Here is a 72089-nt window from a genome sequence, read left to right as displayed (position 1 = left end):
TTCCACAGTTATTGATTAGTGCTTTTCATGCATTGGGCCTTTCATCTGTGCTGGGTACTGGGCAGGCAGCAGCACACAAAGGACACAGCTCCTGTTTCCTGTGGCATTTGTCTTACTTCAGTGTGCAGAGGACTTTGCCTCCTGGCTACCTCCTCTGGCTGGGCTAATTCCTGTAGAGAGGGAAAGGGGAGCAGAAAGCCTGTCCAGGCCGCCCATGCTCCCCAGGCTGCAGTGCTGCATTGCTGAACCTGTGTTCTGTGAGGTGAGGTTCGCCGTGGGCAACAGTGAGGGAGCCGCAAGAGGAGCTGTGAAAAACCTAACAGCAGGTCTGGGGTGGTTGCCACCAATAACACACAGGCTTTAATCCTGCTTTTATCTTAATAACCACTGTAACAAAAATTGCATTATGCACACTAATAATAGCCAGTGTCTAAAGAAAGGAGTGTAGCTTACTATGGTAAGGCCTCTTGCCAGGAACTGGTGGAAGGCTGAGAGCTTGCAGTCCGGAATGGCTATGATGCTTACATTGACTCTTGATCAGGGTCGGCAGACAGAGCAAGTGAACCCTTACCTCCATTCCTGCACTTGTGGCAGGCAGCACCAGTCAGCTGTCACACTCATCCATGTGGATCTCTTGATCTGTCTCAGGAAAGCCACTGCCTGCTGAAATTAGCATAGGAATCAAGCCTGTTTAATGTCTCACGTGGATCCTAGTGGCTTTTATGCTGAACTAGGCCCAAGGTTTCAGAGCCCAGTTTCTTGAGGGATAGCCCTTGAGCTACTTTAATCAGAACCATTAGAACCTGGGCAGCTTGTTTAAAATGCAGACTCCTGTGCTCTTCCCTAGAGCTAGGGAATCAGAATCTTTGGGGAATGTCAAAGACAGCACTCAGGTGTTTTCTTTGCAAATGTTCCTAACCACAGCTTTAGGGACCGGAATTCATACCAGGTGTTTTCTTTTGGGTCTGTGTGCTGGAGGGAGGGCGAGGGTCAGAATAAACACATCTTGAGCCCCTCTGTGCAGAGTTAATATTGAAAAAGACAATTGTTTTCAGGCGAAAGGTCTGTTTTGTGCAGCCTCATTGGCTGTATTTGGGTGTAAGGGGCAGGATCGTGTAGGAGTCAAAAGCATAGGCTCTGACAGCCTTCTGCCCAGGTTGGAATCCCAACCCCACCACTCACTAGCTGTGATACCTTGGGAAGTTTCCTTGGCCCTTTCTGCCTTGGCCTTACCAGCTGTGACAATAAAAAATATCTCTCGGCTGGGCGCGGTGGCTCATGCCTTTAATCCAAGCACTTTGGGAGGCCGAGGTGGGCAGATCACAAGGTCAAGAGATCGAGACCATCCTGGCTAACATGGTGAAACCCCGTCTCTAAAATTACAAAAATTAGCTGGATGTGGTGAGGCGTGCTTGTAGTCCCAACTACTTGGGAGGCTGAGGCAGGAGAATCGCTTGAACCTGGGAAGCGGAGGTTGCAGTGAGCTGAGACCACGCCACTGCACTTCAGCCTGGTGACAGAGTGAGATTCCGTCTCCAAAAAAAAAAAAAAAAAAAAAAAAGTCTCTAAATATGGTCAAATGTGTCCAGGGGGAGAATCACCTCCAATTAAGAGTCACTGAAGTGGAAGTTTATAGCAGATCCAGTGCTCAGTGGATCTCCATGTTACCTAAGAATTTTTTTTAGCAGTCATTTTGGCCAGATATAAGGAAAAATGAATCGACCATGTAAGCTATTAACTTTGGCATGTATGGGGTTCCTGAAAGTTAGAGAATAGATACTACAGCCTGTAAGGGCCTCTCCTTCTCAAAGATAACAATAACAAAAAGCTAACTCTGACTGAGCCGTTGGGTCAGGCTGGGTACTGTTCTGTGTGCTTAATATACAGTCATTAACAGTTTCATCCTCACAGTAGCTTATGAGGTGGATACTATGATTATTCCCATTGTACAGATGAGGAGACTAAGGCAGAAGAGACTAAGAACAACTCCCGAGGTTTTACAGCTAGTGAGTGGAAAGGTGGAGATTCTAATCTGGGCAGAGGGTGGTCAGAGCCTGTACTCTTAACCCCTACCTGATCCTGCTCCTTATACCCACAGCAAAGAGCACTTGATCCCAAATGTCAGTCACACCACAGTAGAGAAACTGTGCTAGCTCAATAGGAGGCAGTCTTTTTTTTTAAAACAGGGTCTTGCTCTGTTGCCCAGGCTGGAGTGCAATGGCACAATCACAGCTTACTGCAGGTTTGATCTTCTGAGCTCAAGCAATCTTCCCACCTAAGCCTCCCGAGCTGGGACTACAGGCAGGCACCACTATCCCCGACTAATTTTTATTAATTTTGTAGAGCCAGGGTCTCAGTTTGTTACCTGGGCTGATCTTGAACTCCTGGATTCAGGTGATCCACTTGCCTTGGCCTCCCAAAGTGCTAGGATTATAGTCATGAGCCACCATGCCTGGCCAAGAGGCAGTCTTTACAGTAGAAAAGACATGGGCTTAGAGCACCATGAGTCAAGGGTTTGCTTTCTGACTCTTCACATGTCAGCTATGTGGGCTGAACAAGTTACCAAACCCTTGTAGACATTGTGTTCCCACCAAAAAGCATGGAGATTGTGAAAGGAAATTAAATTTTGGGACCCCAAACTCGCCATGGCAATGTTAATTGATAGCTTATCTTTACAGGTGCAGTTACCCCAGCCTGCCAGACACAAACGTGTATTTTGTGTGTGTTATATTATATAAAATGCAGATTCCCCATATTTTTCCTTTGCCCCCTTTTTTTTTTTTTTTTTCTTTTTTTTTTTTTTTTTTAATTATTATTATTATACTTTAAGTTGTAGGGTACATGTGCATAACGTGCAGGTTTGTTACATATGTATACTTGTGCCTTGTTGGTGTGCTGCACCCATCAACTTGTCATTTACATCAGGTATAACTCCCAATGCAATCCCTCCCCCCTCCCCCCTCCCCCCTCCCCCCTCCCCATGATAGGCCCCGGTGTGTGATGTTCCCCTTCCTGAGTCCGAGTGATCTCATTGTTCAGTTCCCACCTATGAGTGAGAACATGCGGTGTTTGGTTTTCTGTTCTTGTGATAGTTTGCTAAGAATGATGGTTTCCAGCTGCATCCATGTCCCTACAAAGGACACAAACTCATCCTTTTTGATGGCTGCATAGTATTCCATGGTGTATATGTGCCACATTTTCTTAATCCAATCTGTCACTGATGGACATTTGGGTTGATTCCAAGTCTTTGCTATTGTGAATAGTGCCGCAATAAACATACGTGTGCATGTGTCTTTATAGCAGCATAATTTATAATCCTTTGGGTATATACCCAGTAATGGGATGGCTGGGTCATATGGTACATCTAGTTCTAGATCCTTGAGGAATCGCCATACTGTTTTCCATAATGGTTGAACTAGTTTACAATCCCACCAACAGTGTAAAAGTGTTCCTATTTCTCCACATCCTCTCCAGCACCTGTTGTTTCCTGACTTTTTAATGATCGCCATTCTAACTGGTGTGAGATGGTATCTCATTGTGGTTTTGATTTGCATTTCTCTGATGGCCAGTGATGATGAGCATTTTTTCATGTGTCTGTTGGCTGTATGAATGTCTTCTTTTGAGAAATGTCTGTTCATATCCTTTGCCCACTTTTTGATGGGGTTGTTTGTTTTTTTCTTGTAAATTTGTTTGAGTTCTTTGTTGGTTCTGGATATTAGCCCTTTGTCAGATGAGTAGATTGCAAAAATTTTCTCCCATTCTGTAGGTTGCCTGTTCACTCTGATGGTAGTTTCTTTTGCTGTGCAGAAGCTCTTTAGTTTAATGAGATCCCATTTGTCAATTTTGGCTTTTGCTGCCGTTGCTTTTGGTGTTTTAGACATGAAGTCTTTGCCCATGCCTATGTCCTGAATGGTACTACCTAGGTTTTCCTCTAGGATTTTTATGGTATTAGGTCTAACATTTAAGTCTCTAATCCATCTTGAATTAATTTTCGTATAAGGAGTAAGGAAAGGATCCAGTTTCAGCTTTCTACTTACGGCTAGCCAATTTTCCCAGCACCATTTATTAAATAGGGAATCCTTTCCCCATTTCTTGTTTCTCTCAGGTTTGTCAAAGATCAGATGGCTGTAGATGTGTGGTATTATTTCTGAGGACTCTGTTCTGTTCCATTGGTCTATATCTCTGTTTTGGTACCAGTACCATGCTGTTTTGGTTACTGTAGCTTTGTAGTATAGTTTGAAGTCAGGTAGCGTGATGCCTCCAGCTTTGTTCTTTTGACTTAGGATTGTCTTGGAGATGCGGGCTCTTTTTTGGTTCCATATGAACTTTAAAGCAGTTTTTTCCAATTCTGTGAAGAAACTCGTTGGTAGCTTGATGGGGATGGCATTGAATCTATAAATAACCTTGGGCAGTATGGCCATTTTCATGATATTGATTCTTCCTATCCATGAGCATGGTATGTTCTTCCATTTGTTTGTGTCCTCTTTGATTTCACTGAGCAGTGGTTTGTAGTTCTCCTTGAAGAGGTCCTTTACATCCCTTGTAAGTTGGATTCCTAGGTATTTGATTCTCTTTGAAGCAATTGTGAATGGAAGTTCATTCCTGATTTGGCTCTCTGTTTGTCTGTTACTGGTGTATAAGAATGCTTGTGATTTTTGCACATTAATTTTGTATCCTGAGACTTTGCTGAAATTGCTTATCAGCTTAAGGAGATTTTGGGCTGAGACAATGGGGTTTTCTAAATATACAATCATGTCATCTGCAAACAGGGACAATTTGACTTCTTCTTTTCCTAACTGAATACCCTTGATTTCTTTCTCTTGCCTAATTGCCCTAGCCAGAACTTCCAACACTATGTTGAATAGGAGTGGTGAGAGAGGGCATCCCTGTCTTGTGCCAGTTTTCAAAGGGAATTTTTCCAGTTTTTGCCCATTCAGTATGATATTGGCTGTGGGTTTGTCATAGATAGCTCTTATGATTTTGAGGTACGTTCCATCAATACCGAATTTATTGAGCGTTTTTAGCATGAAGGGCTGTTGAATTTTGTCAAAAGCCTTTTCTGCATCTATTGAGATAATCATGTGGTTCTTGTCTTTGGTTCTGTTTATATGCTGGATTATGTTTATTGATTTGCGAATGTTGAACCAGCCTTGCATCCCAGGGATGAAGCCCACTTGATCATGGTGGATAAGCTTTTTGATGTGTTGCTGAACCCGGTTTGCCAGTATTTTATTGAGGATTTTTGCATCGATGTTCATCAGGGATATTGGTCTAAAATTCTCTTTTTTTGTTGTGTCTCTGCCAGGCTTTGATATCAGAATGATGTTGGCCTCATAAAATGAGTTAGGGAGGATTCCCTCTTTTTCTATTGATTGGAATAGTTTCAGAAGGAATGGTACCAACTCCTCCTTGTACCTCTGGTAGAATTCAGCTGTGAATCCATCTGGTCCTGGACTTTTTTTGGTTGGTAGGCTATTAATTATTGCCTCAATTTCAGAGCCTACTATTGGTCTATTCAGGGATTCAACTTCTTCCTGGTTTAGTCTTGGAAGAGTGTAAGTGTCCAGGAAATTATCCATTTCTTCTAGATTTTCCAGTTTATTTGCGTAGAGGTGTTTATAGTATTCTCTGATGGTAGTTTGTATTTCTGTGGGGTCGGTGGTGATATCCCCTTTATCATTTTTAATTGCGTAGATTTGATTCTTCTCTCTTTTCTTCTTTATTAGTCTGGCTAGTGGTCTGTCAATTTTGTTGATCTTTTCAAAAAACCAACTCCTAGATTCATTGATTTTTTGGAGAGTTTTTTGTGTCTCTATCTCCTTCAGTTCTGCTCTGATCTTAGTTATTTCTTGCCTTCTGCTAGCTTTCGAATGTGTTTGCTCTTGCTTCTCTAACTCTTTTAATTGTGATGTTAGAGTGTCAATTTTAGATCTTTCCTGCTTTCTCTTGTGGGCATTTAGTGCTATAAATTTCCCTCTACACACTGCTTTAAATGTGTCCCAGAGATTCTGGTATGTTGTATCTTTGTTCTCATTGGTTTCAAAGAACATCTTTATTTCTGCCTTCATTTCGTTATGTACCCAGTAGTCATTCAGGAGCAGGTTGTTCAGTTTCCATGTAGTTGAGCAGTTTTGATTGAGTTTCTTAGTCCTGAGTTCTAGTTTGATTGCACTGTGGTCTGAGAGACAGTTTGTTATAATTTCTGTTCTTGTACATTTGCTGAGGAGTGCTTTACTTCCAATTACGTGGTCAATTTTGGAGTAAGTACGATGTGGTGCTGAGAAGAATGTATATTCTGTTGATTTGGGGTGGAGAGTTCTGTAGATGTCTATTAGGTCTGCTTGCTGCAGAGATGAGTTCAATTCCTGGATATCCTTGTTAACTTTCTGTCTTGTTGATCTGTCTAATGTTGACAGTGGAGTGTTGAAGTCTCCCATTATTATTGTATGGGAGTCTAAGTCTGTTTGTAAGTCTCTAAGGACTTGCTTTATGAATCTGGGTGCTCCTGTATTGGGTGCATATATATTTAGGATAGTTAGCTCTTCCTGTTGAATTGATCCCTTTACCATTATGTAATGGCCTTCTTTGTCTCTTTTGATCTTTGATGGTTTAAAGTCTGTTTTATCAGAGACTAGTATTGCAACCCCCGCTTTTTTTTGTTCTCCATTTGCTTGGTAAATCTTCCTCCATCCCTTTATTTTGAGCCTATGTATGTCTCTGCGTGTGAGATGGGTCTCCTGAATACAGCAGACTGATGGGTCTTGACTCTTTATCCAGTTTGCCAGTCTGTGTCTTTTAATTGGAGCATTTAGTCCATTTACATTTAAGGTTAAGATTGTTATGTGTGAACTTGATCCTGCCATTATGATATTAACTGGTTATTTTGCTCGTTAGTTGATGCAGTTTCTTCCTAGCCTCGATGGTCTTTACATTTTGGCATGTTTTTGCAATGGCTGGTACCGGTTGTTCCTTTCCATGTTTAGTGCTTCCTTCAGGATCTCTTGTAAGGCAGGCCTAGTGGTGACAAAATCTCTAAGCATTTGCTTATCTGTAAAGGATTTTATTTCTCCTTCACTTATGAAACTTAGTTTGGCTGGATATGAAATTCTGGGTTTAAAATTCTTTTCTTTAAGAATGTTGAATATTGGCCCCCACTCTCTTCTGGCTTGTAGAGTTTCTGCCGAGAGATCTGCTGTTAGTCTGATGGGCTTCCCTTTGTGGGTAACCCGACCTTTCTCTCTGGCTGCCCTTAAGATTTTTTCCTTCATTTCAACTTTGGTGAATCTGGCAATTATGTGTCTTGGAGTTGCTCTTCTCGAGGAGTATCTTTGTGGCGTTCTCTGTATTTCCTGGATTTGAATGTTGGCCTGCCCTACTAGGTTGGGGAAGTTCTCCTGGATGATATCCTGAAGAGTGTTTTCCAACTTGGTTCCATTTTCCCCCTCACTTTCAGGCACCCCAATCAGACGTAGATTTGGTCTTTTTACATAATCCCATACTTCTTGCAGGCTTTGTTCATTTCTTTTTCTTCTTTTTTCTTTTGGTTTCTCTTCTCGCTTCATTTCATTCATTTGATCCTCAATCGCTGATACTCTTTCTTCCAGTTGATCGAGTCGGTTACTGAAGCTTGTGCATTTGTCATGTATTTCTCGTGTCATGGTTTTCATCTCTTTCATTTCGTTTAGGACCTTCTCTGCATTAATTACTCTAGCCATCAATTCTTCCACTTTTTTTTCAAGATTTTTAGTTTCTTTGCGCTGGGTACGTAATTCCTCCTTTAGCTCTGAGAAATTTGATGGACTGAAGCCTTCTTCTCTCATCTCGTCAAAGTCATTCTCCGTCCAGCTTTGATCCGTTGCTGGCGATGAGCTGCGCTCCTTTGCCGGGGGAGATGCGCTCTTATTTTTTGAATTTCCAGCTTTTCTGCCCTGCTTTTTCCCCATCTTTGTGGTTTTATCTGCCTCTGGTCTTTGATGATGGTGATGTACTGATGGGGTTTTGGTGTAGGTGTCCTTCCTGTTTGATAGTTTTCCTTCTAACAGTCAGGACCCTCAGCTGTAGGTCTGTTGGAGATTGCTTGAGGTCCACTCCAGACCCTGTTTGCCTGGGTATCAGCAGCAGAGGCTGCAGAAGATAGAATATTTCTGAACAGCGAGTGTACTTGTCTGATTCTTGCTTTGGAAGCTTCCTCTCAGGGGTGTACTCCACCCTGTGAGGTGTGGGGTATCAGACTGCCCCTAGTGGGGGATGTCTCCCAGTTAGGCTGCTCAGGGGTCAGGGACCCACTTGAGCAGGGAGTCTGTCCCTTCTCAGATCTCAACCTCTGTGTTGGGAGATCCACTGCTCTCTTCAAAGCTGTCAGACAGAGTCGTTTGCGTCTGCAGAGTTTTCTGCTGCTTTTGTTGTTGTATAGTTGTGCCCTGTCCCCAGAGGTGGAGTCTACAGAGACAGGCAGGTTTCCTTGAGCTGCTGTGAGCTCCACCCAGTTCGAGCTTCCCAGCGGCTATGTTTACCTACTTAAGCCTGGGCAATGGCGGGCGCCCCTCCCCCAGCCTCGCTGCTGCCTTGCCGGTAGATCACAGACTGCTGTGCTAGCAATGCGGGAGGCTCCGTGGGTGTGGGACCCTCCCGGCCAGGCGTGGGATATGATCTCCTGGTGTGCCTGTTTGCTTAAAGCGCAGTATTGGGGTGGGAGTTACCCGATTTTCCAGGTGTTGTGTGTCTCAGTTCCCCTGGCTAGGAAAAGGGATTCCCTTCCCCCTTGCGCTTCCCAGGTGAGGCAATGCCTCGCCCTGCTTCAGCTCTCGCTGGTCGGGCTGCAGCAGCTGACCAGCACCGATCGTCCGGCACTCCCCAGTGAGATGAACCCAGTACCTCAGTTGAAAATGCAGAAATCACCGGTCTTCTGTGTCGCTCGCGCTGGGAGTTGGAGACTGGAGCTGTTCCTATTCGGCCATCTTGCTCCGCCCCCCCCCTTTGCCCCTTTTGTTTAAGTGAAAACTGTGTGCTTCTCAATATCCTGCCCTTTCCCCTTTAAATTTGGAGACCTCAAAATCATCTTCAGAGAAAAGCATTGACCTGTCTCCTGGGCACGTCCTTAACTTTGGCAAATAAATCTCCAAAAGTGATTGAGACTTATCTCATCGTTTTCTGTGATTGACAAGGTTAATAAGACCTACTTTGAAAGGTTACTGTAAGTTATTTGAGGTAATGTATATAAAATGCCAAATAAATTGCCCACCACCTGATTACTGCTTGAAAAATATCAATTCCTCATTCTTTTCTTCAATGGAAACTATTTTTGCTCTTCTTTTCAGCCTTCTCCATCAGCAGGAAGATTCTTTGTGTGTTTAACCTGGCATCGTTGGTCTCATTTTTTCAATTCGTTAATCAGGGGGTTCTGCTGAATTCTGTTCAATTTTCTGAAGTCCTTCTGCTGTAGAACTAGATTCAGAATCTCCAGAGCCGGCCGGGCGCGGTGGCTCACGCCTGTAATCCCAGCACTTTGGGAGGCCGAGGCGGGCGGATCACAAGGTCAGGAGATCGAGACCATGGTGAAACCCCATCTCTACTAAAAATACAAAAAATTAGCCGGGCGCGGTTGTGGGCGCCTGTAGTCCCAGCTACTCGGAGACAGTTGAGGCAGGAGAATGGCGTGAACCCGGGAGGTGGAGCTTGCAGTGAGCCGAGATCGCGCCACTGCACTCCAGCCTGGGCGACAGAGCAAGACTCCGTCTCAAAAAAAAAAAAAAAAAAAAAAAAAAGAATCTCCAGAGCCGAGGAATGGGAGAATTATTGCAAAATTCCTACACTAACACTCCTACTGTATATATACCTGTGTCTTCTGAATGATGACAACCTTATCCTGCTGACACAGTGCCATCTGGCCCACCCTTTGGACCTTTCACCTACTTGAAAACTTTTTTTACTTTTCATTTCAATAGTTTTTAGTGCACCCGTCACCTGAGCAGTATACACTGTACCCAATGTGCAGTCTTTTATCCCTCACCCCCTTCCACCCTTCCCTCTGAGTTCCCAAAGTCCATTGTATTCTTCTTATGCCTTTTTGTCCTCATAGCTTAGCTCCCGCTTATAAGTGAGAACATACAATATTTGGTTTTCCGTTCCTGAGTTATTTCACTTAGAATAATGGTCTCCAGCTCCATCCAAGTTGCTGCAGAAGACATCATTTCATTCCTTTTTATAGCTGAGTAATATCTAATGGTGTATATATACCACATTTTCTGTATCCAGTTGTTGGTTGATGGCACTTAGGTTGGTTCCGTATCTTTGCAGTCGTGAATTGTGCTGCTATAAACGTGTGTGCATGTGCTTTTTCATATAATGACTTCTTTTCCTTTGGTGCCCAGTAGTGGCATTGCCCAGTAGTGGATCGAATGGTAGATCTACTTTTAGATCTTTAAGGAATCACCATACTGTTTTCCACAGTGGTTACACTAATTTACATTCCCACCAGCAGTGTAATGGTGGCCCCTTTTCACTACATCCAGTCTGTTGTTTTTGACTTTTTAATTATGGCCATTCTTGCCGGAGTAAGGTGGTATCTCATTGTGGTTTTAATTTGCATTGCCTTGATGATTAGTGATGTTGAGCATTTTTTCATGTTTGTTGGCTGTTTGTATATTTTCTTTTGAGGAATGTCTATTCATGTCCTTTGCCAACTTTTTGATGGGATTACTTGCTTTTTTCTTGCTGATTTGTTTGAGTTCCTTCTAGATTCTGACTTCTAGTCCTTTGTCGGATGCATAGTTTGCGGATGTTTTCTCCCATTCTGTGGGTTGTCTGTTTACTCTGCTGATTATTTCTTTTGCGGTGCAGAAGCTTTTTAGTTTAATTAGCTCCCATTTGCTTTTTTTGTTTTTGTCACATTTACTTTTGGGGTGTCAGTCATGAATTCTTTGCCTAAGCCAATGTCCAGAAGAGTTTTTATGACATTATCTTCTAGGATGTTTATAGTTTCATCACCTGCCTTCTTTACATTTATTTATTCCTTCTTGTTTTACAAGTTCTTTGTCTCCCAGTTTTCATAACAAAGAATTATCAATGAAAATTAATAATGAGGTAGAAATTTTAATAAAGAATCCCAGGGACAAATTATAAACAAGTAAGCACAAGAAAAGTTACAGTTAAAAATAAAACAAAAAGACCCAGGGAGGCTTTTGGTAAGAAAAGGAGGGAACTAAATGAAGATAAAATTATATAGTAAGTTGAAGGGCAATTTTGGGTGTTAGGAATCAGCCTTCACAGTGCTTTGGAGAGTGGGTCCAAAGCACTGGAGAACAGTGCATTCTAGAACCTTGGTCACACGGCTTGATAGGACCACCAGTTCACCTCTTTGGATTCATGGCTGGTCTGCCCCTTGGGGTCCCAGTGTGAAGCCCTGAGGCCTGGCTTCCTGGCCTGAAGCAGCAGGAGAGGGCAGTCGTTAGAGACTGGGCTCTGGAATCAGATGGACCTTGATTTAATCCTGGCTTCGCCATTTACTACATTGAATGACCAAGGACAAATTATCTCCTTCTTCAAGACTGCAAACTTTGCATGGGTGAAGTTGTAAAATTGGTAGTAATAACAACACCTCTCATAGAAGAGTTATAAAGCAATGCATTTAAAACATTGAACATAACACTGGATGCATTGTAAGCTCTCAATAAACTTTACTGATGGGATGATAATGGTGATAACATGATTGCCTACTTATAAATGTCTGCTCTGGTTGTCTTGTCTATTTATATGTATGAATATACATGATTGTATGTCCATGAAAAGCTAAAATACATATGCATGTACATGTATACATATATGCATTTGTGTATATGTGTGTGTGTATATACAAATGTATGTATTATAGCTTTTCATGTACATGTAGTTGTGTCCTGCACACAGCTGGTTTGTGTGCATCTCATCTCTTCCCAGCTGTCAGCTCAGTAGTATCATATTGGTAGTTGGCCATGGTGGGAATATTTTATAGCATGGAAATTGTAAACCTATACATCAAGGGGTTTTCCCCCTCAGAGAGCCAGTTTACCAGCATACCACTGTGTATATATACCTTGCATCTCCAATTAGATTCAGAATTCCTTTAGGACTCAGGATGTTCTGTTTTCACCCTTTGATCCCCACAGGGCTTTGCGTGTGTCTTTTGTGCAGTAGGCTTCAAAGGGTGGCATGAGTCAATAGCATGGAGGGTGAGTGGATAAAAGCAAGGGAAGGGATATAGCAGAGTCGACTTAATAAAAGGGAAAGAAGAAGCTGTTTCAGAAAAACTGGTAAATAAGTAGCCAGGAACGGAGAGAAGGAGTAAGGAGAGGGAGTTCTCAGATGAGTAAAATGGTTTGGTGACAGAAAAGGACTTAGAAATGTAAAGTCCAGAAAGAAAATGAAATTCAGGGTAAGAGTAGATTTCCTATGATTTCAGACCGCTGCTGGTAGTGTATTTTTTGAGTTCCAGTCTTTTAGATGAGTGGCATTTGTTTCAGATGTTGAGATAATTAAAGAATTGTTTACAAGAGAAAAAAATTGGACTCAATCTAAAGTTCAAGAATAGAGGATTGGTAAAATATGTAGGATACGTTCATTTTATAGAATACTTTTGGGTCACAAAACATGATAGAAAATTCCAATAAGATACGGTGAGAATAATGACAAGAAGCATGGAAAGCTGGAAGAATGGTATGATAATATGCAAGAGAAAAGGCAGATTAGAAGCGGCAGCTATAATCTCACTTTTATATAAATATATGTGCAGAGAAAAATATCTGAAAGGGTATACATTAAAGCACTAATGATAGTTGTTTCTGAATAGGGTGATTTTTTTTCCTCCACTATTTGCTTATGGACATTTTCTCTTTTTTTTTTTTCTATTTCAAATACATTTTTATTTATTTTTAATTTTTTTTCCCCCTAGAGATGGATCTCTGGAGAAATGCATTGCCCAGGCTGGTCTTGAACTCCTGGGCTCAAGCCATACCCCCTCCCTCAGACTCCCAAAATGCTGAGATTATAGGCATGAACCACCGTACCTGGTCTAAAATACATTTTAATTAAAAAAATTAAAATGTGTTTTCCACATTAGTCTCTTTCTGTCTTTATCTCTGTCTTTGTCTCTATATATTGTCTTTACTGATAGCACTGAATTTTAAGATCACAGCTGCTTTAAGATTAACAAAGTGATTAAGACCTGTGGGCTAAGAAACGATTTTCTTTGACTTGCAAATGTATCCAGATGAAAAGTCTTCCAGTGTAACAAATTGCTGTAATAATCCTTGAACACTTGGCAAGTGCCTTTGATTGCGAAAAGTCAGTTGCATGAACTGGGGCTGTCCTGAAGAACTATGGAGTCTGCATCCGGGGTGCAGGGCAGGCGTGCAGTGTCTAACAGCGACTCCCCAGAGCAGCTGCAGACCCAGAGGGCTCCACCAGAATGGCAGGGCGGTTCCAAATACACCAGCCTCCCAGAAACGTGGCCCTGGCGATCTAAAGATCTTCACGTCCCAGGACGGCCCTATCAGATTCAGTGTCTAATGAATGGCAGGTGTTAGGAGGCAGGCAGGGGTTTCCTGTGGCAAATTCCTGATTCACAGCTGGGAGATGGATTTCTGCCCTCAGGGAAGCGGTTTAGTGGCAGGTGGTGGGAATTAGCTGAAATTTCCAATAAAATGCAGTCAGAGCGGTGAGCTAGTGGGCACAGGAGAGCCTCAGTCAGTGGCTCAGTTATCTTCTGGTAGAGCAATGGAAGAATTGGCAATTTTCTTCATATTTCATTTTCCTGAGATGCAGGATGGTGAAATAGCGAAGAGCCTGACTCTGGAAATAATGAGAAGGGGTTTAAGCTCTGGCTCTGTGTGCATCTCGGGTAGGTTACCTGATATATATAATATAAGTACTCTTATATTTCAGTTTATCAGCCCATGGAATGGACGTAGAGTCCCTCCTGCCTGATGGAGTTACTGTGATGATTAAATGAGGGAATATCCGCGAGGCATTTAGAGCAGTACCTGGCGCTGGGGGAGGTGCTACGGAAATGTTCCGCGTATTGTGATTCCTCGGTTTTTCAACTTCTTTCTTCTCCTTCCTCTCCCTCCCCTTACCTTCCTCTGCTTCTTTTCCTCCTCCTCTTTCTACTCTTCTTCTCTGCCCCACTCACCTTCCCCACACACAGATTCCATGATCGATGAATTAATTCCTGCATTCCTGCATTAATTTCTCTGAGAGTCTTTTCCTTTTGACATTGGTGCTGAGAGGAACAGGTTGCTTCTTCTCACACTGATTGACTAAGTGAATCTTTATTTTCCTGAGCATCTTCGATTTAATTTTATTATTATTATTTTTTGAGACGGAGTCTGGCTCTGTCGCCCAGGCTGGAGTGCAGTGGCGTAATCTCTGCTCACTGCAAGCTCCGCCTCCCGGGTTCACGCCATTGTCCTGCCTCAGTCTCCTGAGTAGCTGGGACTACAGGCGCCCGCCACCACGCCCATCTAGTTTTTTGTTATTTTTAGTAGGGACGGGGTTTCACCGTGTTAGCCATGATAGTCTCGATCTCCTGACCTCGTGATCCGCCCGCTTTGGCCTCCCAAAGTGCTGGGATTACAGGCGTGAGCTACCGCGCCTGGCCTTTCCTGAGCACCTTCTTTGTGCTAGGCATGAGGCTGAGCAGGTTACCTACATTGTTTCATTGTATTGCATTATTATCCTAACCTCAGAAAGGTTCTGTGATCCACTGAAGGTCCAGCATCGATCTAGTTCCAGGCAGCTGCAGTGAGGATGAAAGCTGGCATTACACAGTTCTCCGAGGGTCAGAGTACCTTCTTGTACCGTGTGAATCAAGGCCAAGGACTTTCTCCCAGAGTCCCCCAGCAATGGCATAACCGTGAGCATCCTGTCAAGCCAATGTTAATTAGCTGCAGCTCTGAAGAATTCACCAGCACATAAAGTCAAGAAAAAGTCCTTCTACATCAGAAGAGCATCTTTTGTTATATTTTTTAAAACTGTGGTTCAAACCATATATTATAAATGTTACCATCTTAACATTTCTTAACCATTTTAAAGTATACAGTTCAGTAGTGTTTAGTATATCTTCATTGCTGTGAAAGTGATCTCCAGAACTTTCTCATCTTGTAGAACTCAAATTCTGTACCCGGCCGAGCGCGGTGGCTCACGCCTGTAATCCCAGCACTTTGGGAGGCCGGGGCGGGTGGATCACTTGAGGTCAGGAGTTTGAGACCAGCCTGGCCAACATGGTGAAACCCCGTCTCTACTAAAAATACAAAAATTAGCCGAGTGTGGTGGTGGGTGCCTGTAATCCCAGCTACTCAGGAGTCTGAGGCAAAAGAATCACTTGAACCTGGGAGGCAGCGGTTACAGTGAGCTGAGATCGGGCCACTGCACTCCAGCCATCTAAAAAAAAAAAAAATTCTGCCGGGTGTGGTGGCTCAAGCCTGTAATCCCAGCACTTTGGGAAGCCGAGACAGGCGGATCACGAGGTCAGGAGATCGAGACCACCCTGGCTAACACGGTGAAACTCTGTCTCTACTAAAAAATACAAAAAACTAGCCGGGCGAGGTGGCGGGCGCCTGTAGTCCCAGCTACTCGGGAGGCTGAGGCAGGAGAATGGCATAAACCTGGGAGGCGGAGCTTGCAGTGAACTGAGATCCGGCCACTGCAGTCCAGCCTGGGCAAGAGAGCGAGGCTCCGTCTCCAAAAAAAAAAAAAAAAAAAAAAATTCTGTACCCATTAGAAAACAACTCCTTTTTGTCCTGTTTCCTCCAGCCATAGATAAACTACCACAGACTTTCTCTGTCTAGGAATCTGACTGCTTTAGAGGCTTTATATAGGTGGAATCATATAGTATTTGTCCTTTGATGAACTTATTTAACTTAGCATAATGTCCTCAGTGTTCATCCAGGTTGTAGCATGTAATGAGATTTTCTTCCTTTTTAAGGAAGTATTCCATTGTGTGTAATACCACATTTTGTTTATGTATTTATACATTGACAGGTGTTTTGGTTGCTTCCACCTCTTGTCTCTTGTGAATAGTGCCGCCATGAACATAGGCATACAAATATCCCTTTGAGATCCTGCTTTCAATTACTTTGGGTATATACCCGGGAGTGAGATTGCTGGATCATATGGTAGTTCTATTTTTAATTTTTTGAGGAACCGCTATACTGTCCACAGCAGCTGCACCATTTTATAATCCCACCAACAGTACACAAGAGTCCCAACTTTTCCACACCACCACAAACACTTTTTTTTATAGTAGCCATCCTATTGGGTATGAGGTAATATCTCATCATGATTTTGATTTGCATTTCTCTGATGATAAGTGATGTTGAGTATCTTTTCTTATGCTTCTTGGCCATTTGTATATCACCTTTGGAAAAATGTCTGTTCAAGTCCTTTGTTTAAATTGGGTTATTTGATTTTTTTTATGTCGAGTTGCAGGAATTCTTTATATGTTCTAATTTTTTTTTTTTTTTTTTTTTTTGAGACGGAGTCTTGCTCTGTCGCCAGGTTGGAGTGCAGTGGTGCGATCTCGGCTCACTGCAACCTCCGCTTCCTGGGTTCCAGTGATTCCCCTGCCTCAGGCTCCTGAGTAGCTGGGACTACAGGCGTGCACCATCACACCTGGCTAATTTTTTGTATTTTAGTAGAGACAAGGTTTCACCATGTTGGCCAGGGTGATATCGATTTCCTGACCTCGTGATCTGCCTGCCTCAGCCTCACAAAGTGCTGGGATTACAGGCGTGAGTGCCTGGCATATTCTAAATATTAATCTGTTATCACCTATGTGATTTGTAAATGTTTTCTCCCATTTCATTATATTGATTGTGTCTTTTGATGAACAAAATTTTTAAGTTTGAAGCAGTCTCTGTTCTCTATTTTTGCTTTTGTTGAATTTTGTTGTCTGCGCTCTTGATGTCTTAACAAAGAAATTATTGACAAATCCAAAAAATCATAAAGCTTTTCCTTTGATATTGATTTAAAAATGTTTATACCAATTTATGTATCACTGGAACAATCTTACCAATGGTAACTCCATGTAGGTAAAAGATTGTTAGCTAAGCGGGGAAGAATGTCTGCGTGGGACAGTCATGGAGCAGGGTATGTTGGGGGAATGGGCTTACACCCTGGGGATACATAAGGATTGATTTGGGACATAGAGATTAAATATAGTGGATCCACAGTTCCTGATGAATTTATTAATGCTATTGACAGTTATTTGGAGAACGAGGGGGTGCAGAGTCTTGGAAAAAGGACATATCATAAAGAATGTAGCCTCTCTTATCTCCCCTTTCCTTTCTTCTTCCTTCTTCTCTGTGTGAAGTAGTATCTTTTCCTGCCCACATTTGGATCCTAGAAGCTCAGCTCTGTTTTGGCAAAGAATCTTCACATTTTCTCAAAGTAAGTGAATCTCTCCCCATAAAAAGTCTTCTACTAGCTACAAAAACACAAAAGGAGGCATAGTGTGATTGGTGTGTTTTTATAAGACTCAGGATTAGGCCTGGAGCGGTGGCTCACGCCTGTAATCTCAGCACTTTGGGAGGCCGAGGCGGGCGGATCACGAGGTCAGCAGATCGAGACCATCCTAACATGGTGAAACCCTGTCTCTACTAAAAATACAAAAAATTAGCCAGGTGCGGTGGCAGGCGCCGGGTGTGGTGGCAGGCACCTGTAGTCCCAGCTACTCGGGAGGCTGAGGCAGGAGAATGGCGTGAACCTGGGAGGCGGAGCTTGCAGTGAGCAGAGATTGTGCCACTGCACTACTGCCTGGGCCGCAGAGCAAGACTCCGTCTCAAAAAAAAAAAAAAAAAAAAAAAGACTCAGGATTATATGAAGTATTTTTACTTTTACATTTATCATTTTAATCAACTATCTGGTTTTTTTAAAGACCAAAATACCCCATATTCAAACATGTGTTTTGCTCAAGGTCACATTCTCACACTCGACCCTGGGCATGCATGCATATATGGATATCTTTCTGGAAGTGGTCTTGCTGGGTCGAAGAGCACGTACATTTCAAATTTTGATGGACTCAGCCAAAATGCCTTTCCCAAAGGCTACACCAATTTTCACTCCTACATTCAGCATACCAGGGTCCTAATTTTAGCATACTTTGGCAACACTGTCTTTAATTTTTGCTGATTTGATGGATTAAAAATATCCAACCATTTACAGTAATATTTCTCCATTTAATAGGGTGGTTGATCATCTTTTTGTATATTTATTTTCCATTCTTATTTTCATTTGTTGAATATTTGCTTATATTCTGTGGTCATTTTTCTATCGATGTGTTAAATCGATATATCCTGATGCACCATTTAATTCCTTTGTCTCTTTTACTACGTATTTTTAGGTTATTAGTGGTTGCTCTGTGCTTATTGTTAGCATTTTAATTTATAACAATATAGTTCAGATTAATACCAACTTAATCTCACTCGTGTGTAAAAACTTTGCTCTGAGATATTTCCATTCCCTTTTCCTTCTTTATGCTGTTATTATTACAAATTACATACACTATGTGCTCAACATAGCACATTTATAATCATCTTGTTTTCCAGCTTTATTGATGCATAATTGACAGACACAAATTATATATTTAAAGTGTGCAATGTGATGTTTTACAATACATATATATTGTGAAATGATTACTACAATCAAGCTAATTAACGTATTCATCATCTAACATAGTTAGTTACCTTTTTGTGTGTGTGAGCATACTTAAGATCTCTCTTACCAAATTTTTATTTATTTATTAACTTTTATTTTCAATTCAGGGGTACATGTGCAGGTTTGTGATATAGGTAAACTCATGTCATGGTGGTCTTTTGTATATATTATTTCATTACCCAGGTATTAAGCCTAGTATCCATTAGTTATTTTTCCTGATCCTCTCCCTCCTCCCGCCCTCCACCCTCCAGTAGGCCCCAGTGTGACTGTTTCCCCCACCATGTGTCCATTTGTTCTCATCACTTAGCTCCCACTTATAAGTTGGCAAATGTCTTGAGGACATTATGCTAAGTGAAATAAGCCAGACAGATAGAGAAATACTGCGTGACCTCACTTATATGTAGAATCTAGAAGAGTTGAAGTCATAGAAGCACAGACTGGTTATCAGGGGACAGGGTGCAGGGGGAATGGGGAGATGCTGGCCAAAGGGCACAAACTTCCAGTTATGACATGAATACATTCTGGAGATCAAATGCACAGCACAGTGACTATAGTTAATAATAATGTTCTGTATAATCACTTTTAAAATAAACTTTTTGTATACATTTATAATTTATAAACTTTTTGTTACGGACTGAATGTTTGTGTCTCCCCGACCCCATTCGTATGCTGAAGCTCTAATCCCCTACATTTGGAGGTAGAGCCTGTGAGGAAGTGATAAAGGTTAAATGAGATCATAAGTGTAGAGATGTAATTTAATGGTGCTGGTGCCCTTTTGAGAAGAGGAAGAAACTCCAGTGCTCTCTCTTGCAGCCACATTAGGACAAAATAAGGAGGTGGCCATCTACAATCTAGAAAGAGTCCTTTCCAGAAACCACATCAACTGGTACCTTAATCTTGAACTTACCAGTACCCAGAATTGGGATAAATAGATTTCTGTTGTTTACACCATCCAGTCTGTGGTATTTTGTTGTGGCAGCTTGAACAGACTAATACACTTTTTATACACTTTTATAAACTTTCTGCATACTTTTATAATTTATAAAAATGTTTATAATGACCACTTTATCTATTTTTTTGTTTTGTTTTTTGTTTGTTTGTTTGGTTGTTTGTTTTGGGACAGAGTCTCGCTCTGTTGCCAGGCTGGAGTGCAGTGGTGAGATCTCGGCTCACTGAAACCGCCACCTCCTGACTTAAAGAGATTCTCCTGCCTCAGCCTCCCGAGTAGTTGGGACTACAGGCGCTTGCCACCACGCCCGGCTAATTTTTTTTGTATTATTAATAGAGACGGGGTTTCACCATGTTGGCCAGGATGATCTCAATCTCTTGACCTTGTTATCTGCCCGCCTCGGCCTTCCAAAGTGCTGGGATTACAGGCGTGAGCCACCGTGCCCGGCCTCTAGTTGTGTTTTAAATCAGATAGGAGCCAAAATGACTCACAAACAAAAACTAAATGTACATTGTCTTTTGTATTTACTTACTGACTTATGTCATTATCTTTATAAGTGCTCTTTATTTCTTCACATGTATCTGCATTACTGTCTAGTGTTCTTTCATATCTGCCTCTGGGGCCCTCTTTATTTCTCTTAGGCAGGCCTGCTAGTGACATGTGTATTGGAAGCACACTTCAATCCTTAGACAGACAGTTTGCAACTCTGCCTTAGCCCTCACCTTCTGTTTGTGCAGAGCCTCAGGGTCATCCATATGTGAGAGCTTAGAGCCTTCTCAGATCTTTACTAAACACATGTGTATCCCCAGGCATGCACACGGCCCTATGCATGCACGTGGCCTCTCAGATTCTCAGGAATATGACAGACATTTCCAAAGCCCCATTGATACCTGACTCCTGGCTTTTCCTTCTTTTTTTTCTTTTTTTTTGGTTTCTGGTTGTTGTTTGTCCTAACTGATATCACTGCCTCAGGCAGCTGCAACGTTACACAGTTGCTGCTGATTGTTTTGGATAAAAGCTTAGGGAAATGCTGTTTGTACTGAGCAAGCTCTGAGGCAGGTCAAATAAAGACAAATGCTGGTGGTGGGATTTTCTAGGAAAATGCCAGATATGAAAAATTATGACATTTCTCTGGGAAGGGGATTCTGGAGAACATTCAACCTCATTTTATCTCTTGGAGTGGCTGTCAGGCTGCTGGTTTTCAGGGCTGTTTTCAGGACTGTCTGCAGGACTGTCAATTTTCACACTGATTAACTTCTACAGTTCTGAAAATGCTGATTTTGACCATTTCTATCAGCATTTTTATTCCTTTTTTTTTTTTTTTTGAGACGGAGTCTCGCTCTGTCGCCCAGGCTGGAGTGCAGTGGCGCGATCTCGGCTCACTGCAAGCTCCGCCTCCCGGGTTCACGCTATTCTCCTGCCTCAGCCTCCCGAGTAGCTGGGACTACAGGCGCCCACAACCGCGCCCGGCTAATTTTTTGTATTTTTAGTAGAGACGGGGTTTCACCGTGGTCTCGATCTCCTGACCTTGTGATCCGCCCGCCTCGGCCTCCCAAAGTGCTGGGATTACAGGCGTGAGCCACCGCGCCCGGCCAATTTTCAAAGCTACTAAGGGGCTAGAGAGAAGGAGTTAGGAAGTTAAAATGCCACAAAGCTTGCTGTTCTTACTGAGACTCAGCCATTTTCTTGAATAAATGCCTCATGGATTTCTACAACCACTGATTAACTTCTACAGTTCTGAAAATGCTGATTTTGACCATTTCTATCAGCATTTTTATTCCTTTAATGGAGGAGAAGACTTTCAGAGGTGCTTACTCCACTATTTCCACTGATGTCATGCCTTAAATATATATATTTATATATTTTATTTTATTTTATTTTATTTTTTGAGGCGGAGTCTCCTTCTTTTGCCCAGGCTGGAGTGTAGTGGCACAATTTTGGCTCATCACAACCTCCAACTCCCAGGTTCAAGTGATTCTCCTGCCTCAGCCTCCCAAGTAGCTGGGATTACAGATGCCCACTACCACACCTGGCTAATTTTTGTATTTTTAGTAGAGACAGTGTTTCACCACGTTGGCCAGGCTGGTCTCCAACTCCCAACCTCAAGTAATCAGCCCATCTCGGTCTCTCAAAGTGCTGGTACTACAGGCATGAGCCACCATGCCTGGCCTTGTTAATTAAATATTAAGAGTGTGTGTGTGTGTGTGTGTGTGTGTGTGTATGTGAATGAGTGATACACACACCCAGGCACACACAATACACATGCACACACACACACTCATAAATTTTTCTCTAAGAAATGCCTTAGCTATATTTCTACAAATTTTCATATGTTGTCTTTATTATTATTTATAAATAACTTTTAATTTTCTTATTTTTTCTTCTTTGACTTTAGCACACTATTACTTCCCTCCTCGGCTTTTATCCCCTTCCGTGCTATAATTATCAGGGGGTTTATTTCTTCTTCTTTTCCTCCTCCTTCTTCTCCTCTCCATCTTCCTTCTTTCTCCTTTTTTTTTCCTTCTCCTTTTAGCATTATGTTACAGTATTTATTTAGACTAAATTATGTTTTATTCATTGATTTGTTAACCATTATTTTTCAAATCCCACATCCTTCTGTTTTGGAATTAATTAATTAATTTATAGAATTATTGACTCATTCTCCAGTGACAGTCTGGATTCAAACATTTTGAGTCCTTAGTGATTAAAAATGTCTTCATTTTATGGTTGTTGGTTTTGCTACATATAGAATTCTAGGTTCAAAATAATTTTCTCTGTGACTTTGGTGCTCTTTTCTAAAATCCAGTGTTATTCTCTGGCTTCTCTTCAGAATGAATAAATCTTTTGCCTTTTAAAATCCAGTATTACTGAAGAAGAGTTTTGTTTCTATCTATTTCTTATTTCTTAAAGATGAGGCACTTTTCTTTCTGGAAAAGAAAGTTCATAGAATATCTTAGGTGTACTAAAATTTCATCAAGCATGTGGCTCCATTAATTAGTAGCTGTCTGTACTTGGGCAAGTGATTTTAGTCTCTCCAAACAGTTTTCTCATCTGTACCGTGGGATAAATTATGAGTTGGGAACTCACAGGGTTGCTACAAAGATGAAAATACATACTGCATGGAAACCATTTAGCCCAGTGTCTTGCTCTGAAACAGTTCAGCTTTACTATTATTATATTATCTACTCAGTAGGCTATTTTAATCTGAATGCCCTTTCTTCCATTGACCATTCCCCTCCTCCCCCATTAGTTCTTTTATTTTTCTCCCTTTTCCCCATTTTCTCTGTTTTCTCCTCCCAATGGATGGAAGTTAGATTTTTGGATAGGTTCTTTAAATATGTTTTCTTTCTTATTTAGAACCTGTCTCTTTTCCCTACATACTAAGAGATTTTGTTTTTATTCTCTTTCTTCACATTATTGATTTTCCTCAAATATCTAGGGACCCCATTAGAAAGTTAATGGGGTCCCTAGATATTTCTGTATGCCAGGAATTTCTTATGATATCTGCCCTATGGCTGGTATGTATTCCTGTTGTCCAGAGCTTTTATGAAGTTATACTTAAAACAATAACAACAGCAAAACAAGAAACTCTTGTTTGTCACTTTAAGTGATATGGATAAGATTATAAACAGTAACATATCTTAAACCATCATCTGGATTCTCTAACTTGCTCTTTTTTTCTCCTCTCAAGATAGTCTCAAGGTAGCTTTGTTTTTGTATAGATGCTGAAATCCATGATCTTTATAGACATTTTGGAAGATTGAAAGAAATACAAGTAAGGAAATAAACAATGCCACTAATCCCACCACCATTCTAGAGATATCATTAATATGTTCTTGTTTCTCTTTTTAGTTATTTTATGCATATGAAAAAATAGAATCCTATTGTACATTGACTCTTGTAACGTGTTTATATTAATATGTGAACGTATTTGCATGTTATTAATATTCTAAATATTTTTTAGTAAATGTATAAGATTGCATGTATATACCAAAATTTATTGACTCAATTCCCTCATTGGTGAACATTTCCATTCTTTAGTGCAGCAATGAGCATCATAACAGGTACATCTTTACTCATGTCTATGGTTGTGTCTTTAGAATACACGAGGGAAGGGTTTTGCAGAGACCATTCCCTCCATAATTCCTAACAGGTGTCCAGTGAATTTACACCAGCAAAGAGGGCTGTGATTTAATGTGAAAATTCCTTTGTTTTGGGTGATGGATATGAATAAGGAACACAACCTCATTGAGTGTAATGCTTCCCAAAGCTAGCCAATCATCAATTATCTAGGGGTAATTATTTAAATCACAGATTCTTGGACCCACACTTGGAAATGCTGATTCATTAGGTCTAGTGCTGGGCCCAGGAATTTATATTTTTAAAAAGCTCCTGGGTGATTCTAATGATTAATCAAGGTTAGGAAACAGGATCTAGCAACTGCAGAGCCTGGGCACGGGGGCTGAGGGACAGATGTCAGGTCCCATGTGTTTCCCAGTAAGAAAGGTGGTGATGGTGAGAACAGAAAAGGGACATTCTGAAAGTAGGACTGACCATGTTGGAGACTGTTTTGAAGCAAAAAGCAAAGGTATGAGCTCCAATGAGTACTTAAGGTTTGGAGCACAAGAGAGAGACTTGGTTGATTGTGGTGGCATCAGCTGTTTGGAAGGAGAAGATGGCTTTGCCCAGGAATTGAGATCTGGGTTTCGTGGGCTCTGTAGTGTGTACCATGTGAGACTGGGAAGTTCCCTTTCCTTCTCTGGGTCCTCAGCGTTCATGTAATCTGAAGGCGTTGGACTATATCAGGGACTTTTCAAGCTGTGGGAGTCCAAAGCCACAATGGTGGAGGGGTGGCTGAGAAGGTGAAAATCCTTCTATGCTCACTGTTACCCTCCTCCAGGGACCCCAAATTTATTTGCTTTAAATTAGAGCCCATGTAAGATTGTGTCTGCAATTTTTTTTTTTTTTTTTTCTGCTGCGAGAAAGTTTGAAAATCTCCAGACTAGATGGCCTTTCTGTTCTAAAAAGCCATATTATTTTGTGAACCAAGACTGTGAGGAGGAAGAACAGGGGACTGAGTGGATCAGAGGGCCATCCGGAATGGACATTTCAGGCCTCATTTGAATTTGACCCGTTGGGTTGTGGCAGTAGCTCTCAATTTCCATCTCAGAATCAGTGTATTGCCTGAGTCAACTCAGAGTGACCTCCAGGGAGAATTCTAGTTGACCTCTCATCAGATGCTTATATTTGACTTACTGGGGGAAGTCCCTCACTTCACAGGACCCCGAAGTCCAGAGAGATGACGCTGGTTCATCTGTTAACACTTTGGTCATGTCTTGCTGTTTAAGTATTTCAACAATAGAGTATGTTTGACCTTCTTTCAGCCTCCTTTCAAGCTGAGAATTTAAGGTGTTCTGCGGAATGTTGTGCAAACAAGCCTTTGGCTTTGATCTCTGAGAATTCTTAGGAGTAAGAAGGGAGAAGATGAGCTGGGGGCCTGGAGGGATTAACTGTGAAAACCTGGCCAGGCTTTGTTGGACAGGGAAGCTGGAGTGGAGTGTGGGGTGTCTGGGGAACAGATGTGAGCCTGACTTGATCTTCTGCAGCTGCAGACAGAGGTTTGCCAGAGGTGACTGTGAGTTCCCGTGGCGGCCAAAAGTCCTCTTGGTGTAGTCCACCAGTGGTCTCTTCTCTGACTGGAGCTGGAGTTAGTGTAGGATTTTTGCAATTTGATTCCAGCAACCATATAACAGGTTGGATGGAGAAAGGATTTCTTTTGACAAGCCAGGGATTTGATGGGTCTTATCTCTTGAGTTATTATATTCATTTCTAAACATTCCAGAGAGGTGATGGAGGAACAAAGCCCGCCTTTCTCGGTAATCTTTTATTACTTTGTGATCCCAATGAAAATGATGGGCAGGGCAGGGTAGGGCAGAGTCAGAAAAACTGTCTCCCCTAGAGCAGTGTGTCCCCGAGTTTGTTATGGGGAATACTAGTCCCAAGAGATGCTTCAGATGGTTTCATGATCAAGTAGGTTTAGAAATTCTGCACATGGTGTTTTCCTCTTGATATTCCCAATACACATTCAAACACTAAAGGCTCTGAAATATCCTATAGTCAAGAATTCTCTGACTTTATTGAACTGAAAATGTCTCAAACTTAATTGGCCAGGGAATTCCAGTCATTTTTGGTGGAGGAGGCACCCATTGATATCAAATAGATGGAACTTCAAGAAGGGCTGGCCTCCAGGTTGGGAAATCGAGGCGTCCATGATGTGCTCACAGAGTGGTGTTCCTGAAGCTACTCCTTTCCTCTCTGGTGGCATCAACAACTTGGGAATTTTTCCTTAGCAATATACTCTCCAAATTATTCCAGATAGAGTAGCTCTGCTTGTGATTTCATTTGAAGAATAAGACCAATAGCTGAAAAGAACTTGAGTCAAATTCCCACACAGAAGGAAAAAACATTCAGAACTTAGCATGAAACTTTTACTAATTTATTTTTTATTCATTTTTTGAGATAAGGTGTCGCTTTGTCTCCCAGGCTGGAGTGTAGTCGCTTGATCACGGCTCACTGCAGCCTTGACCTCCCGGGCTCAAGAGATCCTCCCACTTCAGCCTCCTGAATAGGTAGGACTACAGGCTCACACCACCATGCCTGGATAATTTTTATGTTTTTGGTAGTCATGTTGCCCAGGCTGGTCTCAAACTCCTGGATCAAGCAGTCCACTTGCCTCAGTCTCCCCAGGTTCTGGGATTGCAGGCCAAATGAGGCTGTTTTTAATGCCAGCTTCTTATTTCCTCTCTATTATTCAGAAGGAACCAGAGGTGGCCAGAATGTAGCATCCTTTTGGCCAAAGTAAATATTTCAGGAACAGATAGCTGACCCATAAACAAATCAGGCTCAAATAGAGCTTATCTCAGGAATTGAGGCCGAACAATTTACAAACAGGTGTTGTCTTTTCCACTGGACTTGGAGTGGTGGGGATGTGAGCCTGTTGATACCCTTTCCCCATGAGAGAGAGCCTGATAAAGGAATGAGCCAAGATGTGGAGAAATATTGGGCCTCGATGAGTCATTTGAGTGCCTGGATCCAGCCAAGCCTGGCGTCTAGGCTGTTTGGTTATGCCAATTTGAGTTTTCTCTCCAAGTGTTTTTACCAATATGCTTTTCATGAGATACTTTTTCTTGGAGCTAAATGTCTGATATAACAAGAATTCACTTAAACATCCCCTTCCCACCTGGCTCCACCCCTAAAACCAGAGCAAGCACTATTAAATAAATTATGACAGTCACCATTGTCATATAATTTAAAATAGTAATTTACTCTCTTTGCTCCTAGAAGATACTTGGAAGTTTGTCTAGTACAAAGCTCCATCTGATCCTTCAGGTGCCTCTACAGAATGTCCACCAGGAGGTTTTCTGGCTTCTGCTTAAATTATCCTCAGGACCAGACAGCTCAGGAATGCTTGAGGAAACATGTGCCATTTCTAGGCAGCTTTAATCAGGCTGATTGGCATCTGCCCGCCTGTCATTTTGCCTTTTGGTCCTGAGCTAACTGCAGACCAAATCTAATCCTTCCTTCACAGGACTGACTTTCAGATTGTTGAAAATAGCTAAGCCTCCTCTATCACACACCGGAAAAATGTCCCCAGCTTTTCCAGTGGGGCCAGTGTTGGTTTTCTTCACTGCCCTACCATGAGCATACTATAATGGGTTGTGAATTTATTTCAACTGGGATTGCTTTCATCTGTGATTCCTAAAGTACTATATGTCCATCATAGATTATGCAGAAAGGTAAGAAGAAGAAAATGAAAATTCACCTGTGAGTAAGCGGCCAAGACATGAGCCCCTTTGACCTTCTGATGGCTCTTCCTCCATTAGTTTTACGCATGTGGTGCACACGTGGTTGTGCTGGTGTGGTGCCCCCTTCTTCCTTCCCTCTGCCCAAGAGGTTGGCCTACAGTGGGCCACACTTTCACAGGGGTTTCTGTGTCCCTGGGTTTCTGCTGGGTTTAGACAATGAGGTGCTCAGGGCACAGATCTGACAGAGGAGAGAGGTCAAATTGTTTATGTCCCTGATTCCTCCCTGTGGAGTTGCCTGGGGCTGACTTTTCCCACTCAGGGCAGCCTACTTAACGCTTCCCTCTGTCATGACTGTAGTGGCTTCTGTCCTGGGCCTTTTGCTACTTACTAGCTTTGAGCTACTGTCCTGGCCTTTGTAGTTCCCTGCTCCTACCCCTTTGTCAATGACCCATCCTTCCTTGTCCTAGTTGAGTGCTGTTTCCAGTAGGAACTTAAAACTAATATGATTGTATTTTGCAAATGAGAAACAGACTCTGCACACTGACATATAACCTGCTGGGTCATTTCTTGGGATATCGAAAACCTCTTTTCATGTTGTTAAATATTCCTCTACAACATGTGATGAATGGCTGAGTAGGTTTTAGATATATTTTAAAACAAATGTACCAGAGTTTATTTCAACCTTGAGGAATAGGAAGTTAGTTTTTCCTCCCAATTTACTTTCTTCCTATGACTTTGAAAGTACTTTGGTGAATATCCTTGTCAGTAAATCTTTGCATGTGTTCATGTTTATTTCCATAGGATAAATCCGCGGAAGTAAAATCTCTAGATCAGTAGAAATGAACATCTGAGAAAGTTTTACTGTATGTTGCCAGGTTACCCTCCAAAATTTTTAAAATAATTGGCACTGCTTCCAGCTACCTGTTGGAAGATTTGTTTTCTGACACTTTCTCCAACATTAAATACTATAATAAAATAATACTGTGTTTGCATTGTAATAGGTGATCTCCATTCCTTTGAAGATGAAGTCCCTAGGAGTGAACCCAGACTCCAGGATAGAAAGGAACAGACTCCATCACCTTCTTTTTCCTGAGCATAATACCTTAATTGATATAGCCTAAGAGATAGTCACTATGGTAGGCTGAACAATGTCCCCTCCAAAATGTCCATGTTCTAATCCCTGGAACCTGTGAATATGATATTTTTCACATAGTAAAAGGGACTTTACTGATATGATTAAGTTAAAACTCTTACAGGGAAATAATCCTGGATTAGCTAGGTGGGCCCAGTGTAATCACAGGGGTCTTTATAAGAAAGAAAAAGGTGCTGTGACGATGGAAGCACAGAGAGAGAGAGAGAAAGAGAGAGACAGAGAGAAAGACTGGAAGATTCTATGCTGCTGGCTTTGAAGATGGAGGAAGGCGTGTATGGTAAACACACCTGACAGTGATGATTTGAGCATACACTAACAATGACCCTGTGACATGGTTTGGTTTGGGTCCCCATCCAAATCTCATCTCGGATTATAATCCCCACAAGTCGAGGGAGGGACCTGGTGGGAGGTGATTGGATTATGGGGGCGGTTTCCCCCATGCTGTTCTCATGATAGTGAGTTCTCATATGATCTGATGGTTTAAAAGTGTGGCACTTCCCCTTTGTGGTCTCTCTCTCTCTGTCTCTGTCTGTCCTGCTATCATAATAGATGTGCCTTGCTTCCCCTTTGCTTTCCAACATGATTGTAAGTTTCCTGAGGCCTCTCCAGCCATGCGGAACTGTGAGTCAATGAAACCTCTTTCCTTTGTAAATTACCCAGTCTCAGGTAGTATCTTTATAGCAGTGTGAAAATGGACTAATACACTCCATATGGCAGATGCTTCTGAATGTGTGTTCAGAGTCCCAGGCTAAGAAATTCGGGAGTAGCCAACCTGGAGATCCATTCCTTATCTATGAGGGACATCTGAGACTCTGGCCTGGCCCATGGAATGCAGGCTGTATAGGGGATCGAGATCCTTTATTTTGGATAAAATGAAGGTTGCCTGGTGAAGATTGTTAGGGGGAGGGTGCTAAGTGAAAATGCTATATAAACTCCATGCCTTTTATAAGTGGTTGCGGTTCTTCTGCCCAGCCTGCTGCCACTGGACTCTCTTCCCTGTTTGTAAGCTCTCAGTAAAACCCCATGTCTTATTTACTGGCTCCTGGTCTCTTCTTTGGCCTTTTGAACATGGTGTCCTCCCCATTGGAGTCAAATGGGGCTTGGCACAACAAGGTGTCACAAGCCAAGGAATGCAGGTGGCCCCTAGAAGCTGGAAAAGGCAAGGGAACAGATTGTCCCTGAAAGCCTCCAGGAGGAACACAGCCCTGTTGATGCCTTGACTTTAGACTTCTGACCTCCAGACTGATGAGAATAAATATGGGGTTGTTTTTGTCTATGAAACCTGTGGCGATTTGTTAAGCAGCAATCGGAAATTAATACAGTCACTTTCTTGTTTCCCGTTGGCTTATGTTATTTTCTGCTAAATCCAAGGTATGTGGTTTGTATATTTGTTTGTTTTGGCATGTTCTGCTGCTAAACTATATCAACCCTCTCTTCAGTTTTGCCTTTGGTTCTCAGGATCTCGGCTGGAGCTTTGTCTCTGTGCTTGAAGTTAGGGGCATCAGAGCAATCCTGTAAGTGTGAGGTTGCAACAAACAGCTGCAGGGAGCCAGGTGGTGTGTCTTTAGGGAAATGGCTCCCAACCCTGTCTGCTACTGGAAGGGGCTTTTTTTTTTTTTTTTTTTTTTTTAACACGCCCTCTCAATTTTTTGCCTAAAATGTCTCTTTCAAATCCTAGCTTCTGAATTCCTTTCCCACACTTTCATCTCTCCTTTCCATAATTTACTACTCTTTCTACTTGATCATCAGAACATGTTAACATAATACAATCCTTGATACTTGAGGGATCTTCTTTTACCAAGTGCTTTCACATAAATGATCTCATTAAATCTTCCTACCACTGTGCTTGGTGAGCAGTGTTCGGTGTCGAATTAATGACCGTGCCCCTTTTCCACAAAGAAACATATTTTTACTCCCGGGGTTTCCTTATATAAAACTCTAAGGCCCTGGACATCAACAAGGATACACACACACACTCTCACTCACAAATAAGGTATGTAGCTTCTCACCTGCATACACACATTGTGTGGAACTCCTCCGGGTTCAATATGTTAGGAGAGGTATCTTAGCTTATGCTACAAAGACAGACATCACCTTTTTGTAAATTCTAGAGATCCAAGAGGTCCCTAGTTTCTTGATGATCTGCAAAATGAGCTCACCTGCCATGAACAGGACATGCACGGATCATGCAACCCTAGCCATAGCTCAGGTTGGGCTTCGGGTGAGCCTGGCCCAAGGCTGGAAGAAGCAGGAGAGGGCCTGGCAGAGCAGAGGGGACCTTTTTTTCCCTGCTCATCGCCCTGCAGACTGCTCAGCATTTTCCAAACCTCCCCACTGCTCCTGGGGGGGCTTCACATTTGAACATTGTCAGCCCAGAGCTGACACCCAAGCTGACCACAGCCCTAAAGCATGTTGAGTGACTCTTGGACCTGAATTTCCATAGTCTGTACTGAAAGCCACGCCCCATGGCTGCAGTTTACCTCAATCTCAGTTTGCCTTTGAAATCTATTCACAGGCTATCTCTGAAAAAGTCCTTTGGGTTTGGAAAATGGGACTTTGAAAACAAGTCCATTTTTATTGTAGATTCAGGGGGCACATGTCCAGGTTTGTTACCAGGGTATATCGGGTGGTGCTGAGGTTTGGGCTTCTATGGATCCCATCACAGAAAATAGGACTTTTCATTAATAAAGACTCCCGAGGGCTTAATCCAGAGCTGAGTTCCCCATGCGTGCTCAGTAAAGATCTGCTCATGGGAGGGTTACAACACCCATCACCTTCAGTTTTCTGTTTTGAAATGGCTTTATTAGAGATGTTCAGATTGCTCTTCTCTGCGCTTATATTTATTTGAGTCCAGGAATCAAATGATGATGTATCTGGTCCCAGCAGCCTAGAAAGGCAGCTCTCCCAAGCATTTCTGAAAGGCTACACTTTACATGAGTCCTAGGCAAACAGAGAGGAGGCCCACCCCACATTACATACACTTCCCGAGGGCTCAGGCCCTGCATAGGCTCTTGGCTAAGATGCTGCTTTCAGAGTTGGAGAGGGGAGCTGTTTGCTGAGTTTTCTGATACTCTTAACTGTTGAACTGGGCAGAGTTGTGGTTTGTTCAGAGAAGAGGCTTGTATTTAGGGAAAAAGTCATGGACAATGAATTTCTAACTAATAGAACATATTTCAGAAAGGCTGTATGATGAAGCGGAAAGAGTTGAAAATTTGGGTTTGGAAGACCTAGGTCTAAATCCTGTTGTCACAACATACCAGTGGTGTGGTCCTGGGCAGGTAACTGTGAGCCTGTTTCCTCACCTGTACAATGGGTATAGTAATAATAGTGATCATAACTTACAGGGTTATTGGGAACCTTGAATGAAAGAATGAATCTGGCCAGATGCGGTGGCTCACACCTGTAATCCCAGCACTTTGGGAGGCTGAGGTGGGCAGATCACCTGAGGTCAGGAGATTGAGACCAGCCTGGCCAACATGGTGAAACCCCATCTCTAATAAAAATGCAAAAATTAGCTGGGCATCATGGCAGTCGCCTGTAATCCCAGCTATTCAGGAGGCTGAGGCAGGAGAATCGCTTGAACCTGGGAGGCAGAGGTTGCAGTGAGCCGAGATTGTGCCATTGCATTCCACCCTGGGGGACAAGAGCCAGACTTTGTATCAAAACAAATAAAACAAAACCGGGTGGTATGTGCTTGTAATCCTAGCTACTCGGGAGGCTGAGGCAGGAGAATCACTTGAACCCGGGAGGTAGAGGTTGCAGTGAACCAAGACTGCAACCACTGCACTCCAGCCTGGGCAACAGAGGAAGACTCCATCCCCCCCAACAACAACAACAACAAAAATTAATGTGAGGCATCTGAGGCTGGGCACAGTGGCTGTAATTACATCCAGGAGTTCAAAACCAGCCTTGGCAACATAGTAAGTCCCTGTCTCTACGAAAATAAAAAATAAAAAATAAAAAAATTAGCCAGGCATGGTGGCACATGCCTATCGTCCCAGCTACTCAGGAGGCTGAGGTGGGAGGACTGCTTGAGCCCGGGAGGTTGAGGCTGCAGGGAATTATGACTGTACCACTGCACTCCAGCCTGGGTGATGGAGTGAGACCTTGTACAAAAAAAAAAAATATATATATATATATATATATATAGGAATGAGTTTGAAAGCACACGGTATCTGAGTTTGTGGCTTCTACTAAGGTTTGTTTTTTTGCAGGTGGGCATAACATCCTCTTTGACCATTTCTGATATGAAACATCTAGTTCAATGTTAGCACAACTCAGGTGAGTACTCACCGACTCAAGAAAATTCCTGATGAATGCAAAATTGGAATTAGGAGCTAGCTATTTGCTTTTCAAAACATTTTTCTTCAGTGCTGTTTTTGATACCCAAATCTCTTAGAGAGTACTGACCAATAGAAATATAATGTCACACAAGTATGTAGTAAAAAATTTCCTAGTAGCTACATTTAGAAAGTAATCGGAATACGTGAAATGAATTTTGATAATATAATTTCATTTAACTTACCGTATCAAAAATATTACCCTTTCAACATAAAATCAATATGGATTGATTAAGGAGATATTTACATTTCTTTTTGGTAGAAAGTCTTTGAAATCCGGTCTGTGATTTATGCTTACAGCACATCTCAATTCAGACACCGAATTTTTACCAGAACTACTTGATCTGTATTTAGAGTTCACAAAATTTACAGTTGAAAAGTAGATTTATATACTCAAGTTGTTCCAAATATATTTAAAGGTCTTTTTTTCTTTCTTTCTTTTTTGAGATAGAGTCTTGCTCTGTTGCCCAGGCTGGAGTGCAGTGGCACGATCTCCGCTCACTGCAACCTCTGCTTGCCAGGTTCAAGCGATTCTCCTGCCTCAGCCTCCTGAGTAACTGGGATTAGGGGTGTGCCACCACGCCTGGCTAGTTTTCATATTTTTAGTAGAGATGGGGTTTCACTATATTGGCCAGGCTGATCTCGAACTCCTGACCTCAGTGATCCACCTGCCTTGGCCTCCCAAAGTGCTGGGAGTCCAAGTGTGAGCCACTGCGCCCAACTGGTTTTCTAATAATTAAATTATCGGTTTTTAAATTTAAATTTACTACAATAAAATAAAAATTCTGTTTTTCAAGGGCACTGGCCACATTTCAAGGACTCAACTGCCAAAGTAGCGATTTTATTGGACAGTGCAGCCTTGGGGTGATTAAAATTTGCTCTTGACATTCCTGTCCAGATATCCTATCTAGGGTCTTATCTTTGACAGATATTGAAGTACAGTTGTAAAGGTTAGAACTGCAGCTCTCAGATCTGGGAATCTATTTAAAATACTGAGGTCCAGGTCCTCTTTAAGAGAAACTGAATTTTTCAGGTAGGCCCTGAGCATGAGTATGTTTTTCAAAACTTCCCAGATGATTCAAATGTGTACCACCAGTTAAATGCTCTGGAAGATGAATCTGGGGCTAAATCCTTGCAACAGGTTACTCCCTGTTGACTGAGCTGTCTATGGAGACCAGAACAGAAACAAGTTGGGCTTCTGTTACATTTTTTTTCTTTTTAAAAACAACTCCTCTCTCAGAGCTTTTACAAACTTTTAAAAGTTTTATTAGTATTCTTACTAAGTGTGAGAATTATGTGAATGCATTTTTAGCTGCCTTTATTACTTTATAAATTAAAAAATATTTAGCCTTTGGGTCAGCATTAAGTTGATGTGTTCTTGGGGCTCTTCCCAAGAACATGCTGTTGCCAATTTATTATAAATGTTGAGGGCACCTTTCAGTACTGTGTTAATGCTTTTACTTACACTTTTTGGTAAACTGTATGATCGTAGCGTAGATCATGCATGCCAGAATTATAGCACAGCTACTTCTTGCCAACATATATTGACATAACGGCTATCATTCGATCATGACTCACTGCAGTTGATCAGCCTAATTGGTTTCAGCAACATGTCTGATCTAACTGCAGTTACATCATTGTGGTTGAGTTTGTTTGGGTGAATTTCCTGAGCTATTGTTTTCATGTCTGAATTTGCCAATTGGTCGTTTATATACCTGTCCTAGTTTGCATAGTGTGGGCATTTACATTACTTTATTCATCTACTATTCTTCCTTCCAGAAACCTAACAATAGTTTTTCATTTTACTTATTTAATCAACAAAACTTGGAGGTGCACCACCTACCTTGCTCCAAGGCACTGAGGTAAGTCTGACTGGCAATTAGATTTCATTTAGCTTGCCAGCTCCAGCTGCTGATTTCACCATGTTGAAAAGCATTCTGACTGAATTCACACCCAGGCTCAGTGGGAAAGAAAGCTGTGATTGGAGGACAGAGTGTGGTCCCGTTGGGAAAATATTTTCTGCCCTGTGCTTGGAGCTGAGGATATAAAGACAATAAGCACTTATTCCAGCAGAGATAAAAAATTAGGAAACCATTCTATGATGTTAGTTTATAGAAAGTTCTATAGAAATACAGAAGAGAAAGCAATTTCTCTTCTGTAGGGGGTGTGGGGCAATGGGGGTAGGGGATCAGGAGAATATGCAGTTGTCACAAAGGTAATATTTCAAGTGGGTCAGGAAGGAATTGTGGGAATTTGGCAGAAAATGAAGAAGAGCATTTTTTATGTGTGTTTTCATACATTGATATTTACTCAGAATAAATGAAACTGATTAATGCCATTGGTCAAGTTTAGGTACATTAATATTTGCACCTCATATAGACCACGCAATCTGGTATCTATTTGTGAGAAATTCAAGGCACTTTGCAATTTCTGGCCTGCTTTAATTTTTTTTTTGTTTCATTTTATTATACTGCCCTTTTTTTGCTAAAGTAATAAGATTTATATATATACATAAACTGAGAGGCTGAGATCGCTGCCTGGCACATAGTAGGTAATACATATCTGTTGAATCAATGAATGAACATATTCAGATTACCTATATGTTTAGCGTAACTGGAGATCCTATCAAATGTCCTTGTCTGTATATCTGTCTGTCTGTCTGTCTGTCTGTCTGTCTATCTATCTATCTATCTATCTATCACATACACACCCTTTTCTACCATCAAAGCAACTGATTGCTGATGTGCTGATGGAACAACACCAGCAGGCAGGACGATCCTGTTACAACATATTCAGATCATGCTGTTCAGCTCAAGCCCCAGTGGTTTTCCATGTCTGCGAACCGAAACCCTCTTACCCCCTGCTGGCCTCTTCTCTGGGTGCTAAGCCCCTGCCCCCTTGGGCTGAGATCACTGGGCTCACTGACCTTCCTATGACTCAGCCAGGCTGGTCCTTGCCTCTGGGGGTTTGACACTTACTCATTTTCCCCCTGCTTGGAACTCTCTAGCTCAGGATGTGCTCATGACTGGCCCCTCACCTCCTGAAGGAGGTTCTTTGCTTCTCATGGAGGCCTTTCTCACCCGCAAGTTTATTTTTATTTTTAATATTTTTTGAGACAGAGTCTCACTCTGTCACCCAGGCTGGAGTGCAGTGGTGCAATCTTGGCTCACTGCAACCTCCGCCTCCTGGGTTCAAGCAATCCTCCCATCTCAGCCTTCTGAGTAGCTGGGATTACAGTCACACGCCACCACGCCTGCTAATTTTTGTATTTTTAGCGGAGACAGGGTTTCATCATGTTGGCCAGGCTAGTCTCAAGCTCCTGACTGTCCAGTGATCCATCCATCTTGGCCTCCCAAAGTGCTGGGATTATAGGTGTGAGCCACCACGCCCATTGCAGTTGCTCCCCCTCCACCATCATTCCCTACTTCCTCCTTGAGTTTTCACCAGTGCAGGTGTCACTGATGTCCTACAGATGTTACTTATTTTGTTGATTGTCTATTTCTGCTGCCTCCTCCGAAGCATGTCAGCACCACAAGGGCCAACGCCTTTGTCTGTGGTGTTCTCTGTTGTATCTCTACTGCTAAGAACATAGTAGGTGATGCGTATTTGAATCAAAGAATGAACATATTCATATTGTGTGTGTGTTTAGCATGAATAACTGGGATCCTAACATATGCAACTTATGCATTCATATTGTATGTATTTTCCACATCATAAACATTCTTTAACATGGTTTTTACTTACCATATCATTTTAGCTTGTGAATATGTAATAATATGTGCTGTGGTCTAAATGTTTGTGTCCCTCCCCAAAATTCATATGTTGAAATCCTAACTCCCAAGGTAATGGCACTATGACATGGAGCCTTTGAGACTGATTAGGTCATGAGGATAAAGCCTTTGTGAATGACATTAGTGCCCTTATAAATGAGACTCAAAGGAGCACATTTGCCCCTTCTACCATGTGAAGACACAGGGAGAAGGCACAGTCTATGAACCAGGAATGTGGACCTCACCACATACTGAATCTGCTGGTGCCTTGATCTTGGACTTCCCAGCCTCCAGAACCATGAGAAATAAATTTCTGTTGTTTATAAGACTGGTCAGTATACTAGACTTTGGTATTTTATTATAGCAGCCCAAACAGACTAAGACATTAGGCTACGCAACTCGCCTGTTCCTAGGTGGTTTCAGTCCTCTGCTGTTCAAAGTCTGTCATGAACTTCTTGTCTATAAGCTCTATGGAAGAGAAGTTCTCTTATTTTATGTGGAAGTGGTGTTGCCGAGTGAAAGGGCATGAACAATTGAGATCTGAATCCACACATCAAACTGTAGAGCCTCATTTTTAGCTGGAATTGCTTCTTTTTGTGATGTTACTTGGTAAGGGGCATGTCCTCAGCTTTTGGGAGGCACAGATTGCATGGGAACTGCTGAAAGGGGACCCGTTGGGTGTACTAGGCCAGTGACTGCATGTATGGGCCCCAAGGCCTTAAGGTGAGCGACAGCAAGTGGAAGGAGGGTGCAGAATGTGGTACTGGGCTGGAATGACTTAGTGGAGTGGGGTGAACACTCTGCTCATTCACAACTGGCTTTGGGATTGTGATAGCTTCTAAACATCTTGGAGTACTAACAAGAGCCCTAGACATGAACTGGAATATGCAGGTTCAAATCCCACCTTTTCACTGACCAGCTCTGTGACCCTGAGCAAGTGACTTAACCTCTGTGAGCCCTGTGTCCTCTCTGTAAAAAGGAGGTATGAATGCCTGTGAGAACAGGGTATGGGGAGGGTTCCTGCATAACACTTCGCCCTGCCCATCTGAATAAAAGGCTGCACTCACCCTTCCTAAGGAAGATCACTTCCCGATGTTGCAGTTTGAAGGTGAATTTTGAGCCTAAATTCTCTATATAGTCCAATTCTATTAGTTCCAGGTTCAGAGATCTCAGAAGAGATGCCAGCGATTCTGGGTGTAGACCTCTCCCTCCTTCCCTCCCTTTATCTTCTAAGAGGGGACATTTCTACACCTCTTTTGGGTGTCCTGAAAGGTCCATGAAGAGCAGGATGTGGCAATGGTGAGGGCAGTGGGCCCAGCCAATGTCTGTGTGGGCAGCTGAGGTCTGCAGGTGAGCACAGCCAACTGACCTCCCATGAGTGCCAGCATGGTCATGAAGCTTGGCGACTTGTTGATTAAACTGGAGAAGTGCTATTCTTAGTGGCAGGCTGTCATCCAGCCCTTATGAAAAGGGAGAGAAACCACTCAGCCAGGATCTAAAAATACTTAGAAACTGACAACCAGCTCTGGGAAGAGCTTGGACCTGGAGGCTGGCCTGGGAAGAACCAAGTGGGGGAAGACCACTTGGGACTTTGCAAGATCACAGAGCCCATGGCACAAACAAATAGTTTTCTGTGTTTATGGCTCTTCATTATCTATTGTAATTAAAAAAAATTTTGTAAATATTTTATACTAAGAGTAATAATGGTAAAAGCTGCTTTTAGAATACTTCCAAAATGGCAGATGCTGTTCTAAGCCATTGAATACATTCTATGCTTGGACTCTGCAGTGTCTCTGTGGTTGGGTCAGGTTACTGTTGCCATTTACAGATGAGGAAACTGAGTCTTGGAGATGGGGAATTTGGGCCACTCTAGTTAGCCTGATCACAGAGGCTAATTATCTGGAATGGTCTGGAATTGGCCTTTGGTTTCCACCCCTCCTCTTTGGCAGCTCAGGGTTGCTTGGTGTTATTTTCCCAGTTGTTAACGAGCTGCTTTCTTTCAACTTCTCCAGGGAGAAAATCTTGGTTGCTGGACCTCTCAGGAAAGCTCTCAGTGGTGATTTGACTTTGGGCTTCTTTGTGGAATTTATGCCTCATGTGCAGTTAAGCACACGGTCAGGTTTAAGGAGGCCTGTTTCAGTTTGCGTAGAGATGGAGCTCTCTTTCCACCAGCCGGGAAGAAAGAGGCATATGGCGGCCTCATTGCTTGTGGATTGGCTCAGCACCAGAAGGCACTATTCCTTGTGGATGATTAGCACAGATGCCTGAACATGGATGCTTTTTATTTTAAAGCCATGTTAAATATGTTTATTGGCTTTAGCTTTATTTGACCCAATTTGTTGTTCCCTCCTGCATGCTGGGCACCTAGCGTGGTGGAAGGCTCAAAGGCTTTAGGACTACTCTGCATGGGTTCAACTCTAGCTCATGAGAGTCCCCAGTGACACAGCTACTACGTAGGCATATTCATTTCTGTCCTTTTATATTTTTATTGTAGAGGTTCCTGGAAGAGACAGAAGATGATGGATAGGCCGGTTTCAGGCTGCCGTCTTGAACTGGAAGTCTGTATCTCCCAATGCAGTTTGGATTTCTTTGGTTCTGATATTTTTATTTTATTTTATTCTGATATTTTATTTATTCGATGTTTTTTTTTCTTTGAGATGGAGTCTCGCTCTGTCTCCCAGGCTGGAGTGCTGTGGCTTGATCTTGGCTCACTGCAAACTCCGCCTCCTGGGTTCATATCATTCTCCTGCCTCAGCCTCCCGAGTAGCTGGGACTACAGGCACCTGCCACCAAGCCCGGCTAATTTTTTGTATTTATTTATTTATTTTTTTAGTGGAGACGGGGTTTCACCGTGTTAGCCAGGATGGTGTCAATCTCCTGACCTCGTGATCTGCCTGCCTCAGCCTCCCAAAGTGCTGGGATTACAAACATGAGCCACCACGCCCAGCCTATTTATTTGATTTTTTAAAGAGATAGGGTCTCACTGTGTTGCCCAGGCTGGAGTGAGTGGTGCAATCATGGCTCACTGTTACCTCAAGCTCCTGGGCTCAAGCCAGTCTCCCACCTCAGCCTCCTGACTAGCTGTGACTATGTGTGTGCCACCATGTGTGGCTATTTTTTTTTGGAGAGATGGTGGTCCTGCTGTGTTGCCCAGGGTGATCTCAAACTCTTAACCTTAAGCAATGGTTCTGATAATTTTTTACTGACAGGTTCTGTTTTATAGTTATCTTGTTGCCATTGCCACTTCGAATTCTATGTGGAAGGGCCTGGGGACAAATAAATAAATAAATATCCTAAACAAACACCAAAATGGTGTCAGTGGTTTCTTAGTCTGCAAAGACTGCTTGCTACAGCAATACCCCTTTCCTAGTAGAAAGGGAAGGGAAAGAGGGAGGAAGAGAGGAAGAAATCTTTTGCCAATGCTGATGACAGCAGTAAGTCAAAGTCTCAGAGCAAGCCCCTTCTCAGTGTCTCAGTGTGAAAAAGTGCTGAAAAGATGGGACATAAAGTGAGATAGGACAAATTGAGGAGGCACAGGGCATCCCGTGGGGTCCACTCCCACCCTACCAACTTTCTGCTTTGTTCTGCATGGTCAGAGCTGTTGTTGATAGTGGTTTCAGTTGTTCGCCATGTAATCTTGTGGAGCACTTTTTGTTTAGAGGATACTGACTTAACAAGCCCAAAGTAATCAATGGTGGTTCTCTGCAAATCAGCCTGGGAAGATTCTTCATAAGCCCCTTCTCTCACTGGGGACCCCCGGGCAGAGACTGAAAAACTGGGGCCAAGTTAAAGACAACCCCTATCAGGGAGGGGAATATTATCCTTGGGTCCGGCTGCAAAGGGCACCACCGGGCTGCCATCTTTGGAATGTACATTTCTCCCTGAGTTCTGCCATCTGTAAATGCCTCCTTGCATGTGTACTCGCCTGCTTTTATCCCTTGCTTCTCAAAACTGTCAGAAACTAACTGCCTCCTGGGTGAAGGCCCAGCAGAAGAGGACAGAGACCAGGCTAGCTTGTTCTTCTAGAAAGAGGAGAGAAGCACGGCACAAAAGTCCAAAGGCCTATTCTGTGAAGTGTTGGCTAAATGAGGGGAAATAATGCAGACACCTCTCGCCACCCACAGCTATGTTAGTGGACATAAGAAATGACTGTTTCTAGGTGATGTCTAAGATTTCTTTCCCAAGAAGTAGGAGAAAGTCTCCGAAATAAAAGTAATGTAGTCTTGAAGAGTTTATGTATCAGCTGACCTCTAGCTCATTAGAGTCCCTGATGACGCAGTTACTATGTAGGCATATTCATTTCTGTCCTTTTATATTTTTATTGTAGAGGTTTGTTGTATAGGTTTCACATAGCAACCTATAGGTTCCAAATATGAAAAGCACCGATTAGGCCGGGTGCGGTTGCTCACGTCTGTAATCCCAGCACTTTGGGAGGCTGAGGTGGGCAGATTACCTGAGGTCAGGAGCTCGAGACCAGCCCAGCCAACATAGTGAAACCCCGTCTCTACTAAAGCTACAAAAATTAGCCAGGCATGGTGGCAAATGCCTGTAATCCCAGCTACTCAGGAGGCTGAGGCAGGAGAATCCCTTGAACCTGGGAGGCGGAGGTTACAGTGAGCTGAGACCACACCATTGCACTCCAGGCTGGGTGACAAGAGTGAAACTCTGTCTCGAAACAAAACACCACCACCAACAAAAAACACAAAGCACCAATTAATTCAGGGCATTTAGGCAGTTTACAGATTAAAGTGTTAGGATAGTTGGAAATATCCAAAAAGCAGTAGTCTGTCACTCAGCATGTCTGTTCTCTTGGCATCTTCAATCAAGTTTATCTACTTAGAAAATGTGTTTTCTGTGGAGAGACATGAGATAAGGCCAGTGGGGCAGGAATATGGCCAGCTGTTGATGACTGGGACTTTTTCACTTTGCTGGTTTCTTTGTTCCTTCTCTCCATAGGCTTTCTGCTCTTACCTCATCTTTTGCTTTCTTTTCTCTAACTCTCATAGAAAAAGACATTTAAAATCATACTCAAGCATCTTGGAGAAGGGGTTTGCTTATACTTGGCAGGTTGTTGCTTCCTATGTCTGAGACAAAAGAAAAGGAGGCTTTGAAATGTCATGAAATGTCAAGGAAGGTTTCCTGGATGTCAAGTAGCTGTTTCATCACACCACGGGAATGAGTGAAGTGTAGAAGAATCAGAAACATACAGATTCAATTTCACTGAAAACCCACACGTGGCTTTAAAGTATTGGGAAAATATGCCTAGGGCCAAGTCTGATGTGGGTTTAAAAAAGAATGCAGACATGATGGGTGGCAATGGAAAAGTCTAGAGGCCACTGGGTGTATCTGCTCATTCTTCACCACGATTCTGGGGTCATACATTCCTCCTGGGATGGCTAACGCCAGGACCTGTTAAAAGGGCATGTCCAGAAACACAGACCAGGAGGATTTACAGAAATGAGTGCAGAGGAGGGAGTGCCTGTCTCTTGGAACATTCTGGTCACATCAGCAGAGCCAGAAGAATACTTCTAAGACAGAAGTATTCTAAGTGTCCAGCCTGGCGCTAGTAATAGTTGAAGAACAGGGCCAGTTCCATTGTTGTTATTCTCAGATCTGAGAGAATTCTGGTGGTCCAATCATCTGTGTGGAGCTCGAGCCAGAAGCCTGGAAGCTGGCCTCCATACCCCCACCCCTGCCCCACCTGAACTCTCCCATTTCATCAGCTATTGTCCAGTTGATTCTACTTAGCAAAGGTCTCTGGAATTATCCAAATGCCTGTCACCCCCACTGCTACTCCTCTAGTTCAGGCCACCATTACCTCTCACTAGATTGGTCCCCTCCTCCCCCACCAACCTTGCTTGCCTTCAGTCTAATTTCCACAAGACACATGGCATGAGCTTTCTAGAGCCCACCTCAGCTCCTATCATTACCCCCTTGAACTTCTTTAGGGATTGCTTACATGCTTGCAAATTCCCAACCTGATATGTGTGGACCTTCACAATTTGGCCTCTTCCTGATTTTATATCTCTTGACAACCTGTTTTCCCCTCATTCCCCTCACCCTCTCGGATCCCCAATATGCTCCAACCACTTTGAACTACTTTCAGCCAATTCCTGGCTGGGGGATCTTGGGGAAGTCAATCAACTTTCCTGTACCTCAGTTTCTTTATTTGTAAAGTGAGGATGATAGCAGCACCTGCATGAGTTGTTGAGGATAAAATAGGTTCATATATGCCCAGTGCTTCTAGCAGAGCCTGGCACTGACTCTGCCACCTCCTCGTGCCTCTTTGTATGCAGAAACTTTGTTCCTGGAACTTCCTCCCACTGTCTTTGGCTTACTTTTGTAGCGTGGTGATCATCACTTCTGTAGAATGAGCCACAGTCCATGTTGCATCATAATTATCTGCATTTCATTCTGTACCTGCATCAGACTAGAAGCTCTTTGAGGGTAGGGACTCTTTCTCAGGTGCCTTGATACCCCATAGTCAATCAATATTTGCTGATATAAAGAAAGAAAAAGCAGCTCACAAGGAGAGACTATGCCAAATTCCAGGAATTTGCTTGTAGACCCTGGGAAGGTAATATTTCTTTTCATAAATGCACAAATGGTTATTCTTTTTTAATGAGCCAAAGGAAAAACAAATTCACCACGTTGGCATTTGGCAAAAGCCATTTCAACATCTAAAGATATTTCTTGTTCTGGAACTCAGAATGACTTTGCACTTCCAAATGTCATTTGCAAGGTTGCTGGACTGATTAGGTTTGCCTCTTAGCCCCTTCCCTGCACGTTTCCTGCCTTGGCTGGTGTTCCTTGAATGGTTTGGCGTTCCAGTTTGGCCTGGGATGCCAAGGCTCCCTGCTCTGCATTTAACCTGCCTTTCTCTTGGGTGCTGAGGGAAGCTGGGAAATGCACTCTGTATTTTTATCTCATGTGGTTGTGACTGTTTGGACACAGGGTGGTGTCCCAGGGAGGAGGCACTTTCTTTTGCCCTGGGCCAGCAGTGGTGGCATTTGACATGGCTGAAGGATTCTGTCACTCCAGTTGGCCATGGCTCATTAAAATGCCTGGGCTTGTTGGGAACTGTATTTCCAAATCTGTGCTTCTCATAGGGCCATGGAAACAGATTAGGGTGTGTGTTTCCTAACGTGTCTGATTTGTCCATGGCCACATGAGGTGGAGGGGGAGGAGGGTGTGTAATGCAGAGAGGTGCTTTGCAAAAGTTTGCACCTGCTGTTTCCTTCTGGAAGTGTACAATCTCTTCCCCTCCCCATCCTGCAGGAATTTCTAAAAAAAAGGAAAACACCCCATTTGGTCATTTTTGCATGTTATATGTTATAAAAATTGACTGTAAGAATTTTTGAACACGTTTTTGCCAGCTAAGAAGTGGTGCATACTGTTTCATTTACTTTAATTATATAAAAGAAGCATGCTTGTCAACAAGTATTATATAATCACAAATTATATAATTTATCATACTTGGTTGAGGAAAACAATTTTAAAACATAGATGGAAGTTTAATTATGTATTAGCATTGAAAATGGGCAAAACCTGTCCTTGTGACCTAATATTGGGAATTCTTGCATTTTTGCACTTAAAAATCAACTGGATAATTGGCGTGAATTTTTTTTTTCTTTTTTTTCTTTTTGAGACAGTCTCGCTCTGTCACCAGGCTGGAATGCAGTGGCACGATCTCAGCTCACTGCAACCTCTGCCTCCGGGTTCAAGCACTTCTCCTTCCTCAGCCTCCTGAGTAGCTGGGACTACAGGCACGCACCACCACGCCCATCTAATTTTTGTATTTTTAGTAGAGACGGGGTTTCACCATGTTGGCCAGGGTGGTCTCAATCTCTTGACCTCATGATCTGCTTGCCTCAGCCTCCCAAAGTGCTGGGATTACAGGCGTGAGCCACCGCTCCCGGCCAATTGGTGTGAATTTTTAGTTACATTCTTAAGTATTGAAGTGAAAGAGAGATTTAGGCTACTTGCCATCATTTCTTGAAAGTATCCCATTGCAAGAGTAGATAGCTTCATTTCTAGGAAAGAAATAAACAAATTGGATATACTTCTCATAGTCTTCTCACATTAATGTGGCTTCTGAAATGTTGGAGACAGCTTGAAGGGCTACTAAAGTAAATGAAATTCAGAGATTAGGCTCAGAAAATCTAGCAGTGGACTGACAATTGTTATTTTTAAGCTCCCATTTTCATAGTGATGTGGTTTGGCTGTGTCCCCACCCAAATCTCATCTTGAATTGTAGCTCCCATAATTCCCATGTGTGGTGGGAGGGACCCTGTGGGAGATAATTGAATCATGGGGGTGGTCTCCCCCACAGTGTTCTTGTCATAGTGAATAAGTCGCATGAGATCTGATGGTTTTATAAAGGGAAAGCCCTTTCACTTGGTTCTCATTTTCTCTCTTGCCTGCCACCATGTAAGACATGCCTTTCACCTTCTGCCATGATTGTGTGGCCTCCCCAGCCACGTGGAACTGTGAGTCCATTAAACCTTTTTTTCTTTATAAATTATCCAATCTTGGGTATCTCTTTATCAGCAGTGTAAGAACAGATTAATACACAGTCTCCCTCTTTTTGAGTGTGGACTAGACTTAGTGACTTGTTTATAACGAAGAAAATAATGGGATATCACTTTCAAGACTAGGTTATGAAAGACCGATTTCCATTTTGCTCCCTTTCATCCTCTCAATTCGTTGCTCACTCTGATCAAGCTAGCTGCCATGTTGTGCAAAAGCCTCCACACTCACCCTCCGAGGTAGCCTCTGGCCACCCGCTGGTTGGACTTCTATCCAATATTTTGTGAGGAACTGAATCCTGTCAGCAGCTATGGTATGAACTTAGAACTGAATTCTTCCCCTGTCAAGCCTTCAAATGACTGTATCCCTGGCCAATGTCTTGGTTGCAGTGAGAGATCTTAAGCTGGGGACTCAGCTAAGCTGTGTTCAGATTCCTGACCCACAAAAATAATGTGAGATAACAACTGTTGTTTAAATTCACTGAGCTTTGAGGTAATTTGTTATGTTGCAGTGAAAAATTAATATAACCTATTACTTCCTTGTTGAATTTCAACATCACTGTTCCTTATGCTTCCTGTCTTTAACCAATGGTTATATATTAAGAGGGATATCTGGGTAAAAAGCACAGTTTCAGAAATGCAACAACTTCATTCAAAACAGCCTGCCAGGCCAGGCGCGGTGGCTCACGCCTGTAATCCCAGCACTTTGGGAGGCTGAGGCGGGCCGGATCATGAGGTTAGGAGATCAAGACCATCCTGGCTAACACAATGAAAACCCGTCTCTACTAAATATACAAAAAATTAGCCGAGCGTGGTGGTGGGCACCTGTAGTCCCAGCTACTTGGGAGACTGAGGCAGGAGAATGGTGTGAACCTGGGAGGCAGAGCTTGCAGTGAGCCGAGATCGTGCCACTGCACTCCAGCCTGGGCTACTGAGCCAGACTCTGTCTCAAACAAAACAAAACAAAACAAAACAAACAAACAAAAAAACAGCCTGCCAGCCAGCATATGCGGCTGAGCAGCAAATCACCCAAGGGTCTGAATCACAAACGTACTAATTTGTTCTTCCAAACAATTACATGGTAAACACACAAGGAGGCTCTCAAACAACTTTGTTTATTTTAAAGAGAAAATGTTTTTTTTGGTGGGGGGTTGATTAAAAAAGGATACCATTGCCACATTTCCTGATGTGAAGTTGGGTGATGGTAGAGGAGATGAAAGAGCATCTGGTTGGCAGCCAGAATAGGAGAGAGAGTGGAAGTTCCAGTAGGAGACATTGATAGGCCAAGACTGTAGGTGATAAATAGCCCTTCTGCTCACATGTGATTGGTCAAATTCAGTCATATGGCTACAGCACACTGCAAAGGGAGCTGGGAAACGTAGTCTTGTGCAGTGCCCAGAGAAGGAGAAGATGGATTTCAGCAATACACAGCAGTGTCTGCCAAAGTGATTAACTCTTAATTCACTTAAGAGGTGAATAAAATGCACCTCTTAAGTGAATTAAGAATTATGAAAAAAATGAATACATAACATTTAATTGAGCACTTACGATGTGAAGACATGATTCCAAGCATTAAAGATACAAATCAGGTGGAAAAAGTATGGTCCTTGTCCTCAAAGATGTCACAGTCTAGCTGAAGGAGTCTGTTTGAGGAAACATGGTTTGGAAGTAGTCTCAGGCTAGTTTCTACCATCCCCAGATGAAAAACAGTGGCAGTTGCAAACTGTTCTGTCTATGGGCTGAAAAACACAAATTAATCCTGGGGAGGTTTTATCCCTAAAGCCAGGGGAGCCACAAGCTCACCTTAAGACTTTTTTTGAAAGAAATTATGGACAGAACATACCTCTCCTTCCCCTGTGAAGATGTCTGTGACTGTGGACTTCCAGGTGGCATGTGTGCAAACCAATTTGGCCAGTGTTCCAAAACTCCAGCAACCTCTACTTGCAAGAATAACAGTCTCTAAGGTAGTTTTCAACATTTCTGCCAAGAATTAGGAAATTAGACTGTGAACTGGAAGGAGCTCTTTGGAAAAATAATTTGACACTATAGTCAAAAGTCAAAATAGGCTAAAGTCAAAATTAGGCATAACCTTTGATCCAGCAGTGTTCTTCCATTGGAGAATCTTTTGATCGTGTGCATCAATACAAGAATGTTCATTGCAGCACTGTTTCTAATAGTAAAAATTGGAAACAGCACAGATGTTCATCAATGGTAGAATACATTCTGGTACAGTCACACAATGAAATATTATACAGTAGTGAACAGGAAAAATTACAGTCTCATGCATTAACATGAATGAATCTCAGAAAAATAATATAGAATGAAAAACACAAGTCATACAGAAATAGATAAGGATGACTTCATTTATATAAAGATTAAAAACAATCAAAACTAAACAATATATTGCTTAGGGGTATGTGGGTAGTACATTATGTGCATAGATTCCTGTCAGCACTACCATGTGCCCTGCAGGCCAAGTGAGTGAAGTGAAAAGGGGTAGATTAGGCCTGCATTCTGCCACCTCTCTGTTTCTCACTTTTACTTTCAGAAAAATGACTTGCCTGGGCCCTTCTGCTCCTCCTGCCTCTCAAGCCAACTCCTGCACTATAGTAGCAAACAAAGCTGAGAGAGAGAGAGAGTGTGTGCATGAGAGAGAGATTGAGTGTGTATGTGAAGGGTGACAGGTTTGAGAATGAAAGCAAGATCCAAGCACACTGGCCCAAGCACACTGGATCCAAACACAGTCTTGGCCCTACCTATGTGATTTAAAAAAATTGCAAATGTGGACTGGACAACATTTATTGAGGAATTACTATGCCCCTCTCACTGTGCAATGCAATTTCTTCTATTTCATCTCACTTCATTTTCACAACCACCCTGCAAGTTCATGTTGTTGCTGTCACTTTACAGACAAGGAATGCAAAGCTCAGGGATGCCGAGGAATTTATTCAAGGTCACTGCGATGGGATGGGAACTTTGGTTTTCAGCCTTTAAATACATTGGTGCAGAAAAACCTAGTGCTTGGAAAAACCTAGTGGTACGTAGCTTCATCTAAACCATCACCCCTTTGAATAAAAGCTAGGCAATCCCTCTGCCCCATTTTAAGTTATTATTATTATTATTGCTCCAGGGTGGAGGGCAAATGAAATGTTAGCAGCCTTCTCTTGCCTTGGCGTTGGAGGCCGACTCCTCTGAGCAGGTGGCTGGTGCTTGCAGATGTGGTTGAACCTGCACATCTGGCACACATTAGTCTATGGGCAGGACATGCTATTACAGTCCTAATGAAATTTGGGTCTGCTGCATTTCCATAAGCCACCTAAGGAAGCAGGATTCCTGGCATTTTGTCAGAAGTAAAAGCCTGGAAGATACAGAACAATTTCTATCATCATGATGGATTAGGTTATTTTCATCTTGTACAAAGTTGCTCCCAATTGAAAGGTTGGAGACAAGATAGCTCTTGATTAAATGAAAATTGTGCCTGACTAGGACATAAATTATGTAGTGGGGCAGCGGAAAAATCTGAATGTGCTTTTATGAGCTCAGACCCCATCATGGTTTAACTCAGAGTAGAAACCTTTTCCTCCCTTGCAAGGAAGTCCACGGCTACATGGTTGAAGCATTTCCCTGAAGGAATACTCTGTGGTTGGAGTTTTGGTAATGGGCATGAGCTGCTTTGATTAATAACATTTTCATTCTGTAGTTGCATCTCTTTGTTTTGTGCTTATTAATCCATATAGACCTGTCCCCCACCATACCCACACCCAAGGGTCTTATTTCTATATCTTATGGGGTACATTTTTTTGGCCTGTGACCCTGTGAATTGTCCTTCCATCCTCATCCATCCATCTCATGTTCCCATATACATATGAAGTATACAGTTTCCTCTTCCCCGCCCCCAGCCCATAGGCTAGATAATTGAAGCAGGAGAGGACAACACAGTGAGATGGAACCCACTCTTTTCTTCTAGAAATTTGAATTTAGGAGGGAATGGTAGAAAATGAAGTTCAACAAATATTCCCAGTTCTCCTTTTGAACACGTGGTAGGATTATGCTTCTTGGCTCCATTGTGGTTTGAATAATTCTGACCAAAGTCTTGTGAGCAAAAGGGACATGTGTTATTTTGGAGACACACGACTCCCAGAAATCTTTTTCCTTTTGTTATGGCAACCCGCTGGGGTCCCACAGCAGCCATGATAAGCAGAGGCTCTGCCAACTCCCCATGGACTGTAAAATGAGTTAGAAATAAAACTGTTTCTGAACCACTGAGATGAGATTATTTGTTACTGCAGCATAATCTAGATGATCCAGACTGATACACAGGGAGAGAGAAGAAATGTGAGTAAGCAAGAGAAGAGAGAAGGATCAAAAGGGAGTTTTAAAAAAATCTCGTGGTCCGGAATAGTAATGCATGAACTTGGGAGTGTGGTTGTTGACTTGTCCATTCATGCAGTATGTAACCTTTTGAGTCTGACTTCTTTTACTGAGTATAATGCCTTTGAGATTTATCTATCTTGTTGCACATATTAAGTTTGTTTCTTTTTATTGCTAATTTGGAATAAGTAGCAGAGAAAGCTATCCCACAGGAAGCTCACAATCATTGCACTGTCAACATTTCTACTCTAACCCCTTATAGCCCCAAGATATCACTGACATCTTATTTTGCTTTGGCAAAAAGAGATATAAAATTTTTACTTTTCAAAAAGTAACTGTTGGTTAACAGTTAATATTATTGTTGCAGGACAATCAAAGATGGGAGAGACCGAACAGAGTGAGTTCAGAAAAGGTCTTTATTTAAAGGTGATCACCTGGCTCAGTAGGACTAGCGTCCAGGAAAGTCTGAGCCCCAGACAAAGAAAGCAGCCGACTTTTAAGCAGTCAGTGGCCGGGAGCTACGTGATGCAGGAAGCGTACTTACGGAAGCGAGAACAAAGGCAGTTGATCAGTCTTTTACATTTATCTATGCTACATGTTCCACATACCTGGGAAACCATGTTTCTGTATCAACCTTATAACTTTGCAGCTGTGCTAGGAAGGTGAACAGAAACTCACTGAGCCTCAAGGAGTGTGAAACTGGGGAGTACAGATAAGGCTCACTGAGCACAGAAGGAAAAACAGGCAGTATTCTTCTCCAACTTAGAAGCTTTTGAAGGAAAAAGTAAAAATTTTTGGTTGTCTTTGATTGTACTTGTAAAATTCATGAATTCCTTCTTCATTATGACTGTGTGTCTCAAACTGCAAAACACAGACTCGTGTCTGCCAGGGTTATTTGAAGCTCTTGGTGTATTTTTCTGGAGCTCTTTACTCAAATATTTGGAATAAATGCTTAATACATTTATTTTTTAAATTTAAAAAATTAAATTACAACTTATATGTAGAAAAGTGCACAAATCATAAATGCAGGTTATCGCTGAGTTTTCAAAAACAGAACACGCCCTTGTAACAGACTACTCTGACCAAGAAACAGTTACTATTCTCTTTAAGGCATCCATTGCCTCAACTCCTAACACCTAACACTGATTAGTTTTGCCTGTGTTTATGCCTTTTTTTTTTTTTTTTTTTTTGAGATGGGGTCTCGCTCTGTTGCCAGGCTGGAGTGCAGTGGCGTGATCTCAGGTCACTGCAACCTCCACCTTCTGGGTTCAAGTGATTCTTCTGCCTTAGCCTCCTGAGTAGCTGGGACTACAGGCGCATACTACCACGCCCAGCTAATTTTTGTATTTTTAGTAGAGATGGGGTTTCACCATGTTGATCAGGATGGTCTTGAGCTCTTGAACTCATGATCCACCCGCCTTGGCCTCCCAAAGTGCTGGGATTACAGGTGTGAGCCTCCGTGCCTGGCTGTTTGTGCCTTTTATGAATGAATTAATATATTATGTACTCTTTTGTGTCTAGTTCTATCGCTTAACATTGATTGTGAGATGTGTAACTATAAGTTGTTTATTCTTATTGCTTTATACCTTAGTTTTGAGATGTGTAACTATAAGCTGTTTATTCTCATTGCCTTATAGCATTCTGTTGTACGACTATACCACTATTTATTTATCCGTTCTATAGCTAATGCACATATGGTGGTTTCTGTGTTTTGGCTCCTCTACAGTGCTGTTACATCTTCTGGCGAATATATGTAGGCATTTCTGCTAGGTCTCTATATCTACGCCTAGTGAAAATGCTGAGTGATAGGGTATACACATGTTCACATGTAGTGCCTACCACTGAATATTTTTCAAAGAGGTGTATTGTAATTTTTTTAAAATTTAAATATAGTAAGTTCACTTTTTATTGGCGTACAGTTTATTGTATGGATGTCCCATAGTTTGTTTATTCACTTACACATTGAAGGACATTTGGGTTGCTTTTGCTTTTTGGATGGTTATGAATAGTGCTGTTATAAATATTTGTATTTTCGTGTGAACATAAGTTTTCATTTCTTTAGAGTAAATGTCTACGAGTGGGATTGCTCAGTAATATAATGTGTATTTAACAGCATGAAAAGTTGTTTTCTGATGTAGCTGTACATCTTGCATTCCCATCAGCAATATATGTATTCACTTGCTCCAAATACTCACCGGCAATCGATACTGTCAGTTTTGTGTTGAGAATTTTAGCCATTCCAGTAGCTATGATGTGGTGTCCCATTGTGGCTATAATTTTCATTCCCCTAATGACTAATGATGTTGAGCATCTTTTCATGTGCTCATCTTTTCATTCACAAATCTTTAAAGAATATCCATTTTTTTTGCCCATTTTTATATGTAGTTGTTTGTTTTCTTACTGTTGAATTTTTAGAGTACTCTATATATTCTGCATACAAGTGCTTTCTCAGATACATGCTTTTCAAATATTTTCTCCCAGTATGTAGCTTGTCTTTTCATTCTCTTGTTTTTCTTTGATCAATTCACCAACTTTTTCTTTTATTAATCAACTGTTTGGTGTCAAATGCAAGAACTCTCTGCCTCACTCAAAGTCACAATAACTTTCTCCTATGTTTTCTGCTAAAAGTTTTGTATTTTTACGTGTACATTAAGCCTACAATTCATTTTGGGTTAATTTTTATATATGGTTTGAGGCATAGGTTCTTTTTTGCATATATATGTTTACTTTTTTTAGAACCATTTGTTGGAAACATTATCCTTTCTCTACTTATACCTTTCACTTCCACAAAAAAATCACTTGACCATATTTATGTGCTTTTATATATAGATTCTCTAATTTGTTCCACTGATTTCTGTTTTACTAATTTTTCTGATATACATTTTGATTATGGTAGACTCTTACTAAGATTTTAAATTGAGTAGTGTGAATTCTTCAACTTTGCTCTTTTTAAGTATTGTTTTGGCTATTCTAGCCCCTTTGCCTTTCTATACGTATTTTAGAATCATTTGTCTATATTTATTTCAAAAAATGTTGCTGAGAGTTTCATTGTGGTTACATTAAATCTAGTTTCATTTAGAAACTATAGGTAATTTCACTGTATTAAAATCTTTTGGTCCGTAAGTGTGGTATTACTCTCTATTTAGTCACTTTTTACATCCTTTATTAGAGTTTTTTGTTTGTTTGTTTGTTTGTTTTTGAGACGGAGGCTGGCTCTGTCATCCAGGCTGGAGTGCAATGGTGCGATCTCGGCTCACTGCAAGCTCCGCCTCCCGGGTTCACGCCATTCTCCTGCCTCAGCCTCCCAAGTAGCTGGGACTACAGGTGCCCTCCGCCACGCCTGGCTAATTTTTTGTATTTTTAGTAGAGATGGGGTTTCACTGTGTTAGCCAGGATGGTCTTGATCTCCTGACCTTGTGATCTGCCCACCTTGGCCTCCCAAAGTGCTGGGATTACAGGCATGGGCCACCGCGCCCGGCTTTATTAGAGTTTTTAACATCCAGATCTTGCATGTAGTTTCTAGATTTTTACCTATCTCTTTCTTTTTTTCCAGTTATTGTAAATGATTTTAAAAGTTTGAGTTTCCAAACTTTTATTACTAATATATAGAAATACAATTGATTTTTGTATATTGGCTTTGTATCTTGAAACCCACTGTGTAAACTCAGTGGTTCTATGGCTATTTTTGTAGATTCCTTGAGATTTTCTGCATTGACGATCTTGTTATCTATGTATAGGGACAGTTTTATTTCCTCCTTTCCAAGAAGTAAGTGCTTCCTTTTCTTGCCATATTGCACTGATTGAGATTCAATGCAATGTTGAATAAGACTAGTAAAAGTGGACTTCCTTTTCTTGTTCCTGATTTCAGGGGGAAAGCATTCAGTCTTTCACTGTTAGATGTAATGTTAGCGGTGATTTTTTTTTGTAGATGCCCTTTATCAGATTAAGGAATTTCCCTAACATTTCTTGTTTCTGAGAATTTTATTATGAATGGATGTTGAATTTTGTCAAATGCTTTTTGTGCAGATATTGATAAGGATTATATATTTTTTCTCTTTTAGTTTGCTAATACGATAGGTTTTGAATTTTTGAATGTTGAGCCAGCTTTGCATTTTCAGGATAAACCTTATTTGGTTGTGATGCATTATTAAAAAATCTGTTGCTGGATTTGATGTGCTACTGTTTTGATGAGGATTTCTGCTTCTATGTTCATGAGGGATATTATTTTGTACTTTTCTTGTGCTATCATTGTCTGGTTTTGGTCTCAGGGTAACTCTGGGTTCACACATAAGTTGGGGAATTTCCCTCCCTCTTCTCTTTTCAGTAGAGATTGTATAAAACTGGTGATTGCTAGTGAAACTATTTGGACTTGGAATTTTGTTTGTTTCCTTGTTTTTTTTTTTTTTTTTTTGAGACGAAGTCTTGCTCTGTCTCCCAGGCTGGAGTCAGTGGCGCAATCTTGGCTAACTGCAACCTCCACCTCCCAGGTTCACGCCATTCTCCTGCCTCAGCCTCCTGAGTAGCTGGGACTACAGGCACCTGCCACCACACCCAGTTAATTTTTTGTATTTTTAGTAGAGATGGGGTTTCACTGTGTTAGCCAGGATGGTCTTGATCTCCTGACCTTGTGATCCACCCGCCTCTGCCTCCCAAAGTGCTGGGATTATAGGTGTGAACCACTGGGCCTGGCCTGTTTGCTTGTTTTTACTAAGAATTCAAATTTATTTACTAGCCACAGGACTACTCAAATTATCTGTTGCTTCTTGAGTGAGTTTTGGTAGTTTCTGTCTTTAAAGAAATGGTTCTTTTAATCTAAGTTGAATTTTTATGCATAGAGTTGTTCAAAATGTTTTCTCATTATCTTTTAAATATTCCTCATGTCTCTAGTGATAGTTTGTCTTTCATTTGTGATATTGTTAATTGGTATCATGCCTCTTATATTTTCTTCATCAGCCTGACTAGAATGGTATTATAGACTGAATTGTGTTCCTCCAAATTTATATGTAGAACTCCTAACCCTCAGTACCTTAGAATGTGACTGTATTTGGAGATAATGTCTTTAAAGAGGTAATTAAGCTAAAGTAAATTTATTAGGATGGGACTTAATGGAATATGAATGAGGTCATTGTAAGAAGAGGAAATTAAAACCAGACCACATAGAGGAAAGACCATGTAAAGACAAGGGGAGAAAATGGCCATCTGCAAACCAAGGGGAGAGGCCACAAAAGAAAGCAACCCTGACCTCACCTTGATCCCGGACTCCTAGACTCCAGAATTGTGAGAAAATAAGTTTCTGTTGTTTAAGCTACACAGTCTTTGTGATGTGGCCCTAGCAAACTGACACAAAGTTTACTAATTTAATTGACCCTTAAAAAAAACCCAGCATTTGTTTTTATTGGTTTTCTCTATTGTTTTGTTTTCAATATTACTGATTTTTATTCTTGTTATTTCCTTCTTTTGCTTGTTTTGGGTTTATTTTGCTCTTCTTTTCTAATTTCATAATGTGGAAGCTGAATTTGAGATCTTTCTTTTTTCCTAATATTTACATTCAATGCTATATTTTTCCCTGTGTACTACATTAGCTCCGTCTCAAAATTTTACATATAATTTCATTTTCAATTCAGTTCAAAATATTTTCTAATTCCTTTTAAGATTTTTCTCTTTGAAGCAGGGATTACTTGAATGTTCAATTTCCAGGTTTTTTTTTTTTTAAACACATCTTTCTGATATTGATTTCTACTATAATTCCATTATGGTTAAAGAATGTAATTTTGTATTATTTTAAATTTGTTAATGATTTATTTACGACTCACAATAAGGCCTATCTTGGTAAATATCCTATGTGCACTTACAATAATGTGTATTCTGCTCTTCTTAGGTAAAGTATGTGATTAATATTAATTAGGTCAATATGACTGTTTTTAATATCTTCTATATCTTTCTAATTTTCTACCTATTTGTTCTATTGGTTATGGAGAGGAAAATGTTAAAATATCCAACTGTAATTGTAGATTTGTCTGTATCTCATTTTGGTTTTTATCAGTTTGGCTTCATGTATTTTGAGGCTATGTAGTTAGGTACAGATACATTTGGGATTGTTATGTCTTACTGGATTAGATCTTTCACTGTTACATAATGTCCTTCCTCATTATAAAGTCTACCTTGTGTTATATTAAAACAGCCACATACAGATTTCTTTTTTTCTTTTCTTTTCTTTTCTTTTTTTTGAGACAAAGCCTCACACTATTGCCCGGACTGGAGTGCAATGGCACGGTCTCGGCTCACTGCAACCTCCGCCTCTCAGGTTCAAGCGATTTTCCTTGCCTCAGCCTCCCAAGTAGCTGGGATTACAGGCACCTGCCACTACGCTTAGCTAATTTTTTATTTTATTTTATTTTATTTTAGACGGAGTCTCGCTCTGTCGCCCAGGCTGGAGTGCAGTGGCGCGATCTCAGCTCACTGCAAGCTCCACCTCCCAGGTTCACGCCATTCTCCTGCCTCAGCCTCCTGAGTAGCTGAGACTACAGGCGCCCGCCACCACGCCCGGCTAATTTTTTGTACTTTTAGTAGAGACAGGGTTTCACCGTGTTAGCCAGGATGGTCTCGATCTCCTGACCTCGTGATCCGCTCGCCTTGGCCTCCCGAAGTGTTGGGATTACAGGCGTGAGCCATCGCGCCTGGCCATGCCCAGCTAATTTTTTTTTTTTTTTTTTTTTTTTGTATTTTTAGTAGAGTCGGGGTTTCACTATGTTGGCCAGGCTGGTCTTGAACTCCTGACCTCGTGATCCGCCTGCCTCGGCCTCCCAAAGTGCTGGGATTACAGGCATGAGCCACTGCACCCAGTCCAGATTTCTTTCAATTAGTGCTTGCATTATATATATTTTCATCTGTTTATTTTAAATTTAGCTATACCATTATTTTTATTATTTATTTATTTATTTGAGACAGGATCTAGCTCTGTTGTCCAAGCTGGAGGGCAGTGGTGTGTTCACAGCTCACTCACTGCAGCCTCGACCTCCCAGGCTTAAATAATCCTCCTGCCTCAGCCTTCCAAATAGCTGAGACTACAGGCACTTGCACCATGCCTGACTAATGTTTTTCTATTTTTTGAAGAGATGAGGATCTCACTGTGTTGCCCAGGATGGTCTTGAATTCCTGAGCTCAAGTGATCCTCCAACCTTGGCCTCCCAAAGTGATGGAATTACAATTGTGAGCCACTGCACCTGGCTGATACTATTATTTTTAAAGTTGGTTTCTTATAGGAGACATAAAATTGGATCTCCCCTCCCCTACATTCAATCTGACAGTTTCTGACTTTGAATTTATGTGTTTAAACCACTTACATTAATTATTGATAGAGTTGAATTTAGGCTACACTTTTCTTATTTGTTTTCTGCATATCTTCTCTGTTTTTCATTCTTCTCTTTCTCCTTTCCTGCCTTCTTTTGGGTTACTTAAATATTTTTGAGACTTTTAATTTATTAACTTTTTAAATGTCTTTCTGTGAATTTTTTTTAGTTGTTGCTCTCAGGATTATAATATACATATTTAATTTTCAGATACTAATAAGAATTAATATTTTATCACTTCAAGTAAAATGTCAAATACTCACAACTATTAGGTCCCTTTATACTCCTCATTTTAAGTTTCATTATTGTCTGTATTACATCTGTGTACATTGAAAACCCATTAGGAATATTGTAAGTTTTGCATTAAATAGTCTTAAATATTTTAAAGAACTGAAGAGAAGAAAAACAGTCCAATATGTTACCCAGATATTTACCTTTTTCTCATCTTCCTTCCTTCCTGAAATTCCACATTTTCCCTCTGGTGTCGTTTCTTTCTGTATGAATAGTTTCTCTTTCAAAAAAGAAAGGTAACTGTATGAAATGATGGCATGTTGATTTGTTTGACTATAGTAATCCCTTCACATTGTATATGTATAGCAAGATAAGTCAAGATAAGTATATTAAAATATTATGTTGTATACCTTAAATACATGTTTTTTAAAAACAACTTTTTTGGGGCAAGGGTGCTGATAATAAATTACTTTTCCTTCATCTAAGAATATCTTCATTTTGCATTTATTTCTCAAGGATATCTTCACTTAATATAAAATTATGAGTTGACAGTTCTTCTGTTTCAGTATGCTATAAATGTTGTTCCACTTCCTTCTGGCTCCCATGGTTTTGGGACAATAATCCTCAATGTTAAATTGTTTTCCCTATATATGTAACATGCTGCTTTCTTTGTCTTTGCTTTACAGCAGACTAATTATGATGTACCTTGGTACATCTTACTTTGATTTTTTCTGGTTTGGTGTTGATTGAGATTCTGAAATCAGTAAATTTATGCCTTCTACCACATTTGGGAAATTTTTGGCTATGATTCCTTCCTTCCTTCCTTCCTTCCTTCCTTCCTTCCTTCCTTCCTTCCTTCCTTCCTTCCTTCCTTCCTTCCCTCCCTCCCTCCCTCCCTCCCTCCCTCCCTCCCTCCCTCCCTCCCTCCTTCCTTCCTTCCTTCCTTCCTTCCTTCCTTCCTTCCTTCCTTCCTTCCTTCCCTCCCTCCCTCCCTCCCTCCCTTCCTCCCTCCCTTCCTCCCTCCCTTCTTTTTTCCCCACAGTTTTGCTCTTGTCACCCAGGCTGGAGTGCAATGGCACAATCTCAGCTCACCACAACCTCTGCCTCCCAGGTTCAAGTGATTTTCCCACCTCAGCCTCCCGAGTAGCTGGGATTACAGGTGCCTGCCACCATGCCCGGCTAATTTTTTTTGTATTTTCAGTAGATGCAGGGTTTCACGATGTTGGCCTGCTTGGTCTTAAATTCCTGAGTAGCTGGGATTACAGGTGCCTGCCACCATGCCCGGCTAATTTTTTTTTTTGTATTTTCAGTAGAGACAGGGTTTCACCATGTTGGCTTGCTTGGTCTTAAACTCCTGACCTCAGGTGATCTGCCCACCTTGGCCTACCAAAGTGCTGGGATTAGAGGTGTGAGCCACCACATCCAGCCAATTTCTTAAAATATTTTCCTTCTGCACCAATTTATTTCTCCCATTCTCTGGGACTCTAATGACACATATATTAAATCTTCTGATGTTGTCCTATTGGTCCTGAAGCTCTTCTTTTTAAAAAACCTTTCTATTGCTGTTTTTCAATTGGATAACTTTTACTGATACACCTTTAAGTTCACTAACTCTTCTCTCATATCCTTTCTTCTATTATAACACAAACAGTAAATTTTCTTTTTTTTTTCTTTTTTTTTTTTTTGAGACGGAGTCTCGCTCTGCCGCCCAGGCTGGAGTGCAGTGGCCGGATCTCAGCTCACTGCAAGCTCCGCCTCCCGGGTTCACGCCATTCTCCTGCCTCAGCCTCCTGAGTAGCTGGGACTACAGGCGCCACCGCGCCCGGCTAGTTTTTTGTATTTTTTAGTAGAGACGGGGTTTCACCGTGTTAGCCAGGATGGTCTCGATCTCCTGACGTCGTGATCCGCCCATCTCGGCCTCCCAAAGTGCTGGGATTACAGGCTTGAGCCACCGCGCCCGGCCACAAACAGTAAATTTTCTATTTCTGTTTTATAGTTCTAACACTTTTTCGGTCCTTTGTATTTTTCTTCTCAGAATTTCTATTTTTCCATGTGTTTGTAGATAATTTTCCTTTATTTCATACAGCATAGTTATAATGGCTGTTTAAAAATCTCTGTCTGATATTTCCAACATTGGATATTTTGAATGTTGGCATCTGTGGTTATCTTTTCCTGATTTTTATATTGTGTAATTTTGGATTGTGCCCTGGCCATTTAAAATATTATGTTATGAGACTCTGGCCCTCATTGAAATCCTCTGGAGAATGTTGATGTTTTGTCTTTTGGCAGGCATCTGCTTGGTTAGGCTCAGGCTCTGAGTCCTGAGCTGTCTTCTGTTGCCTATGTTAGGTCAGTCTTCAAACATTTACTGTGTTATTTTGACCTATGGATTGTGAATTCCTTCCAGGGACCAGTTTTAGACCTGGGCAATGATCTACAACTTAGTTCATTTCTTAAAGCCATTGTTATGTTGTTTGAAGTTAGCTCCATGCATGCATAGTTCAGTGATAGGCCCAGGACAGCATACACATTTTTTTGTGGTCCACTTCTCAAACTCCTTCCTCTTCATGACTTCTTCAACACTCCTCAGCTCCCTGGGACCTCTTTTTCTGATTCTCAGACTAGAAAGGTGAGGTGTTTGCCTTCCAGGCCAGTTGTGCATTTCTTGTATCTGGATGTGGCTCTAAGTAAAGCAGCAAGAGGAGAGAGAGAGAGAGAGAAATAAAGGAGCAGGATTCCCTCCTTCCTTTTCATCCCTCTGGTTAGAAAAAAGGATTTTCTTTGAGAGTTTCGGGTGCCTTCGTGGCTGCTGCTGCTGCCGCTGTCATTGGAGTGCAGTCTTAGAACATTTGCCTAGGGCAGGAGACAGAGAAAGAAAAAACAGTGGATTTCCTTCTCTCTCCATTCCTCAGGGGCCCCTTTCCTGGTCTTTTGACCATAGAAGGATGGTTTCTCCTGGGCACTTCTCCCCGTATACCTGCTGAGCACTTCTGGGATTTGGGCTGTCTTGAGTCTAAGCTGGGAGACGTGAGAGGAAAGAAAAGCTGGTAAACTCATTGTCATCTCCATGTTTCTCCAAATATTGTCTCCCTTTCCATCTGCTTGCCATGGTTTTCTTTCTAGACACCTCTGATGATTGCTGCTTGTATGCTTCCTGGGTTTTTTTTAGCTGTGATCACTGGGAGATATAGAAGGGAATGTATTTGCTCCATCTTACCCAGCTCTGGAAACCTGCTGGAGAGTTTAATTGGTAAGTACTTTTAAGTTTTATTTTTATATGAAAACATGCAGAGTAAGACTGCAAGATCAGCATGAACTTCTCAGAGCTTTTCTAAAGCTGACTTCTTTGAGAAAATACAGGCATGTAGGGGCATTGCTTTGATAGGAGTTGAATCTTCTCTGCTTAGAGAGAAGACAAGAGGGAAAAGCAATGCCCTTCTTGGTATAGATGGCAGGGTTAGCACGGCCCCTGCTCATTGTGGGGCTGACTGCCCCCACTGCAGGAGGCTGGGTTCTTCTTTTGCCCTAATAGCTCATTTTGAGAGATTCTTTGCGTCTAGCTTTTCCCCTGATGACTGACTGGTCCTATCAGAAATTTTACCTAGGCTTGCTTACTGGTCCTGGAAAACCACAGACAATACCCCGGGCTGCATGGGACACTGAAATCTGTTAGGACCACTCCGTCTCCTAGCACAGTTATCCTGGGGCACAGTCCTCTGTGGGAACTCCATCTCCTTCACCGCTTTCCTCAGGCAGGAAGAAAATCTTATGCCATCACAATGCACTGAAATTGTGTTTGGAGATGTAGTTTCCCAGGAAAAACATCATGTGGTTTCACAGAAGCTTCCTTTTGGAAACAGGAAAGAAGGGGAAGATGCTAAGGGCTGAGAGGGGCCCTCCCAGGAGGGCAGCAGGAGTGATGGTCTTCTCGGCCCTGGCCCCTTGGCAACCAGCGAGATGATGCTGAGACTTGGTGAGGGCAGAGGGATAGGAAAGGAGAGAGCAGAGGACACTGGGAAGGTGGGGCTTGCAGGTGCCTAAAAGGGGCTGACTCTGCCAGAACCAAATAAAGGACAAAATAAAAAGAAACAAAGAAGAATATTTGGTATTATCCCCTGCCTTCTTGGTACACCTGCAACTGGCCGCAAGTGAGAATGTGCTACGAAGTAATTTTCATAACCAACCTAGTGTACCTTGAAGCACAGCTGGTTTTTCAGGCATTTAGAATTTCCTAGTTTTCATTCTAATCTTACTGAATTTTGGTAGGGGGGTGTGTGGGGCGGGAACACTGATGGGGTAGAGCGAAGAGATATCTGGGCCTACTCTCAGGCTCAAAATATCAGGGAAGTTTCAGGTTTTTTTTTTTTTTTGCCCAGTAGTCTAGGCTCAAAAACACCCTGTGGTTTCTACAGTATGGGTGATGTTCTGTTCACGACGCTCTGAAAGGTGACGATAACAATGTGGATATTGATTGCAGCGGGCATTTCTGTGAGATGGCTCCTTTCTCCCACTGAGGTTGCACTTTAAGATTGGATAATCTTAGGTGTCGGACCCTTAACTGTGCCTTTCATATTTTGAGTCATTTTGTGGAATCTTCTAATGTTAGAGTGCAACGTTTGCCTAACATTGGCTGATTGTTACTGTTTAAACATTGGCTGACTAGACCTCAAACTTTTATCCTCAAAATGGCCCAGTCAGGTCTGGTTAAATGTGTAGCATCATTTTTACCTGACAAAAAAAGAAACTATATCTAGAACTGCCAACCTATAACTCCGCAGACTCAAACTAAACAAAATTAAGATAAAAATACATCAGGAGGAGAAGGAAGTAAAGACAATATAGAAAATTCAACCAACGTGGCTCAGTTTGTAACTCATCAAATGTCCACCTAACTTCTCTGATATATCATTCATATCTGGTTTTTAAATATTATAATATTTGCCTTATAAACCTACTATTACTCTTCGAGCAATTTAAACAACTAGCTTGAATATTATTCCTTTGATTTGTTGCCTGGGCCTAATGTTTCTAGTGTTTCTTTGGAAGCCAGAAATTACCTGTCCTCATCTTCAACTATATCCTCGGGCTCCATAACTCATTCTGATTTTGATTGCTCTGTCATTCTGTGACTTTGGATAATAGGCCAATATTCTAGGAATTACTATTATATTTTATTAATAAGAGCAAGAAGAATTTATAGCAGTGAAACTGAAGGATTTGCAAGTGGAACTCACATATCTCCTATAAAATGTGTCTCTATGGGCCAGCCCACGTGATGGGTGGAGACAGCACAAGCTCCTCACTTCCCTTGGCAGCCAGGTGAGCAGCAGCCAGATCCTTGCTCTGGGGACCATTGGCTGAGCCTTGCTCAGGGCTTCTCTTAAGGAAAATATGTGGGAAGGGAGTGTGACATGGAAGACTTACTATGAATGGGGTGGCCACTCACACCTGCAGGTGGGGTTGTGGTCACAGCTCCAGACACGGGCTGATAAAGGAGAAGGCTATGCACTTTTTGCAGTATTTCTCATGATTTTTTCCTGATAAAGAAATATGAATACCTACCTGCTTATCATAACAGATGTATTTTGGGCCTGGTGTGGTGGCTTACGCCTGTAATCCCAGCACTTTGGGAGGCCGAGGCAGGTGGATCATGAGGTCAGGAAATTGAGACCATCCTGGCTAACACGGTGAAACCCCATCTCTACTAAAAATACAAAAAATTAACCGGGCGTGGTGGCGGGCGCCTGTAGTCCCAGCCATTCGAGAGGCTGAGGCAGGAGAATGGCACGAACCTGGGAGGCAGAGTTTGCAGTGAGCCGAGACTGCGCTACTGCACTCCAGCCTGGGCAACAGAGTGAGACTCTGTCTTAAAAAAAAAAAAAAAGAGAGAGAGATGTATTTTGGAAGTACTGATAACCACACAGCTTATATTTTGACTTACTTCCCTTGCATTATATATTCTTGTGCGATTTTTTGTTACATAGTTAAGCTTATTCTACGTATACAGTTCTTACATTCTTTTAACACTGCATTGCACATACCCAAATAATTAAGGAAAACTCTTCCTAAATATCATTTTAGACAGCTTCATTAATGTGCTATCAGAGAGTTAAATCAGTGCTTACTTACCTCTCTGCAGATTTACTGCCTTTCAGAAGACCCGTTCCCCACAGCGGAATCCTTAAAGCACTGGGCTTGCGGAAATGTCAACCTCCAGGTTCATCCATCAACTACAGGTCCACCCTTTGCTAGGCTTGTGGCTAAATCTTCCATGTAGCAGTGGGTAAAATGGAAGTAATAATAATTAGTGGCGCAGAGTTGCTGTATCATTGAAATAAGATCAGTGCTATAAAGCATCCGGCACACAGCAAATGCTCTTTAATCAATTGAAGTCAGTTGCACTAGAATTTCAAGTGTCTTCACACTTGGTGTTACTTCTATCTGGAATGCTTTCCCCCTAGAAATCTGTGTAGGACTCTGTTTTGTTACCTTATTAAAGAAGCTTCCCAGAACACCCAATTCAAAGAGGGATCATACCTCATTCTAACTCTGCTTTATTCCTTATCATAATCCTTATCACTGTCTGGCACATTATTTATATGTTTATCTAGTTACAGCCTGTCTTCTTAATCTAGAATGGAAGCTTTCTAATGCAGGGATTTTTTAAGTGCTTTGTGCCCTGTCCTATCCCCAGCATCTAGAATACCTCTTGGCATGTAGTAGGTGTTTAATAAGCAGGTATTTAATGAGTGAATAAACTGCTTGGGCACTGGGGGTGAGATATGCAAAGTCTGGACCTCACACTAGTCTAACCTCTGAGAATATGACTCTGGAATCTGTTTTTAAGAATTTTCTTGAGTGGGGCATGGTGGCTTATGCATGTAATCCCAGCACTTTGGGAGGCTGAGATGGGAGGATCGTTTGAGGCCAGGAATTCAATTTCAGCCTGGGCAACATAATGAGACCCCATCTCAACAAAGAATTTAAAAAATTAGCCAGGTGTGGTGGCAAGCACCTGTAGTCCTAGCCACTCAGAAGGCTGAGGTGGGAGGATCGCTTGAGCCCAGGCATTTGAGTCTGAAGTGAGCTGAGATTGTACCACTGCCCTACAACTTGCACAACACAGTGAGACCCTGTCTCAAAAAAAGAAAAAAAAAGTTAGAATTTTCTCCTCTGGAGATTTTTATGTCTTCTAAAAATTGTGACCTGCTTTCTTAAGTTATAGTTCTTTTACCAATTTCATTTTATTGAAACAATCCTTGCAAAATCTGATTCCATTTTCCTGTTCTCATTTCAAAATCTACTTGATTCTAAGTAAACAACAATACTTTAAACAACAATAATGTTACTATCTACAATGGGTGAAACACCTTGGTGTACTCATTACTACTCAGCTAATTCACTGAAAGATCACAATGACAGGAAAGCCATTTTTTTAGTGGTGAACAGCACTCATGTGCGTTTGTTCAGGGCAGTCATTCTGCATGGCCACATTGCTTTGAGGACACTAAGGAGACAAAAGTGAGGCAATCCTTGGTGCGTTTCACACAAAGCTCTCTTCCATCTTCCTCTTTACTCCTGTTCCCTGACCTGCCCCTCCCTTTTTCCTCACCTTTGGTCACTGTAAGCCTTCTCCTGTCTTTTAATTTCTGAAATGGTCAAAACCACTGCTAAGGTCCAAGGCCCCAGGATGTGTGGACCCAGGCTCAGCGTGGGCTGGACCTGCATGAAAGCTTGGAGCCCATTGGTTGGGGGAAACTCACGTGGTTTCTGGACAGATCCTCCCCAGGTAACAGCCTTGTTGCCTTTGCATGCATTTACGAAATAGGTGCGTGGGAGAATGTTCCTCATAAGGGTGTCCTGAAACTTGAGTAAAATAAAGCAACTAAAAATCTTAAGTCACTGTCTGCTCATCAGAAACATGCAATGACAGAAAGCGAGTCCTGTTTTGAAAAACTGACGTGACTTCCTCTCCTTTCTTCCTCTGGAACGATCCTTTGTTGAGGTTGTGTGGTTCTGTAACTCTTTGCAAATTATTTCTGCAAATATGTACTGGGGTGAGCCTTGTGCTAGGTGCTGGGGCTACGAAGATGTGACTGTGGTCCTTGCTTTGGGATATCCTAGCAATTGTAATACAATGTATTATAAAGTTGTATTTTTGTGTTTACAAGTTTTGGATGCAGACTCAAATCTGACCATTTTGAGTCAATGGGGAAGGGCCAATTTGAAGAACAGCATATTTCAGGGTAATCAGTCTCATTACTTGACATGTTCTAGAAACTCGGGAAGCGCAGATTTGAATTAAATTGAGTTTAATCTTCCTTAAATACATGCTGTAGTTGAAACCAGGTTAACAAGTGTTATAGAATAAAGAGATCCTTGGTGAGAATCAGTTAAGAATGACTGTAATTAGTGATGGTTTATCATTGTCAATTTAAATCCTTGGGTGTTCCTAAAGTACTCAGGGATGCTTAAAAACTCTTTGTCCTCTTAAGAGGCTTTAAAACATTTTCTCTACAATCTTGTTGACACAGTTAATTAACAGTTAGAACAACAGACACAAATGCTTACTTCCCTAATTGTGCTGGGGTAAACCTCAGTCACAGCATAATTCTTTCCAAAATTCCAGTGTGTGAAAAGCACATGAATGAGTGTTGTAGGTCATCTTAGCGTTGGCTAGTAATGAGCTGAAAAAACACTTAACTGTGGCTCACTCACGCCTGTAATCCCAGCACTTTGGGAGGCTGAGGTGGGCGAATCACGAGGTCAGGAGATCGAGACCATCCTGGCTAACACTGTGAAACCCTGTCTCTACTAAAAATACAAAAAATTAGCCAGGCGTGGTAGTGGCGGGAGCCTGTAGTCCCAGCTACTTGGGAGGCTGAGGCAGGAGAATCGCTTGAACCTTAGAGGTGGAAGTTGCAGTGAGCCAAGATTGCGCCACTGCACTCCAGCCTGGGCGACAGAGCGAGACTCTGTCCCCCACAAAAAACCCCAAAAAACAAAACTTACTCGGGCGTCTCCTCCAACTCTCTAATCCTGCTCTACCTGATGGCTTTTGTTTAAAATGTTTCAGATTTCTTTTTTCTTTTTCTTTTTTTCTTTTTTTTGCGCCATGGAACTGCTTTTACATGTAACACCTCTGACATCGGATCTTAACCCTGAAATGAGCCATTAATTAAGGAGTTACATATATATATATAGTTACATATATATATATTTAATTTAATTTTTATTTTAAGTTCAGGGGTACACGTGCAGGTTTGTTACATAGGTAAACTTGTATTATGGCAGTTTGTTGTACAGATTATTTCATCGCCCAGGTATTAAGCCTAGTACCCATTAGTTATTTTTCCTGATCCTCTCCCTCCTCCCACCCTCCACCCTCCAGTAGGCCCAAGTGTGTGTTGTTCCCCTCTATGTGTCCATGTGTTCTCATCATTTAGCTCCCACTTATAAGGGAGAATGTATGGCATTTGGTTTTCTGTTTCAGTGTTCATTTGCTAAGGTTAATGGCCTCCAGCTCCATTCATGTTCCTGCAAAGGACATGATCTCGTTCTTTTTTATGGCTGTACAGTATTCCATGATGTATATGTGCCACATTTTCTTTATCCAGTCTATTATTGATGGACATTTAGGTTGATTCCATGTCCTTGTGATCGTGAATAGTGCTGCAATGTACATATGAGTGCATGCCTTTATGATATATTATATTCCTTTGGGTATAAACCCATTAATGGGATTGCTGGGTCAAATGGTATTCCTGTTTTTAGGTTCTGAGGAATCATAGTTCAACCATTTTGGAAGACAGGGAGTTATATTTTTTATGGCCACTGTTCCTGATAAAGGAAGTCGGTATAAGTGTCTTATCTGTGGATTGGGACTCAAAATATAAATAGAACTCACAGGCTGAAATATTTATCGTTTGAATGGAACCAGCTGTACATGTTGCAAAATCTGTATCTTTTGTTCTCATACCCAAATGTGAGTTTACAGTTATGTGGAAGTTTGTTTGTGAGTTTGTTGAAATGCTCTGAAGGGAGGAAGAGAGTGGAGAAAGGGGGATGTTAGGTGGACTGTGGGGTGTCTGAAAGTGTGACTCTGGGAACGTTCTAGAAATCTCCAGGGCTGTGGTGAGCACTGTGGCCTGCCCATTTCTCTCTAGGCAGAATTTCATGTTTCTCTTTTTTATGGACATGAGTCAGCTGTGCTGGGATTGGAGAGGTTCTCCCAGACCCCATTGCCTCTGGGCTGCCAATTCATTCGGATCCTTGGCCAGCCCCCTGGGGAGACTCAGCTTTGCTGCAGCTTGCTCTCTCTGTCATCAGGATGGTGGGGAGGAAGGATGTCCTTACAGTCCAGGAGATACACCAGATTCTAATGACGTGAATATAAGCCTTGAGTAAACACTTAAAAAACAAACAAACAAACAAACAAACGACAGTTGTGAATCGAGGGTGAATTCACATTGACCTTTCTTCGCCACCAAATGTATCCAGATGCAGGGAGGTGCTCAGAGATGAGGAGCCTGGATGGTCCCCAGACTGAACCTGCCTGCAACATCAGCATCATCTGGCTGAACTTGACAGAAGCACAAATTCTGCATTCTCTGGTCCCTCCCCAGACCTACTTCGACAGAAACTCTGGAGCTGAGGCCCAGAAATCTGTGATTTTAACAAGCCCTTTGCGTGATTCTGTTGTAGCGGAAGTTTGAGAATCGCTGGTTCAAAAGTATATTAAATCTGGGTTTGCATATTCCTCTGTTGCACACTAGCAGTGGAATCTTAGTATCCACGTCTATGAGGTGGAGACAATATTCATTCACTCAACAAATAAGTATTTCACACCTGCTCAGCCCAGATAGTGTGCTCAGCTCTGGGTACACAACACCGCTGAAACCAGGCAGGACCTGACTTCACAGAGCTTAGAGACAGACACTGAGCGAATCATCACAAAATAAAAGTATAATGACCGACAGCAGTAAGTGTTCATGGGGAATGAATCATAGGCTCTTGAGAGTTTGGAACAGGCACATTGGACCTAGTTTGGAGACTCAGGGTGGGGCTTGCCAGCCTAATGCTGTCATTTTGAACATTTCCCATCCAAGGTGACTCTTGGAAGTAGTTTCTGACAGGCCAAGGCCATTTTTGTCAGTTTGTTCTGCCCCATCCGGTTGGGCATGTGGCTTGCTCAGTGCCCCCAGCCTTGGCCCCCTCCGCCATTTTGAACGCCATCTTCATCTCTGTGTGGAAGTGGCATCCAAGTGAGGTCCTCAGACTCTTGGAGTGAGGCCTCCCAGGCCTACCTCCCCCTGCCTGGACTGTAGGCTTGTGAGGAATATAATTCCCTAGCAACAATTCTTTGCCGTGTCCTTCTGCCCCCAATTTCTTTGCTTGGGTCCTGGCTGGCTTCCCACTCTCCACTCTAACCAGAAAGCAACCCTGCTTTATTGCAGGTTTCTCCCCAGGTCTCAGCTCCAAGTGCCTGGTGGCTGATGCCTGATGTCGGTGAGGGCAATACGGTTTTGTTGCAAATCTGACCCATTGAGGCGGGTCACTGGGCGCGAGCTTCTAGCAGCCCTGTTGTGCAGCCTCTGGAGCCTCCTTGGGTTTGCTGTGCCTCCTGATGGAGTCTTGACTGCAGGTACCAGTGCTTTCCCATCATTGGGAAGGACACTGTCAGGCTGGCTGATTGCCAAGGAGATGCTGGTCCTTCTGGGCTAGAGAGGAGAGGGCCATTATCTTTTCGAGTTGTTAATCTTGTCCTGTCCTTGGAGCACAGAACCAACTTTCAAAACTGGAAACAAACACACATGCACAAAAACAGTGGACCCATTTGTTGAGCTGAGAAGCCCTGTTGCCAGGAGGGTGGGGAGGCAGGCTCGTCCATAGCACCTCTGTCTATTTCAGATGTCCACTAAAGAAGAGATTGCTTTCTAAGCACCAAACTCTAGATGGGTCTTGAAAATTAGAAAGGAATTTATCTGGTTGTCATTAGTCTCTGCTGCCCCCAGATTCAGCAGTCCCAAGGCCCTGAGGAATTTCAGGCTGACGCGTTAGATACATCCTGGGCTTAAACCAAAGCAGGGTACACTGGTGTAAAGTTTAGTCTAAAGCTGCCTTCTTACATATTTTAGTTCAGCCTAAAGGTTTATCCATTTATGGTGAACTGTAACCTCACTGAACATGTAAACAGGCTGTAACCTACCCTTGTACCAATCACAAAGTTTCAGCCAATCGCAGGTGGCCAACTGTTCAAGCCGTGTTCACCTAAGGCCAACACCGAGCTGTAACCAGTCAAGCTGTTTGTATACTTTACTTCCATCTGCTACATGAAACTTTCCTTTTTCTGTCCATAAACTCTTTCCAACCCTGTGGCAGCGCCAGTCTCTGAACCTACTCTGGGTCCATGGTTGCCTCTATTGCAACCATTCTTTGCTCAGTTAAACTCTGTTAAATTTAATTTGTCTAAAGTTTTTCTTTTAACGCTGGGCGGTTCCTTAGGACCACCCAGCATTAACAGACCACTTTGCTGGGCAGGGGTCCTGTACTTGTTCTTGCTGCCCTGGGCCTGTTCTGGTGAGCCTGAGGCCCGTGAATGTGCGGTGGTCTTCCCTGGGACCCCCATATTCTGCTGATGGCCACAGCCAGCTTGTGTGCAGGTCTAGGCTTTCTGCGTTCTGTCCTTTCTCCACTGCTTGGTAAGAGCCCTGACAGGTGGCCTGGATCTTATTTGTCCCTTATTTGGGGGTAGACCCTATTTCTTCTCCGCTCATCTAATGGCTTGGCTTTTTCTTCAAAGCAGATGGGCTTCCCAGATTGAAGGCATCATTGCTTCTTGACTGCTGGGCCAAAGGTGAACCCAGACTGCACCCCCAAGGCCCATGGCTGTCCATCCTGGCTGCACAGTAGAGTCAGTGGGGGGAAATTTTTAAAACTATATAGGGCCCAATCCCACTTAAACCATTTAAAACAAACTGTCTGGGGATGGGAGTTGGGCATATATATTTTTTGAAAGCTCCCAGTTGCTGTACCCTGCTGCCATGTTTGAGAACCATCTCCTCAGATCCATGGCAAGCAGCCCTAGTTCCTCAGAGGCCATTCACATCAGTTACAATTATTTATAGGCAGGGTTTTTAAAAAGGATAAAATAACAATAAAAAGGGTTTTGATTCCCAAGGGGTTACTGCAGCCATCATTGCCTAGCAAATGCCCAGCCCGTTCTAAGTTACAGAGGCGAAGAGAATTGAGGCAGTTCCGGCTCCTGGGGTTTTCATCTGGGGGTGGAGACCTAGGTAAGAAAAATCACCAAATGTATAATTAAAAACTGTGGGTAAATGCCAAAGGGGGCTAAAAGAGCGGTTCCTCCCCAGGGTTGGGCGAGTATGGGGTGGGGGCAGGGCTGTGGTTAGGGAAAGATCCCCCGGGGGGAAAACATTCGCATGGAAATCAGAGGGAAGAATAAGGCGTCCCAGGTAGAGGAGGGAGGACCAGCGGGTTCCTGGCAGAGAGAAGAGTGTCTGCAAACCCCTGAGGCAAGAGGAGCCTGTGTCTTTGAAGGTCTGAACAAAGGCTCATTCCACAGAGTCAGGAAAGCAAAGGGGGCAGTATTTGGGGAAGACGCCCAGGAGGAAGCCGGGGGTGGGGAGGGGTTGGGGGGCCCAATTGGCCAGGCCCTTCTTGATGCTGAATGGCAGGAGGACCTTGAAGAAGTGACAGGGTCAGAGGTACCATCCAGAAAGATCACCCTGATCAGAGCTGGGAGAATGGAGGTGCCGGGCAGGAGCAGATGCCAGGGCCTGCTTGGAGGCAACTGGAATACTCCAGGCAAGAGGATGGAGTCTAAGGCCAGGGTAGGAGAAGGGGTTGGGAAGCCCTGCAGGGGGTAGAATGGACTCAAGATTTGAAATTGGGTCAGGGAGTGGGAAACAGTGTCAGTCATGACACCCTGTGTGCTGTCTTATGGACCAAATGGATGCTGGTGCCATTGACTGCCATAGAATCCTGGGGAGTGGCCAGAGTGAGGTGGCAGAGAGAGAGAGAGAGAGAGAGAGAGAGAGAGAGAGAGAGAGAGAAAGAGAGAGAGAATGTGTGTGTGTGTGTGTGTGTGTGTATGACCGCGTGTTTGTCTGAGATGTGTGTATGTTAATTATTAGCCCAGGCCAGGCGCAGTGGCTAACGCCTGTAATCCCAGCACTTTGGGAGGCTGAGGTGGGTGGATCACCGGAGGTCAGGAGTTTGAGACCACCCTGGGCAACACAGTGAAACCTTGTCTCTACTAAAATATAAAAAATTAGACAAATTAGTCAGGTGTGGTTGTGGGTGCCTGTAATCCCAGCTACTCAGGAGGCTGAGGCACGAGAGTTGCTCAAACCTGGGAGGCAGAGGTTGCAGTGAACAGAGAGAGTGCCAGTGCATTCCAGCCTGGGCAACAGAGTGAGATTCTGTCTCCAAAATGATGATGATAATAATAATAATAATAATAATAATAATAATAATAATAAGCCCAGTTTGTGGTCAGTTTAATAGATGAAAATGAGAAAACAGAATTTTTCTTGTTTAGCCATAAAATATTATCTGGGCATATTTGAGAGGAATGAGGAGATAATTTTCTTTTTTAAAAAATGTTTTAGTTGACGAAAAAATTGTGTATATTTATTGCGTACATGTTGTTTTAAAATATGAATACATTGTGGAATGGCTCCACTGAACTAATTAAGATATGCATTGCCTCACATGCATATCATATTTTTGTGGTGAGACTTAATATCTCAGGAGTAATTTTCAGGAGTAAAATACATTGTTATTAATATAGACACCATATTGTGCAATAGAACTCTTGAACTTTTTGCTCCTAATAGAAATTTTGTACCCTTTAACCAACATCTCTCCAACCTCTCCCTCCC

At 42.2% G+C, this 72089-nt stretch overlaps 1 long non-coding RNA gene and 1 pseudogene across 2 annotated transcripts; both read left to right on the top strand.

The window, feature by feature from the left end:
* Positions 1–29862: 29862 nt before the first annotated feature.
* LOC139364120 (uncharacterized) lies at positions 29863–34850 on the top strand. Its single transcript, XR_011625405.1, has 3 exons — positions 29863–29965; positions 32809–32875; positions 34714–34850. It is a non-coding gene; the product is annotated as an uncharacterized lncRNA (long non-coding RNA).
* On the top strand, positions 30469–31230 carry LOC105479418 (putative uncharacterized protein UNQ9370/PRO34162; annotated as a pseudogene). The gene is made up of 2 exons (XR_011625446.1): positions 30469–30474; positions 30678–31230. The product of XR_011625446.1 is annotated as a putative uncharacterized protein UNQ9370/PRO34162 (transcript).
* Positions 34851–72089: the final 37239 nt, after the last annotated feature.

This window comes from Macaca nemestrina, chromosome 7 (genome assembly GCF_043159975.1).
Source record: "Macaca nemestrina isolate mMacNem1 chromosome 7, mMacNem.hap1, whole genome shotgun sequence".
Classification (NCBI taxonomy): Eukaryota; Metazoa; Chordata; class Mammalia; order Primates; family Cercopithecidae; genus Macaca; species Macaca nemestrina.
Note: the sequence above shows the minus strand (reverse complement) of the source record. Positions and strands in the feature narration are given on the sequence as shown.